General features: G+C 42.9%; 2 protein-coding genes and 1 pseudogene across 2 annotated transcripts; 2 read left to right on the top strand and 1 right to left on the bottom strand.

Annotated features, from left to right (window-relative positions):
- Nucleotides 1-17,568: 17,568 nt before the first annotated feature.
- Nucleotides 17,569-20,132, bottom strand: LOC114686420 (annotated as a pseudogene).
- A 982-nt stretch (nt 20,133-21,114) lies between these two features.
- On the top strand, nt 21,115-29,225 carry LOC114686425 (pregnancy-specific glycoprotein 22-like). Its single transcript, XM_028861103.1, has 5 exons — nt 21,115-21,187; nt 22,514-22,873; nt 25,635-25,994; nt 27,566-27,925; nt 28,945-29,225. Exons 1-5 carry the CDS (start codon nt 21,124-21,126, stop codon nt 29,223-29,225), a joined length of 1,425 nt encoding a protein of 474 aa, XP_028716936.1. The 5' UTR covers nt 21,115-21,123.
- Nucleotides 29,226-40,643: 11,418 nt separating this feature from the next.
- Nucleotides 40,644-54,561, top strand: LOC114686431 (carcinoembryonic antigen-related cell adhesion molecule 3-like). Its single transcript, XM_028861111.1, is given in 7 exon segments — nt 40,644-40,707; nt 42,014-42,370; nt 45,205-45,564; nt 48,557-48,910; nt 50,178-50,537; nt 52,909-53,250; nt 54,278-54,561. Coding segments are annotated over 7 exon segments (2,121 nt in total).
- The last annotated feature ends 17,528 nt before the right edge of the window (nt 54,562-72,089 follow it).

Here is a 72,089-nt window from a genome sequence, read left to right as displayed (position 1 = left end):
GGATTGTATAGATGTAACCAACCGTCTTATTAAATAAGAAACACAGAAGCAATGTAAAAGAGAAAGCCGAGAGGTCAGAGCTCAGAGCTAAAATCTCACCCTTCCTCCTGCTGTCCCAGCTTCGCGAAAAGAGACCTACTTCCTGTCGGTTCGTTTTTTTATAGTATGTCGTTCTGCCTTCTCATTGGTTGTAAACCCAAACACATGACTGCCTCGTCACTGTTTGAATGTACAGCCCCCTAGGTCTTAAAGGCATATGTCTCCAATGCTGACTGTATCCCTGAACACACAGAGATCTTATGGGATTAAAGGCGTGTGCCACCACCGCCACACTCTTGCTATGGCTCTAATAGCTCTGACCCTGAACACACAGATATCTATGGGATTAAAGGCGTGTGCCACCACCGCCACACTCTTGCTATGGCTCTAATAGCTCTGACCCCCAGACAACTTTATTTATTAACATACAATCAAAATAATATTTCAGTACAATTAGATTACCACCACATTTCCCCTTTTCTATTTTAATAAAAAGAAAAAAAGCAAAAGGTTATAACTAACAAAAGAAAAACTATATACAAAAGTACAATAACTATATACAATATATACAAGTAATAAATACCTAAACAGGTATTTGACAAATCAGAGAAAATAATTCCATTATCTATCCTATTTTGGTAATTCCAAGATGTATCTAATGTACTTTCTATCCTAATTAATTTTCAACTATAACTAACTAATCTTCAACCATAACTAACTAATCTTCAACTCCCTCAGAGACCCAAGAAGGGAATAATATTAGCTAACAAAAATAAAAACAGGAAGTGCATGCAAGCAACTTCCAAAAAATTTTGTGAGTTGACAGAAACAGCCAGCTGCCTGGGCAGTCACCTGAGGTTTCTCCGCAGTGTTGGGGCATCATCTTCAGCCTATAGGCTTAGTGTATCTGACAGACTCATTTGTGAAGTAGGATGTACACAAGGTCAACAGTTCAACCTCATATTGGGTGAGAGCAGTCCACGTACCAGAAACACCTGAATTCCACTAGTGTCCTGTCATGATTCAGGATTTTAAATTCTGGAAATTGTTGACAGTTTTTAAATTCAGCTGTCCATTCTTCTTAGCTGTGTATATATGGCTTCATCTCAGCATCCCCTTCTTCTCCACATCCCTCTATTAAATGCCAGTCTACTTTCGAGAGGCATGAGATTTCAGCTGCTGTTCCATTGTACAACAGAATCCATCGGCCCTCTGCCTGTTAAGCTGCTTTGAAGAAAAGGGCACCGTACCTTTTCCGGATGCGAAGGCCATTTCAGGGATGGGGCCATATTGTCCTGGCCTCAGAAGATGCCTTTTGATAAAGCCATCACCACACTTGTTTTGGCAAGAATCAGTAGTCCCTTGTTTCGTGTTCTGTCTGTCCATTTTGTCCTGTTGATTCGAGGATACTTTGTTGTCCAGTGGCTAACTTTTGCCACAAGGAAAGTTGACTCCATATGCAGTTTCTTCAATGCCCATATTTTCTCTGAAGTAGATTAGTACTGCCAGGAGCTGACATGTTTCAAAAAAGAAAAATTTTCTAAGTTATTAAAACATTTTAAATGCCATATTCTGTAGATCTCTGAAGGGTTTGAAGATGACCTGTCTAAAACATCTCTGCTCAATTTTAAAACATATCTAATATGACTACAAATTCTATGATAATGTCTAACTACTAGCTTTCATTTCTTTATATCCTAATAGTTGATAATAATAACATTCAAGGATCAGAAATTTGTATTACATTGTTAAATGGATGGAATAAATACAATTAGAAATATACATATAGCATTTTCTAACAATATCAATTTCAAATTTGTATACAATATAAAACAATCCAATCCAATGTAAAGTATTTAAAATTAGTAATTGTCTTTTTCTTTTCTTTCTTTCTTTTTTTTTTAAACAAGAACCTTAAATCTAATCTCCTTTGCTTAGCCTTTTTCCTAACCCTTGACAATAACTTGTAACCAACCCCCTAAACACTGAAAATTATCCCAGACCCAAAACCCATTAAAAAGACCAAAAAACCACCCGCCCCACACCACCTCTTTGGGAATGTGGGCGTCGTATTCTTAAAATTGCTTCCTGCTGGGTATGGGCGAAGTTTTCTTTATCCTGAAAGAAAAATTTTAGGTTAATTGTCAAATTCTAGGAGAGGTAACTATATCCTTCATTATCCAGTCTGTGTATAATGCCAAAGTTCAGGGTTTATCTCAAGTCCTTATTCAAGTAGTCTTTGAGACTGGATCATCTCAGCTAGTCATCTCAAAATTGCTCTGAGCACCTTGTAGTTCAAAGCTGATCTATGGATGATGTTTGTCAGCTTAATGATATCATTATTGTCCACGTGGAATTGTTGTTGTTGTGGGCCCCATCTTCTTTCTGGAGACTTCGGTTGATGTTAGGCCTGGCCATGATTTCCTGCAGAAAACTGATAAGAGACTCGAACACAAAAACATATATATGCAGCTAGCCTTTTTTCTAGAATTAGTTAGTACTCTATATGACCATTCATATCTTAACAAAGTTTAAAATGTATATATATATATCAATCTTGTAAATTTTGATGTAAAATTTATACTTTGAGAAAAGTTTAAGAAATCAGAATAGAATCAAAGAGTTGAGATTAGTAATAGAATAGTCCCTTAATTAATTTTGCTTTTGTCCTGTACCATAGCAGAAGATGGCTCTTATTCTGGCATGATACAGGGAGTTTGCATTTTCCTTTTAACAACATGCTTGAGTTTAAAGAAGGAGAGAGCCATTCTCCAACTCCAAAGTCAGCTTTAAATTTTAATTGAACTGGGACTATTAGAAAACCAATAGTGTTAAATCTTTAGAGAAAAGCAGAAACAAACATTTAGGAAGACATAAAAAATTTTTTAGATAATATATACCCATACACCGTTTCACTCTGTTTCTTGGGATAGATGATTTGTCACTTTTCTTCAGTTGTCTCATTTGTCCAGTGTTCTTCAGATTCCTTAACCTTCATTCTCCTAAAAGACAAAAACAAAAACCTTTCCCCAAGACTAATTTTGGGGATGTTTCCTTTGGACAAGTTATTATCTGATTAAATGAAAAGGCATGTGTTATTGATACAAGTTAGTTTAAATTGGATGTTCAAGCTGGTTGATGAACTATCACCTCTTCTAATTAAGAGGTCTCTCTTGTTCAAATCGAACCTTTATCAATTTTGATGGTACCCACAGCTTATCTTCTCCTGTAGAAACAAAAGCAAAACCTCGTCCCCAATGTAATACATACCCTGGTTTCCATTCTGAGGTCAGCACATCCTTAAAGTATATAGGCTGATTTAATTCTGTAGTTTTTTCTATTATCCAATGTCTCTCTGCAGCTGTTGTTCCTTTCTCATTGGCATTCAGAAAATTCAAAGTTAGAAGAGCATTATGCAGTCTATTTCTGGGGGTTTTGTTACCCATTTCTGTTTATTTAGCATATCCTTTAGAGTTCTGTTTGATCTTTCTATAACTGCTTGACCTGTAGGATTATGTGGTATGCCTGTAATATGCTTTATATTGTAATAAGCAAAAAACTGTTTCATTTTAACAGAGACATATGATGGAGCATTGTCAGTTTTGATTTGTGCAGGTATACCCATGATGGCCATAACTTCTAGCAAATGAGTGATTACAGAATCAGCTTTTTCAGAACTCAAAGCAGTTGCCCATTGAAATCCTGAATAAGTATCGATAGTGTGGTGTACATATTTCAATTTTCCAAATTCTGCAAAGTGAAATACGTCCATCTGCCAGATTTCATTTCTCTGAGTACCCTTTGGGTTACATCCTGCTGGTAATGGCGTTTGATTGTAGACGGAACAAGTAGGACATTTCTTTATATTTCTTTGGCTTGTTGCCAGGTTATGGAAAAATCCTTTTTTAAAACTTTACTATTGACGTGATGTTTTTTATGAAATTCTGAGGCCTCCAGCACATTTCCTATCAATAATTTATCAATCTCATCATTGCCTTGTGCTAGAGGGCCTGGCAGACCAGTATGGGATCGAATGTGAGTTATATATAAAGGATGATTCCTTTTCCTGATTGTATCTTGTAATTGAATAAATAGTGAAGTTAATTCTGAAGCATCAGGGATAAATTCTGCAGTCTCAATATGTAACACCACTCTTTCAGCATACTGAGAGTCAGTTACTATGTTGAGAGGTTCTGAAAAATCCATTAATACCAATAGAATAGCATACAATTCTGATTTTTGAACTGAATTATACGGACTTTGAACCACTTTACTTAAATTTTCTGATTTGTAACCTGCCTTTCCTTCTTTGTTGGCATCTGTATAAAATGTATGAACTCCAGATATGGGTTTTTGCTGTACAATTTGAGGCAAGATCCATTCAGCTCTCTTTATAAGATCAATTCTATTGCTTTTGGGATATTTGCTGTTAATTTCTCCCAAAAAATTACTGCAAGCTCTTTGCCAAGGTTCACTTTCTGTCCATAATTTTTCAATGTCCTCCTTAGTTAATGGTACGACAATTTCTGCTGGGTCTATGCCTGCTAATTGACGAAGTCTCAATTTTCCTTTGTAAATCAAGTCAGAGATTTTTTCCACATAAGTTTTTAATTTTTTATTTGGTTTATTTGGTAAAAATATCCATTCCAATATAATATCTTCCCTCTGCATTAATATTCCAGTAGGAGAACGCCTAGAAGGTAAGATAACCAAAATGCAATCCAGCTTTGGATTAATACGATCCACGTGTCCTTCATGCACTTTCTTTTCTACCAAGGCCAATTCTTTCTCAGCTTCAGGTGATAATTCTCTTGGACTATTTAAGTCCTTGTGACCTTCTAAGGTTCTGAACAAATTAGTCAGTTCATCATTTTTTACCCCAACATTAGTTCGTAGATGAGAAATATCTCCAAATAATCTTTGAAAGTCATTAAGAGTCTGTAGTCTATCTCTCCGAATTTGCACCTTTGGGGTCTAATTTTTTGTAGCTCTATTTTATATCCTAAATAATTAATAGAATCTCCTCTTTGTATCTTTTCAGGAGCAATTTGTAATCCCCAGCAAGGCAAAATTTTCTTTACTTCTTCAAATATTATTTCTAAAGTATCTGCATTTGAGTCAGCTAGTAAAATATCATCCATATAATGATAAATTATAGATTTAGGAAATTTTTTACGTATCACTTCCAATGGCTGTTGTACAAAATATTGGCACAGAGTTGGGCTATTCAACATTCCCTGAGGGAGGACCCTCCATTGAAATCTTTTAACCGGTTGAGAATTATTATAAGTAGGCACTGTAAAAGCAAATCTTTCTTTGTCTTTTTCTTGTAAGGGTATTGAAAAGAAACAGTCTTTTAAATCAATAACTATGAGAGGCCATCCTTTTGGTAACAGAGTAGGCAAAGGCATCCCAGATTGTAGAGAGCCCATTGGCTGAATTACTTTGTTAATTGCTCTAAGGTCTGTTACCATTCTCCATTTACCAGATTTCTTTTTAATAACAAATACAGGAGAATTCCAAGGGCTGGTTGATTCTTCAATATGCTGAGCATTTAACTGTTCTTCTACCAGCTCTTCTAAAGCCTGGAGTTTCTCTGTTGTTAAAGGCCATTGCTGGACCCATACAGGCTTGTCTGTTAACCATTTTAAAGGTAGAGCTGTTGGTGTCTTTGGAAGATCATCAGTTATTGTGCCCTGTTCTTGTATACTATGGATGGCTGGTGACCACTCATTAGAACAATATCTTCTAATATTTCTCTCAGTAACATGTGCTAGTTTATGATTTGTTTCTGAGATTGGAGGGATGTTAATCTGAGTATTCCATTGTTGCAACAAGTCTCGACCCCACAGGTTCATAGTTATGTTAGCCACATATGGTTTTAATTTTCCTCTCTGTCCTTCTGGACCTATACATTCGAGCCATCTTGCACTCTGTTTCACCTGAGATAATGTCCCAATTCCTAACAGTTGAACGTTTACCTCCTGAAGAGGCCAAGTTGGATGCCAAAATTCTGGTGCAATTATGGTAATGTCCGCACCTGTGTCTACCAGACCAGACAACAAAACACCATTTATTTTTATCGTTAATTTTGGTCTTTGTTCATTAATAGAAGTTTGCCAAAAAATTTTCTTTATGTTTTCTCCTGAATTTTCTATTCTCTCTGTTTCATCAACCTGACCAGCATGATTTATTCCAATAGGCATTTGGTTATTTAATCGCTCTCCAGAGCAGGCATTTCCTCTATGGCTGCAGGAAAGGTTTGAACTGGATTTGCACTGGGGGCCTGCGAGAGGCCCCTCTGGGAGTTTCCCGAAGACTGAGGCAAAGGATTACCCTGTCTGTCCTTTGTTGATCTACATTCGTTGGTCCAGTGTTTTCCCTTACCACACCTTCTGCATACTCCAGAAGGAAGGGGCATTCTGTTGCCATTGTTCCTTGAAGAAACATTGTTTCTGGGAATGACCTGTCTACAGTCCCTTTTCAAATGTCCTTGCTTTCCACATCCAAAACATCTAACACTCCTCAAACCTTTTGAAATTACTTCTCCTACCCATGTATCATCATGCTCATCAGCTTCAACATTAATTGTTTCTCTAATCCAATCTTCCATAGGTGCAGATCTTGCCCTTAATGGCCTGATTATTCTTTTGCATGCTGCATTCGCATTCTCAAAGGCCAAAGATTCAATTATTGCCTTACTAGCTTCTGAATCCGAGACCATTCTCTTTACTGCTGAAGCCAGTCTTTGTAAAAAATCTGTGAAAGACTCTTTTGGGCCTTGCTTCACCTTTGTAAATGACTCAGATTTTTTTCCTGGTTCCTCAACTTTGTCCCATGCATTCAAGGCTGCCGTTCGACATAAAATTAGGGTTTGGACATCATATAAACATTGTGTTTGTGCTGAAGCATATTGGCCTTCGCCCATAAGCTGATCCTGGCAAACTTGTATTCCTTTATCCCTCCATTGTTTTTCTATGTTTTTAGCCTCCTCCTTAAACCAAGTCAGAAATTGAAGTCTCTGGCTGGGTTCCAGAACACCTTGTGCAAGGTCCCGCCAGTCCTGTGGTACTATCCTATTATATGTTGACCAAGAGTTTAACATTTGCTTTACATATGGGGAATGCATGCCATAAGATACTATTGCCTCCTTAAACCTTTTTAAATCCAACATTTCAATTGGAGCCCAAGTATTTTGTGTAGCCATTTGATCAGGCATCTGCTGTACGGTTACAGGATAAATTAAGGGTGACTGTGTGAAAACAGGCTTTCTTTCTGCAACCTTATGATCCCGACTTGAAACAACTTCACTGTTAATTTCTTCTGTCTGAATTTTTACAGGTTTAACAAGTTCTTCTAAAGCTGTTATCCTGGCACTTAAATTGACTATCTTTTTAAATATTAAAATGTGGATTATTATAGTGATAAGGTGCATAATTCCACCAATACTAATATTATATAGTTGTTCCATTGCCAGACTGCCTAAAATTTCGAACAAAAACCAATTGTCTTCCAATGTACACATAAAACCCATTTGTTTTTTAATGTGGAAAAAAATTCTCTTTTAGATAGTTTCCTTTAAAATATCTGATATATTATGACTTACCAAATCTGCGTAGAACAGTAGAAATCCGAGGGGATTTTCAAAGCAGCCACCTAGTGTCCCAGGTGTAAATCCAAAGAGAAAGAGAGAGAGAGAGAGAGAGAGAGAGAGAGAGAGAGAGAGAGCAAGAAAGCGTAGCTGGCTAAAGTTTAAATGCAGCCACGTGTTCCCTCTTGTGCCGAGTCAAGGCTTGGGTCTGGCTTCCTTAAGCTCCGACCACGTGCGTTGGCTTTACAGGCAGGGCCCTGTTCGGCAGGACAGGTCTGAGTTGTTTGTAGCACCGGCTTTAAGCAAGCAGGATTTAAGCAAGCAGCTCACCGATAGTCCAGCCTGCTAAGAAGCCGATCGCCGCCGGCCGCCGCGGGCCGCCGCCGCCGCCGCGGGCCGCCTGCCGCCCTTGCGGGAAAGCGGACCTGCCGCCAAGCCAAGCAGTTTTTAATGGATTCTTGTCACGTTGGGCGCCAGATATAGATGTAACCAACCGTCTTATTAAATAAGAAACACAGAAACAATGTAAAAGAGAAAGCCGAGAGGTCAGAGCTCAGAGCTAAAATCTCACCCTTCCTCCTGCTGTCCCAGCTTCGCGAAAAGAGACCTACTTCCTGTCGGTTCGTTTTTTTATAGTATGTCGTTCTGCCTTCTCATTGGTTGTAAACCCAAACACATGACTGCCTCGTCACTGTTTGAATGTACAGCCCCCTAGGTCTTAAAGGCATATGTCTCCAATGCTGACTGTATCCCTGAACACACAGAGATCTTATGGGATTAAAGGCGTGTGCCACCACTGCCACACTCTTGCTATGGCTCTAATAGCTCTGACCCTGAACACACAGAGATCTTATGGGATTAAAGGCGTGTGCCACCACCGCCACACTCTTGCTATGGCTCTAATAGCTCTGACCCTGAACACACAGATATCTATGGGATTAAAGGCGTGTGCCACCACCGCCACACTCTTGCTATGACTCTAATAGCTCTGACCCCCAGACAACTTTATTTATTAACATATAATCAAAATAATATTTCAGTACAATTAGATTACCACCACAGAATTGTTTTTGCTACCTGGATTTTTTTCTTTCATATGAAGTTGAATATTGTTTTTCTTAGGTCTTTGAAAAATTGCATTGCGATTTTGATGGGGATTGCACTGAATCTGTAGATTGCCATTTTTACTATGTTGATAATCCTATCCAAGAACATGTGGGATCTTTCCATTTTCAGATATCTTCTTCAATTTCTTTCTTCAAAGATTTAATGTTTTTGTCATATAAGTTTTTCACTTGTTTGGTTAGAGTTATCCCAAGTTATTTTATGTTATTTGTGGCTATTGTAAAGGGTCATGTTTCTCTAATTTCTTTTTTACCCCATTTATCATTTGTATATAGGAAGGCTCCTGATTTTCTTTTTGAGTTAATCTTGTATCTTGACACATTAATGAATGTGTTTATCAGCCATAGGAGTTCCTTGGTAGAATTTTTGGGGTCATATATTTATATACTGTCATATCACCTGTAAATGGTGAAAGTTTGACTTCTTTCTTCACAATTTGTATCCCCTTGATCTCCTTTTGTTGTCTTATTGTTTTAGCTAGAACTTTGAGTACTATATTGAATAGATATGGAGAGAATGGACAGCCTTGTCTTGTTCCTCATTTTAGTGGAATTGCTTTGAATTTCGGTCCATTCAGTTTGATGTTGACTCCTGGCTTGCTGTATATTGCCTTTATTATGTTCTTTGTATCTCCAATCTCTCCAAGACCTTTATCATGAAGAAGTGTTAGATTTTATTAAAGGCTTTTTCAGCATCTAATGCGATGATCATTTGTTTTTTCTTTCAGTTTTTTTTTATATGTTGTATTACATTGACAGATTTTCATATGTTTTCCCATCCTGTGTATCTGGGATGAAGCCTACTTCTTGGTGGAGGACTTCTCTCCAGGTTCCACCAAGCCCTGCAGTCCCATAATTTATGTATAAAATAATCACTCAGATGCTTATATTATTTATAAACTGTATGGCTGTGGCAAGCTTCTTGCTAACTGTTCTTATATCTTAAATTAACCCATTTTTAAAAATCTATACCTTGCCACGTGGCTGGTGGCTTACAGGCATCTTTACATGCTGCTTGTCCTGGCGGTGGCTGCAGTGTCTCTCCCCTTCTTCCTGTTTCCCAAATTTTCCTCTCTCCTTGTCCCACCTATACTTCCTGTCTGGTCACTGGCCATTAGTGTTTTATTTATATAGATTGATATCCACAGCACCTACTTGATCATGGTGGATAATTTTTTGATGTGTTCTTGGATTTGATTTGCTAGCATTTTATTGAGAAATTCTCCATCAATGTTCATATTGGAGATTGGTATGTAAGTCTCTTTCCCAGTTGTGCCTTTCTGTGGTTTGGGTATCAGGGTAACTGCAGCCTTGTAAAATAGTTTTGCAATATTCCTTCTGTTTCTATTGTTCAGAACAATTTCAGGAGTGTTAATATTAGCTCTTCTTTGAAATTCTGGTGGAATCCTGCACTGAAGGTATCTGGCCCTGGGCTTTCTTTTGGTTGGGAGACTTTTTATGACTGTTTCTATTTCTTTAGGGGTTCTAGGCCTATTTAAATTGTTTATCCAATCTTGATTCAATTTTGGTATGTTGTACCTATCCAAAAAATTGTCCATTTCTTTTTCATTTTCCAATTTTGTGGTACAGGTTTTCAAAGTATGATCTAATGATTCTCTGGATTTCTTCAGTGTCTGTTATTATATCCCCCTTTTAATTTCTGAATTTGTTAATTTGGATATTCTCTCTGCTTTTTGGTTAATTTCGATAAGCATTTGTCTACCTTGTTGATTTTCTCAAAGAACCAACTCTGTTTCACTGATTCTTTACATTGTTCTCTTTGTTTCTATTTTATTGATTTCAGCCCCCAATTTGATTATTTTTTGTCATGTACTCCTCCTGGATGAATTTGTTACTTTTTGTTCTAGAGCTTTCAGGTGTGCTGTTAAGTGGCTAGTATGAGATTTCTCCAACTTCTTTATGTGTGCTTTTAGAGCTATGAACTTTTCTCTTAGCAATGCTTTCATAGTGTCCCATAAGTTTGAGTATCTTGTGTCTTCTTTTTCATTGAATTCTAGGAAGTCTTTAATTTCTTTCTTTATTTCTTCCTTGACTGAGTGGTGATTCAGTTGAGCATTGTTCAGTTTCCATGAGATTGTAGGCTTTCTGCATTTTGTGTTGTTTTGAATTCTAGCTTTAAGCCATGGTGGTCTGATAAGATATAGGCGGTTATTCCATTTTTTCTATCTGTTGGGATTTGTTTTGTTAACAACTATGGGGTCAATTTTGAAGAAGGTTCTATAGGGGAGTGAAAAGAATATTGTGATGGTATTGTGTTCCCCAAAACATTGTGTACCCTAATAAACTTATCTTGGGTCATAGACAGAACAGCCACTAGATAGAAAGGCTACAAAATGGTAGCACTCACACCTTTAATCCTAGCATTCCAGAGGTAGAAATCTCTCTGGATCTCTGTGAGTTCAAGGCCATATTGGAAATAGCCAGTCATGGTGACACATGCCTTTAGTCTCAAGAAGTAAGCTTTTAATCCTAGGGAGTGATGGGATTAAACAGAAAGATATATAAGGCATGAAGACCAGAATCTAGAAACTTTTAGATGGTTAAGGTTTCAGGCTTTGGAGCCGCAGTTCAGCTGAGATTTATTCTGGATGAGGACTCAGAGGCATCCAGTCTGAGGAAACAGGATCAGTTAAGGATCTGGCAAGGTGAGGTAACTGTGGCTTCTTCTGCTTCTGTGATCTTCCAGTATTCACCCCAATACCTGGCCTCAGGTTTGATTTTATTAATAAAAACTTTTATGATTCCTGCTACAGAATATAGATATTTTGTGTTTGGGTGAAGTGTTTTATAGATGTCTGTTAGGTCCATTTGACTCATAACATCTGTTAGTCCCCTTATTTCTTTGTTAAGTTTCTGGCTGGCTGACCTGTCCAGTGGTCAGAGAGGAGTGTTGAAGTTTCCTACTATTAGTGTGTGGGGTTTGGTGTGTCGTTTGAGCTTTAGTAATGTTTCTTTTACAAATGCACGTGCCCTTGTATTTGGAGCATATGTTAAGAATTGAGACTTCATCTTGATGAAAATTTCCTGTGATGATATAAAACGCCCTTCTTCATCTCTTTTGATTGATTTTAGTTTGAACTCTATTTTGTTAGGTATTAGGATAGCTACACTTGCTTGTCTGAAGTTACAACTGACATTCCAAGACAAGAAACTTGAGAAGCATCAGCTCCCAAGGAATTTTAGGAGAAGATATTCAATAAAAAGATGGTGTTTCCATGAATGGTCATATCAGTCCTATGCATGACAAAATGACATGAAAACTGTCAAGAGAATCATTGAAGAAAGCATGCAGACTGCTGTCCCAGCAGCATTCTGGGCTGTCCCCAAAGTCCACTGGTCCTTGCTGGGTCAGACTGTGTCCCCATGGGCTTTTGCGTCATCTGGAGATCCATTGGACAAGCACTCATGTACTGACCTGAAACTAGTCCACATGGCTCCCAATAGCTGGCCACCTAGGTTGGTGTCTGAGGACTGTATTATGCCTGTGGCCATTCTGATCTGGGTGGCCAGTGCTGCCACCTGGAAACATGGAGACATCTGGGCATGGCCCACTGCCTAGAGCCATATCTGGATCCATGACCCTGTGGAGGCCAGGGTCTAGGCTGGTGTCTGACTCTAGTGGCCTCCAAGGGCTCTGTGCATTGCCAGGGTCTGGTCAGCCACCCAGGACCATGTTGATACCTGGAGGCTATATTGCCAATGGGACTGTGCTGATCTGATTGGCATGGGCTGCCACTGGGGCTGTGCTGGCACCAGGCCCAAGCTGCTACTGAGAGCAATGTCTGGGTCTGTGGTCCTGCTATAGTTGGCATCTGAGGTCATGCCCATGGCCCATGTTTGCACAGGCATCATTGGAACCTTGCTGTACTGTGCCAGCCCTGTCCTTCACTGGCCCTGGGATGGTAAGCCCTATCTGTTTCTGGACACTGCAGCAGGAGAGCTGGCTGTACCCCTCAGGGGAGAGCTTGCCCCACACTCAGAAAAGATGGCCCCACCCCTCCCCATAGACATGCAACACTTCTGGAAAGCAAAGGAAAGCTGACCCTGTGGTCAGAGACACAGGTGAACTGACCCTGAAGGCATGAGAGCAGAGGAACTGACCCCTCCTCATCTGTCATGTGCTGGTAAGGGCAGGGGAAAGATGCCCTCCCTCCTCTGCCCCTTTCTACCTGTGGCAGGCAAGAAAGCTGGCTTCAGGGTCATGAGAGTGAGAGACCTTGCCTTGCCCCACACCAGTTGCAGCACACAGTTGAGCAGACCCTGCACCACACCTGGGCAGCACATCAGAGCTGACCTTGTTGTTGGGGGCACAGGAAAGCCAGTCCCAAGTGCATGAGAACATGGGAGCTGTCCCTGCCACTTCCTCATGTTCCCCCTACAGCAATCAAGAGAGAGGGGCCTGTACCTTGCCTGGGCAAAACAATAGATTTGGCCCTGGTGATGTGAGTGAGGGGGGCCAGTATTTGTGGGCCTGAGTGCAAGAGAACAGGCCCCACTCCTTGCTTGTAGCCTGCATTGGATGGGCTGTTTGAAGCAGTGCTGGAATTCTCACCTGCATAAGGGAAAGCTAGTGAGCTCATCAACCCAGCTACCACCCAGGCCCAGAACCAGGGTTATAAAAGCTGTCCCCTTGCCATATCCCACTGTGCCCTGCCCTCCACCCTCCAGCTCACACTCTAGGGGCTGCCACTGCACTCTTTCAGCTGTCTCCCAGCACAGATTTCTCCAAGCTGCCTGCATGTGTCACAGCGCCAGGACAACAAATGAAACAGTCTAGTCTTCCCGGGCTTACACTGCATTCCATGTTATAAGCCCAACATGCTTTGCTTCCATGTCAGCAGGGAGCAACCATGAGTGATTTCTACACCTCTTGTCACTCACACTTTTTTTTTTTAATACTGAACTCTCCAGCTCATGGGCTGGATTGCCCTTAAAAATGTTTTATTACTAATTGTATAAATTCTGCCCATGATCCTGATATGTATATTTTAACAATTTCCATGTGTACTTCTGACAATTGTTCTCATATGTAAATCTTGCTATGTGTGTATTGAGACAAATTGGTACTGCCCTCTCATAGCTAAATGGTTTATTAATTGCTTTGATTGCAAGTTTACAGATATAGGTCAACTTCAGCCACAGCCTTGGTTCAACAGATGCACCCCACTAATTCAGGTAAACTCTATGTCTAAAAATATTTCATTGCCATCATTTATTCAAAAATATATTGATTAAAGATTAATACATAAAATTAATGTTCTAGAGAAGGCTATACTTTTATGATACTTAGATTCATAATATTTAGACACACCTAATCATATCATATCATGCTATTATAAATTTTTATATTACTCCTCTGCCTTTTTTTTGTTTTTCGAGACAGGGTTTCTCTGTGTAGCTTTGCGCCTTTCCTGGAACTCGCTTTGTAGACCAGGCTGGCCTCGAACTCACAGAGATCTGCCTGCCTCTACCTCCTGAGTGCTGGGATTAAAGGCATGTGCCACCACTGCCCAGCCTCCTCTGCCCTTTTGCGAATCAGAGATGTTCTGGGATCATACACAACTACACCTACAAAGGTGTTTAAACTAGTTCTCAGCTTATCGTCAATATAGATTATTGATTTATAATTAATTGTAAATATAGATTATTGATTATTAATGATAAATATAGATTATTGATATAAACATTGATTAAATATCAATGCAGACTATTGATTCTTATTAATTTCAGAATCATTACAATATTACTTATCATTCTTCTAGTCATCTTCAGACTTTTAATTATTCACCTTATTTACTGCCCCAAGAGAGATTTATATGCTTCTTTTATTTAAATGAAAAAGGAGGAGTTGTCAGAGGCCATAGAATATACAGCAGTTGACAACTAATATTCAACTGGTTGCCCCACCAGATGAATAACTCTCTGATGGGGAGCCTCACTAGGCAAAGACTGTGGGGCTACTATCTGTGGATACCATTTGTTTCTGTCTGTATTTTCTCATGTTCTGCCACAATTCCTCCCTAAAAAGAACAGCTGTGGGATTCTTTCTACAGCCCATTGGTAGTGTGTTTTATACTTTTTGGGCAAATTTATCTGTGTATGGTCAGGAAGATGATTTCTTCCTAAGTTGTACAATTTTGATGAATAGAAATAATACTAGGATATTTTTCATAGCTCAGGCTGACATAGGAAAGTAACAGTATTCTCAGCTACAAAGACAACTTTTTATAGATAGTAGATAATTTATAACCTCAAAACAAATTCAAAACAGACTGGTTGCCCCTGCAAATATATTGCACAAGGACAGATTCCTCATGTCTGGTTATTGAACCAAGGTCAGGCATGAAGCAACTTTAGTGCCAGCTCTTCACTTGCAAAATCAAGCTAATAACATTTAGCATACAACTCCCTGCTGCAATTGACTTGCTGTACAAAGTAACCTTAGTTTTATGATACAAGACTCGAGGTTCAGTCAACTAACTGTTTATTGTTTAGGTCCTGAATTTCATTGTCACTCTCTGTCAAGAAATGCTGAGCACCATGCTCCCACCTTTACAGCCTGCACACTAGGGAACCTGGCTGACAGCCAAGAGTTGCCATGGTTACTCACTCACTGGCCAGTCAGCATGACATTCCAAGCCCAAGAGATACTGTGTGATTTCTCGTGTGTTATCAGAATGTTTCTGACCCTCAAAATGTAACTCATATATTGTCCAGAGGTTTTCTGTTGTGATAAATGTATAGAGAAATATGTAGCTGTGTGGAAAAATATGTAGTTGTGTGGTGACAGAGATATTTTTAGAAAGAGATTTTTCAAGATGAAGCAAAAGAGAAAGTTATCATTAGAAAGTATGTGTTTCTTTTCTAATTCCCATCAGATAGAAAAGTTTAGCCCTTGCCACATTCTTGGAATTTTTTGCAAACCCTGAGGGTTGTCTTGGAGCAGGATCTCCTAAAGACTACAATAGGGTATGTGTTTATGTGTTGTGCTGGTGATGAATCAGGGGCTTGTGCATGCTGCATGAGTATTCTTCTACTAATCTGCACCACAGCTCTGGTTGGCACCTCTTTAACTAAGGTTATAGGACAGCTCAGAGAGATACTATGGCCTTCTACAGACAATGATTTCACCTTTCCTCTGCTGATGTCACATGTGGCTTTATACTGTTTGCTCCACATCTTCCTGATGTCCCAATCATATCTCCCTCTGCTATTAATTTCCATCTAGGGTCAACCTTCAACATCTCCTTCCATGCAACTTCTTTCCCCCCTGCACAGTACTCGTGGCTCACCAATTGGAAGCCACAGTCATCCTATCACAAGTGCTTTATCTCCAACTCACTACTAATAATAGTGGACCCTATATCTCCCATGTCCAGAACTCTGTCATTGGCCTCAATTGTAGCACAGTGAAGAAAAATACAGGTCTTGGTAAATGGATCCCTGAAATGTCAGCACTGAGTCTTGGAGTGAAACCTTGTTTTTATGAATAGACACAGAATTTAATTTCTGGCCTGTGACCATTCCAATTTTCTCACAAAATTCTAGCTTTATGTCTTCTTCCTCATCTTGCATCTCTGATTTCTTCTGAGTGACCCTGGATTGGTTTTAGAATATGAAAAGGGATTTCTCCTTGAATGTAGGAACTTCCCAGGGAAAGGGACTGTACTGAGGGTCAAGTAGATTTTTTTCTGTCATTAACTCATGCCTTTCTTTCCCCTCCATTTGCTTTCATGATACCTATGACCCAGAAAGGGCATCCACTTCTTTGAGCCATGTTCATGTTCCTTTATCCCAAATGCTCCCAGCTCCTGTCTTGTCTAAGCTGCTGATTGGCTTCTGCTGTGATTCTAATGGAGCCAGAAGAGGCTGGTGATGGACATGCTTGGGAGGCCTGTTCTGAGTCATAATGAAACTGATGTGCATTTATTTATTTATTTATTTATTTATTTATTTATTTATTTATTTATTCATTCATTCATTCATTCATTCATCCAGCCAGCCATCTATCCATCCATCTATCTATCTATCTATCTATCTATCTATCTATCTACCCATTTATCCATTTATTTACCTATCTATCTATCATCTATCTATCTATCTATCTATCTATCTATCTATCTATCTATCTACTGTCCTGGCTGTTGTTTCTCCTCCCTCCTCTCCTCAGAGTCCCCTCCTTCATCCCCACTCTCAAATCTCTCCTCCTCCATTTTTGTTCAGGAAAGGACAGGCCTCCCATGGATATAAACAAAACATGGCAGATCAAGTTGCAGTTAGACTAAGTACCTCCTTATATATTAAGGTTGGGCAAGGCTACCCAGTGTGAGGAATAGGGTCCCAAAAGCCAGCAAAAGAGTCAGAGACAGCCCTTGTTTCCACTGTTAGGAGTCCAACAAGAAGACTGAGTTCAACAATTATAACATATATGTAGAGTTCCTCAGTCAGTCCCATTCAGGCTCGCTGGTTGTTGATTCAATCTCCATGAGCCCCTGTGAGCCCAGGTTAGTTGATTCTGTGGCTTTTCTTGTGGTGTCTCTGAACTCCCTGGCTCCTACAATCCTTTCTCCCCCTCTTCTGCAAGATTCCGCAGGCTCCGCCTAATGTCTGACCGTGGGTCCGCATCTGTTTCCATAAGTTGCTGGATGAAGTCTTTCTGATGACAGTTGGACTAGCAACCAATCTATGAGAATAGCAGGATATCGCTAAGCATCAGTACATTGAACTATTTTTTCTTTTTCTTTTTCTTTTTTTTTATTCAGAGTGATTTTATTGCTGTGTACACAAGAGAACTTATGCCACTAGAGGAGAGGCTATAGATGACTCATATTTCCAATTGGGAGGGAGGACCCAATTAGTCTTATGGTAATGAGCCAGCTGGTGAATTCTGCTCTCTATCAGAATCAGGCAGAATTTAGCATCCCTATCCTTTCTGTTCCTCTCAAGATGCTTTTGGACAGCCACCACTTTCTTAATCAAATGGTACAGATCCTCAGGGAGGTCAGGGGAAGGCCTTTTGACTTAGGGATTTTCAGGATTTTATTACCAGTCACAAAACGGACCTGTGCCACACCATGCAAGTCCCTCAGGATCACACCTATCTGGGAGGGAGTCAGACCTTTCTTGGCCAGTTTGTAAACTTGTTCCTTCAAGTTGTCAGGTGTCAGCTTCAACCACGTGGGGACACTATGGCGGTAGGGCAGTGCCAACTGGGACAGGCCCTTCCCTCTACTTGAAGTCTTGCCTGGTCACAGGGGATGACAAGTTCAGGCTACATATGCACTATTGTTGAGAGTCTTAGCTGGGGCCTTGTAGATTCTTGGGATATTCCCATGTGCTTTTTCCTGACTTGGAATGCCCTCCCCCTGTCCAGTAACCTCTTTCAGTACTCTTTCCCTTCATCCTTCACCAACCTGATCACTCACGTTCCCATCCCTACTTGACCACAGTCCAGAAACCAATTTTTTGATGATGCTGTTTCACTAAGTCTTCACCATGTCAGTGGTACATATCCGAGGTTCCCTGGACTCAGGTCCTGGGTTGTGTAAAAAGTGAAATCAGGGCAGATACCCCAGAGCTGTGCTCAGGTTCTCAAGGTCCAGCTTTGAGGGGCTATAGACACCAGCACATGTGGTAACCACAGAAAACAGAAACCGACTCTCACTTGGAGAAGGAGTAACTTCTTGTGGAGTCTCCCCGTGGAGAAAGAAGACTTAACAGTCTGAAATAGTGTCCTAGTTAGACCCAGCGCAAAGTCACTTGGGGGAAAAGAATTTTAACTGCATAACTGTCTTTATCAAGTCTGCCTGTGGACATATCTGTGAGGGATTGCTTTAATTGATGCAGGAGGGCCCAGGCTGCTATGGGCAGCACCATCTCTAGGCAGATGGTCCTTGACTGATTAAGAAAGCCAGCTAAGTGTAAGACAGAGAGTGATTTTGCTGCCTTGACTTCCTTCAGTGCTACCCAAACCTGGAAGAGAAGTGGATCCTTTGTTTTCTGTGGTGGCTATTCTTGGTTGTCAAACTTGACTACGTCTGGAATGAACTACAATCTAGAAATGGAGGGTACACTTGCAATCTGGACGTCGAAGCAGGAAGACAATGTGCCTTTGATCTGAATCTTGAGGCAGGGCGACACGCCCTAAATCCAGATCTTGAAGTGGGAAGGCACACATTTAATCTTGGCCACATCTTCCCTGGAAGCCTATCTAAAGACAATTGAAGAAGGGTTCATTTGTTCTTTGCCTGCTTGCTCTCATCTTGTTAGCACATGCATTCCTTCACTGGCACTGGAGCCAATTTCTTTGGATTCCAGCACATACAGAAGCCTAGTTGAGATACCCAGCCTCATGGGACTGAGAAACTACTAGATTCTTGGACTTTCCATTCACAGCCAGCCATTGTTGGACTGCAGTCTGTAAGTCCAAATATTCCCATATAGAAACAGACATAAGTATGTATTTATGTATGTGTGTGTGTGTGTTAGGATTTCATTGCTGTGAAGAGACACCATGACTATGGCAATTCTTATAAAGAAAATATTTAATTGGGGTGTCCTGCTTATAGTTTCAGAGGTTTAGGCTATTATCATATTGATGGGGAGCATGATGGTATGCAAGCCGAGATGCTGCTGGAGCTGAGAGGGTTACATCTTGTAGGCAACAAGAAGTCAGTTGACTCAATGGGAAGCATCCTTAGCATAGGAAACCTCAAATCCTACCCAGACAGTGACATACTTTTTTCTACAAGGCCATACTCTCTCTAAGAAAAGAATAATTCTTAGTAGTGCCACTCGCTATGACATTATTTGGGGTGAATTACATTCAAACTATATATATATATATTCTCTAAGTTCTGTGACTCTAGAGAACCCTGACTAATACACTTTCCTAAACTGTTTTTTCTCAAGGTGTTTTTTTTTTTTATCACAGTGGGAGAAACAGCGTATAGAGAACAACAGCTATCACATCCTTTTGAATCAATTTTCTATGTACATAAGAACCAAACCCCTTACTTCCCTGTGGCCAAAACAAAGGAAAGATTTAGATGCCAGAGACTTCGCAGTGAGTGCAGGTGCAGCCCTACATTGGTGTCCTCTCCTTTGAGTCTCAAGATAAGTATCCCAGGACTTTATTTTGAAAATTTGGAGGTACAAGGCTCCTACCAAGCATCTCCATCCTCTGGATGTACACTATTTTTAAATGCAGTCCAGGTCTTCCCAGGAAAAATCTGGAACCCTGCCTGGACCCACCCTATACTAGATGGAATTAGGAGTTCTGGAGAGTACAGTGAACAGGATGATAGGCCCTCTATCCCACCTGTGCTCAGGGTGTCAGAGCAGGTCACAGTTGACATGTTAACCCTCCCTCCTGTAGTCCTAGATATGAGACTTCATTTTTCCAAGTGATCACCAGGACACATACTCAACAATTAGAAAATTCTTTCCCTGAGCCATGACCTTAACTAGGAGACTCATTTCCATGACTGTTCCTCAGCCCTGCTCTGACCTACTGGCTGCTTCATGTGTCTGAGAATATCTTTATGCATGGGGAATGTGAAAGTCCCCTCACTCCAGGCATCCTTCATAGACAGGATTTCTACCAGGGAATCACCTAGGTAAAGGACAAAGATGACCCACGAAGATAGGGAGGACTTGGGCTCACCCAACACACAGATCATCCAACACAGGATTCCAGAATGTTGTCTTGAATTCCTCCATAGGAAGAGGGAGCTTTTCCAGGACACAGAGGTCACGCCTTTCCCAATACTGAGGACATGAAACTCCTCACACAATGGCTCTTGGGCCTCTCTCCTGGATCATAACTTTGACTGGTGACACTAGTGAAAAAGAATTGATCTCCATCCCTATTGATCACTCAGCTGGCCCCTTTCTAGCTTTCACTGGCATCTGTCACCTTCTGCTTGGTGTAAATCCCACCTCCCCAGAGCATTGAGAACACAGGGCAGACCAGATGCTCAGCTGGGTCTCTGTGTCATAAGGACACATAAGCAGGATGAGACTCCCTCTGGTGCTGACAGACCCAAGGCCAGGACACAGCAGATGTCAGCCCTGGGATGATCCATTGTTCTCTGAGGGCATGGGGATGCTTATCAGCCTTGTTGTTCAATGTGTTGCTTGGAGGAGAAATGTAAAGGGAAGTAGATATGGATGCCGGAAGCACTGGGAGTGGAGGGGACAAAATACCACCACTCAGAGCCCACTGGATTCTGGGAAGTGCTCCTGCCTGGGAGGACACTCATCTCAGAGGGAGGAAGGACAGCAGAGACTGAGCGCCTTGCTGGAGCTGAAGCTTTTCTCCTCAGAGGGCAGACAGTGAGAAGAGAGATGGAGGTGTCCTTTATGATTCCTTGCAAGGGATGCACCCCCTGGCAGGGGCTCTTACTCACAGGTAAGTGTACCCACTCTCTAAACATGTGGGGGAGGGGAACTCAGAAACAAGCTGGAGTTTCCTAAAGAGAACAAGATCTTGAGAGAAGACTTGAGGTTTTTTTCTGTAGTCACAGGGCAGAAGGTAGAGTGAGGGACAGAGGCTCAGCAATCTGAAGATCTCAGTGGACAGGAGGTGATGAGGGGAAGTGAAAAGCCCCCAAAACTTCCTATTCATAGTCAATTACACTGGCTCAAATGTTCTGAAGTCTGATGGCAGCAATGACAGTGTGACTCTCAATGGAACTGAAACGGGGTAGGGCAGAGAGATGGCTCAGTGTGTGGAGACATGACAACCTGCATTCAGTCCTCAGCTCTCACAGGGTAGATGGAGAGAACAGACTCCCACAGGCCCTTCTCTGCCCTCAAAACAGCTGCTGTTGCACGGACCTGCTCATATGTACAGTGAGACATGTGCCTTTAGAAATATATACTTAGAGTATATAAGTGAATGTAAAAAAGTTTAAATCACTCTTGAGTATAATTATTGCCCTTAGCTACAAATGGGAATTATGTAGATAAATCCATGGACACTCTTTCCTAACTTCCTTCCTTGCTTCCTTCCATCCATCCTTCCTTCCTTTCTTCATTTCTTCCTTCCTTCCTCCCTCCCTCCCTCCCTCTTTTGCTCCCTTCACTACTTCCTTCCTTCTACTTTTCCTTCCTTCCTTTTTTTATTTTTTCACCCACCCCAACACAGTGTTTCTCTGTATATTCCTAACTATCCTAGAACTCATTGTGTAGACCAGGTTGGCCTCATACTCAGAGAACTACCTGCTTTGACCTCTGGATTGCTGTGATTTAGGATGTGCATCACCACCTCCCAGCTTCTTTCAATTTTTCATTCTTCATTGATGTTTGAGACTATTTTAGGAACTGAACCTTCCTAAAAGGTCACAACAATCCCTGTCCTTACACAGCCCTGGATCTATCAGATTCAAAGTCAGTGTATCCAGAGGTGGATACCAGGAGATGACTGATAACACAAAGAGAACAGAGGAAAAAACATCAGAACATAAGGACCCCCTAGAGGAGGAGGTCAGAGTGGCTTCCTCACAAGAAATACTCTTTATGTGAGGAGGGTATGGGGACACTGAGGGGGAGAGCCAGGCAGACAAGTGAGACGGTTTTTCCCTATAGAGGAAAAGACACAGTCAGAGGCTCTGAGGAAATGGAGGTTATGTCGCTCTCTTCCATCAAGCACGGTTAGCACACTGCTAGTCAAACACCTAAGCTGAGTCATGATCACATCTGTTCAATATTGATGCTTTCCCCTTTCTCCTTGTAGCCTCCCTTTTAAGCTGCTGGTATCCACCCACCACTGCCCAAGTCAACATTGAACTCCTGCCGCCCAATGTGTTCGAAGGAGACAATGTCCTTCTACAGGTCCACAATCTGCCAGAGAATCTGCTAGCCTTTGCTTGGTACAAAGGCGTGACAAATTTGAAACGTGGAATTGCCATCTATTCACTGAAATACAATTTAAGTGTCACAGGGCCTGTACACAGTGGAAGAGAGACAGTGTACAGCAATGGATCCCTGCTGCTCCAGAGTGTCACCCACAAGGACACAGGATTCTACACCCTACGAACCATAAGTAGACAAGCAGAAATTGTATCAGTGACATCCATGTACGTCCACGTGCACAGTAAGTGATTCTTCTTGAACTCTGGGAGCTGGGTGGGGTTCTTTCCACTGGACACACACAGAAATGCCAAATCCAGCCTGTGCCTACTTCCCCTCTGCATGTGTCTGCATGTTGGGGTTTGAGCATGTGGTGTGGGACACACATGGTAGAGAATAACTGCAGTAGATCAGAATCCTTCATTTGACCTCACTTTGCACACAGGTGGATGCATGGCAGGTAACTCAGCCTAGGATATCAGCCTCTGTCTAGACTGTTGGGGTTCTCCCCAGGATGTGTCCTTGAGAAAGGCCATGAATGATGAATGTTGTGAGTGGTTGAGGAAAAATGGGATTCACAAAGGGAAGTGAGGGACATCTAGAGCCCTGGATCCAGACCTCTGTCCCAGACTCAACCTCTGATGGTCCTGAGTAGCATTTGCAAAGGTTGGATTTTTACTTCCCTATGGTTGGGAACAGGGAGAACATAGCTAGGCAGATATCCAGGCCCTTAACTAACTGTCCTGATGGGCTTATGAAGCTTCACAGGAAGGCCAGGGTCTCTGAAAAGAGGGACTGAGGGCACAGGTCCTCCTGACAGGTTCTTGTCCCCTGTGGTACAACTCATGGAATTCTTCCCTTCAGGGAAATGGCTGCAGGCTCTGCTAATCTGGATAGCTCCTAAAGAGTGAACTGCAGTTCCGCCAGTGATCACCAGGGGGAGGGTTACACATAGTCAACACTCAAGACTATTTGCCTGAGCCAGGAACTTACCTTGTATCCTGCCTCCCACTCTTATCCCTACAGACCTGGAGATCACTGACACAGCCTTCTCCAAACTACTGGCTGCTTCCTGAATCTGTTACACTGCCAGGGGTTCATGCTTACTTCCCCTTTATGTATTTCCTTTGGAAAGATAACAGTAGCCAGGGGAATTAGCTAGACAGAGGTCCAAGGCGTCTATAAATGCCAGAGAGCACAGAGGTAGACCATTAACAGTTCAGCATACGGGAAGTGTAAGCATTGTCTTAAAATCATTCATGAGGTGGTGGAGCCCTGAGTCCTCTTTATAGGACTTAGGCCACCTCCCCCCACACACTCAGAATGGAAAACTCCTGACAAACTGTATCTGGGTCTTTGTCCAGGGCCAGATCCATCACTGGTGACTGGATGAGATGCAGTGAGAATGGATGTCCCCTGCCTGCACATCACTCAGCTTGTGCTTTTGGAGTCCCCACAGATCCTTTTGACACTTCGCTGAGAGCAACTTCTGTTTCTAGAGTATTGAGAACACAGAACAATCTCTGCACCCAGCAGGTTTCTGTGTCTCAGGAAAGTGCAGAGGCTCTCTCTTTGGTGCTCACAGACCAAGGCCAGGACACAGCAGAGGGCAGCTCCAGGGTGAACTATGTTTTCTCAGGGCACAGGATGCTCAGTTTGTTGTTCACTGTGTGGTCTGGAGGACTAAGACATAAAGAGAGAAGGGGAGAGGGACATGGGAAAGCACTGAGAGTGAGGGGCCAGAGCAGGGTTTGGAAGACAGAACCATCCCCTGCCCGTGGAAGTCTGGGAGATGTTCCTGCCTAGGAGGAGGCTCAGCTCAGATGGGAGAATGAGAGTAGAGGCTGGGAGCAGATGTGCCACAGGGGAAGGACAGATCAAGTCACAGAGACCAGAAAGACACTCGTTTTCCCCTATGTAAAGGATGTATTACCCGTCCAGGGCTCCTGTTCACAGGTGAGGAGACCACATTTGGACAGCATGTGAGAGTACAGGACTGATCTACTGTCTAAAGTCTCCTAAGGGGGACAAGGACCTGAGAGGAGTCTTGGGGTTTGTAGGGAGAAGACAAAGGGAAGCAACAGGAAATGTATGGCTAATAAGAAAAAGTAAGGGGAAGGGAAGGCGAGACTGTTTTTACCCAAATTTCATCACTGTGGCCAAAACCATCTAAAGACTGATGTTGGGAGCTATGACTTCATAAATAGAAAAACAAGCTATTGTTGCTCAATGACATGGCTCAGGGGATATAGCATTTGACCCATTGTCTGACTACCTGAGAACCAAGGATCACAAGTTGTAACCTGACCTCCACCTAGGTAGTGTGTCCTGCATCCACCCATACACCCTGAGACATGGTCCTGCACACAAACTCACACACAGATATAATAAGTAAAAGTGTAAAAAAATCAAGCAAATGGAGGCATTCATTACTGTATTCCCGAACCTATGAATTTTTGAAATTAAATCCATGGACATACAGGGTCTTGGGACATCATCCATTCTTTCATTCTCCACAGGTAAGTAGTTTTTTTCTAGGCAGACGTTAAAGAAGGGAAGACCAATCCTGTTTCTCACATTCCTCAGTCCTACTTGACTGGAAGACAGAGCAGGAAAAAAAAGCTAGAAGGTGAAGTCAGGTGTTGATTGGAACCACAAGAGGTGGAGGACAACAACAAAGAGAGTCAGAGAGTGAAGACAAGATGTGTAGAGGAAGAGGTCAGAGAGGCATTTCCTCAGTATCTACACTGGATGTGAGCAGGGGTCTCAGGGTAGTGAGCTGGGGCCATGTTGACAATTGAGGAGGGAGCCCCATACAGAAGAAATGACATACACAGGGACTCAGAGTGAACAGAGGTCACGGGCTAACCTCCACCAAGTAGGACAGGGAGACACTCACCCATACCCCTAGGCTGAGCAATGGACACATCCACGTAGGACACGGCCCCATTTTAGCCAAAAACACAGGTCCCTAAAGTGATGGTTATCTCTCTCTTCCCTTCTAGCCTCCATTTTAACCTGTGCACACCCTCCCACCTCTGTTCAGCCCACTATTGAATCAGTGCCACCCAGAGTTGCAGAAGGAGCAAGCGTTCTTCTACTTGTTCACAATCTCCAGGAGAATCTTCTAGGCCTTTTCTGGTACAAAGGTGTGATTGTGTTCAAGAACCATGAAGTTGCCCGACACATGGTAGGCAAGAATTCAAGTGTGCCGGGCCCTGCACACAGTGGCAGAGAGACCATGTACAGCAATGGATCCCTACTGCTCCACAACGTCACCCTGAATGATATCGGATTCTACACCCTACGAACTCTGAGTAGAGACCTGAAAATGGAATTAACACATGTGCAACTCCAGGTGGACAGTAAGTGATTCTCTGTGATCACTCTGTGCCGGGTGGGATTAAGACACACAGGACTGTCATGCCTAGCCAGTGCCTACCTCCCCTCTCCATTTCATCCCCATATTGGAGTTTGAGCATTTAGTACAGGACACACATGGTGGAGACAAATGGCCGTAGATCAGACCCCATCTCATGATTCTCCTTGTATCAAGGGAGAACTTGATGGAAAGTAACTCAGTTTAAGATGTCTGAGTTGACCCAGTCTCCAGAGGCTCTAGCTATGCATGTGAAGAACCCATGACAACCTCACAGACTGGTGATCACTAGGAAGCCCTGGTCCTAGTCATTTGCTACTCAACTACACATGACCCTGGGGAGTATTTTGCCCAGACTGGTATCTTATTTCCTCTGAGATGACAGGGAAAAATGTTTTGGCCATCCATGTCAAACTGTGGCATTTCGTAGCTCTAAACATGAGAGTTTCATATATAAAAGTCCAGGATTGATGCAGAGAGAATGGAGGAGTGATGCTTACTGGCTTGCTCCTCACAGCTTGCTCAGCCTGCTTCTTCTTTTCTTGTTTTTTCTGAGACAGGGTTTCTCTGTGTAGCTTTGCTCCTTTCCTGGAACTCACTTGGTAGCCCAGACTGGCCTCGAACTCAAAGAGATCTGCCTGGCTCTGCCTCCCAAGTGCTGGGATTAAAGGCATGCGCCACACTGCCCGGCCTCTTTTTTTCTTTTTTGGTTTTTCGAGACAGGGTTTCTCTGTGTAGCTTTGAGCCTTTCCTGGAACTCACTTGGTAGCCCAGGCTGGCCTTGAACTCACAGAAATCCGCCTGGCTCTGCTTCCCGAGTGCTGGGATTAAAGGCGTGCACCACCACCCTCCGGCTCAGCCTGCTTCTTATAGCAGATAGGACCACTAGCCCAGACCTGGATGTTTTCTCATTGGGTTTCACCTTTCTATATCAATCACCAATTTAAAAAAATGTCCTACAGGTTTCCCAACACTTCACTCTGTTGATGGCATTTTCATTTGATGCTTCCTCCGTCAAATTGATTCTAGCTTGTGTCAAGTTGACAAAAGTTATTCTGCCTAGTTCCCGAGCGTTTTCTGATACCTAAGTCTGCCGAGAAGACCATAGTGCTCCCGCCTTCATCCAGCACTAGCCCCAGGGGCTACAGTGCAGAGCATCAAGGACATCTAGAAGGTGAAGTCAGAGGTTGACTGAAGCCGCAAAGAAAAACTGAGAAAAAGTCAGAAAGTGAGGATCCAGGGTATATAGAGAAAAAGGTCAGAGGAGACATCATCACAAACCTCAGTGTGTGTGAGTGTGAGCAGTGTCTGACTGAGGGCAGTGAGGGTCAGCTATGTAGACATCCTGGGAGAGAGTTCCATGGAGAGAAATGACACATTCAGTGGACTGAGGGAATGGAGGACATCACGTTTCTGAACTCTCCCCGGGCGGGATATGCATACCCACACCTACATCTCTAGGTTCAACCATGAATCCATCTGCTCAGGACAGAGGTCATCATCTATCCACCAAGCACAATGACCCCATGAAATGACTATTTCTCTTCTTATTTCCAGCCTCCCTTTCTGCTTGCTGCAACCCTCTCACTTCTGCTCCACTCACCATAGAACCAGTGCCACGGAGTGCTGCTGAAGGGGAAAGCGTTCTTCTCCAAGTCCATAATCTGCCAGAAGATCTGCGAACCTTTTCCTGGTACAAAGGGGTGCATAGCATGCAGAACCTTAAAATTGCAGACTATAGCAGAGCCATAAATTACATCACCAGGGGACCTGCCTACAGAGGAAGAGAGATGGTGTACACCAATGGTTCTCTGCTGCTCCAGGGCATCACTGAGAAAGATGCAGGATTCTACACACTTCGAACTTCAAACAGAGATTTCATAACTGAAAAAGCATATGTGCAACTCCATGTGAAGAGTAAGTGACTCTCTATGGCCTCAGGCTGATGACTGTGGATTATCCTACTTCATACACTGAACTGTCAGGACTGGGCTGTGCCTTCTCTCTCTCCCACTCACTGTGCCCCCACACTGGGGTTTGGACTCTTACTGCAGGATACACATAGTGTAGACAAACTGCAATAGGTCAGAACTACTCACCTGTCTTCACCTGCAGAGAAGAGGACCTGCTCTGGGAAAACTAAACCCCAGGATGTCAGCTTCATCCCAAACACTTGGGGCTTTCACCATGCACATGATCACAGAAAGACTCTGTGGGAGTCAGGCAGGCCCTGGCTGATGAAGCCATGGGGTTCTCACAGAGAATACCAGGAAACCCTGGCTCCAAATCTCTGTTCCTGACTAGACTCCAGATGACACTAGGGAGCTTTTTGTCACTGTTTGCTTTTGACTTCCTGTTAGAGCTGACAGGGAACAAGGCTTTATGGACTGTCCAAGACCCATAGAGTATGGAGTTAGCTGCCATGACAGCTGCAGTTCATAGGTCACCGGGCATCTCCTTCTCCTGAGTCTCAGTGGACAGGTGCCAGGATGTAAGCCAACTCTTCTGATGGGCTTAGGAGATTTCACAGGATAGTCAGGATCCCTGAAGGGAGTGACAGTTCTCCAGGAAGCTACTTGTCCTCAAGGGCCCAGTCGAAGGAATTCTTTTCTGCAGGAAAAGAGTAACAGATGCCGCTGAGATGAGCAGCTTACCCAGATCCCAAGGTCAGGCCTTTACTTATACCTTAATCTTAACTCATAGACATGGCAATGATCATGCACTGTGTGTCCTATTATAGGAAAACAGAGGCACAGGTAACAGTGCCTGAATCAGGATCACATAGGCCATGGGTAGCAGATCCAAAGTACAAGATATTATCTTCACAGTTCTAACTTATCTACCCTGGAGGTTTGATTAAGTGTGAACTATAGGGGGGCTGGTTGCGATCTCTGAAGGACTAGTGTTATTTGTTCTCCTCCTCTGTTTCTTTGCAGAGCCTGTGTCAGAGCCCTTTTTGCGAGTCACTGACACCACAGTCCCAGTACAGGGCTCTGTGGTTTTCACTTGCCTCTCAGCCGACACTGGAATCTCCATCCGCTGGGTCTTCAATAATCAGAGCCTGCAGCTCACAGAGAGGATGACCCTGTCCCCAACAAAGTGTGGACTCAGCATAGATCCTGTCAGGAGGGAGGATGCTGGACAGTATAAGTGTGAGGTCTCCAACCCAGTCAGTTCAAAGACCAGTCTCCCAGTCAGGCTGGCTGTGGTAAATTAGTGACCTGTCTTCTCATCTTACAGAAAGGTGAGGGCATTTCTTTATCAATGAGGTACAAAAAGGAGTAAAGTCAAATGGTAAAATTATCAGTTACCACTCGGGTAGAGCCAGCATGGTAACTCATGCCTGTAATCCTGGGATAAATGTGTGCACAAGGAAAGGACAGGATTCAAAGTGAGATTTGATCTTCAAAAGAAAATGAAGACATCAACATGGTAATCAATACCGCAAAGGGGTTAAGACTTAGGTTGCAGATCAAATCCATAGCCAACACTCAGAATCAATGGGAATTAACTTCAGGAACCCCCCAAAATGTCATATTCTCTGAGTCCCTTGTTAAATGGTACAGTGTTTGCATGGAGATTACCATCCTCTCATATGCTCCAATAGTTTTGCTTAACATCAATGCTCTCTAGACAACAGTCATCCATGTGTAGCGAGGAAGAGTGACAGGAAAAGGTATTGTCCCTGTTTCACTGTGGACATAACTGGTTCCTGAATAGTATTGATGTACAGTTTGATATATAGGTGGAAATCCTTCACTTAAGGTCACACTGTACTGTTTCATCCTGAGAGTTGCATTAACATTGTGATGACCGTGTACATGGTTCTTTTTCCTGGATATATATATATACACATGCATATATATTATACATAATATATGGAAGATATAATATATCGAATATACATTGTATATATACACGTGTGTGTGTGTGTGTGTGTGTGTGTGTGTGTGTGTGTGTGTGTGATTTCCTTTAGCAATTTTGAAGCATACATCATAGTGGCATGAAGCACATTCATATTGTCATGTGATCATCACCATTGTCCATTTCCAAATCTCATCATGCTAACTCAAGCTCTGTATAACTCCATCTACTGCTATCTTTGTGCATGTGACAAAAGAAGACATTAAATTTTTGTGGTCAATATTAATTCACCAAAGTACAGTTCAGGTGGGTGTGTTTGCTCACCAATTTCAGAAATTTCTGTAGACGTTTTAGGATTTTCTACAGATAAGTTCATGCCATCTTCAGACATATTTTACAGCTGAATAACTGGCCACTTTTCATTTCTTTGTGTTGCCTAATTGTTCTGTCTAGGACTCCTAAGGGAATACTGAACAGAAGTGGCCACAGCAGCATCCTGTTGTTGATCCTGGTCTTAGAGGAAAAGCTGTCAGTGTCTCCACTGAATGCTGAGGTGGCTGTGATTATTTTCATGTGTGCCCCTGCTACACTGGCCTATCCTCTACCTAGTTTGTCTGTTTTCATCATTAAAAACTGTTCACTTTTGTCAAGTGTCTTTATTGATTCAGGTATGTGTTATTCATGAAGTCAGTTTTGTGTCTCTTCAGGCTTCTATCTCAGTAGGTTCCGGGCTTCTAGGAATTTGTCTGCTTCATCTAGCCCACCCAATGGTTAGCACACAACTATAGAGTACTCATGGAATTCTTAGTGTTCTAAGAATGGACAGTAAGGCCTCATATTTTACTTCTGGTATTAGTAGCATTAATCTTTTTTTTTTTGAAACCAGGTTTTTCTTTGTAGCTCTGGCTATCCTTCAATTAGCTCTGTAGATGGACTGACCCGGAACTCAGAAATCTGCCTCTCTTTGCCTCCCAAGGACAGGGAATAACAACATATGTGACCATCACACAGCCAATAATGTTAAGCTTTAAAAAACAAAATTAATAAATTAAAATTTGTCAATACTATTAATAACTGTGAATCATAATATTTTGATTCATTGAGTTTCTCTACTCTTATTATTTATTTGTATCATATTCTAATTCATGGGAACAGAGGCAGAGACAATGGAGGAACAGTGCTTCCTGGCTTGCTGTCCATCATTTGCTCAGTTAACTTGTTTTTGTAAAGTCCAGGATGACCTGCCTAGGGATGGCACCATCCTCAGTGGGCTGTGCCCTCACAAATCAAGCAATAATTGTGTTAATGCTGTATAGATGTACCTACAAAGCAAGATGATGTAGGAAATTCCTTGAAGTTCCCCAGGTGTCTCTAGTTTGTGTCAGGTAACACAAACTAACCAGCACACCCCTTGCAAAATGTGGACCATCAGGTCATTTTTCAACAAGTTATTGCTTCTAGTTTCTATAGGTCAGATAATCAGTATCTACCTAAACCTTAAGACAGCTGTCCACATGGTCCATGTGTATGAGCAGAGGAATGTTAACACCCAAGGTCAAAGGTTGCAAATCCTGCCCTGCCCATTCACATTCCTAAATCATTCCTAGATTTATGCTTTATCCTTATAAGCCAATGACTCATGTCAGTCATCATAAAATATCTGTGCAACATGGGTAAGGTTGTGTTCCAGCTGGACCACTGACCTGAAAGCCAGGCCTGCTTCTAGTTTCCTGGGTGAGGCTTCTGTTCACATGTCAAGTCCTTAGGACATGCTCTGAGGAAGCTCAATAGAACTCTCATCATTAACTTTTAATAGTATTGCCTTAGACAGCAAAGCCTTAGAAGGTTTTAGCCCATGTTGAGCAGAAGAGTTCAGTGCATCTGGAGGAACACAGAACTTCATCTTACAAGGCAGCCTTTCATCTGTCTATCATCAAGCTCTGTAACTCAGCTCACACATGAAAAATTCTGTTTGTCCCACACTGCAAGGAGTCCCCACTATCTCTGACCTCTCAGGTCTTCTTGCATCTGACTGTGATTCATTTTCTCATTCATTTTCTTCTGATTCTGGTTATCAGGGAGGTTAGTGACAAACACTCCTGGAAACAGGCAAGGGTCAGAGGTCCCACACAGGGCAATTTCCTCTCTGTTGTCTGCACAGTACTGATACATAGAACCACAAGCATCAACTCCACCAGCCCAGTGGAGGGCTAGAACATGGTAGCATTAACATCTGGACCTGAGACTCATGATATAACCCATCCTGTGGTGGATAAACCCACAGACAATTGTTTCTTTCAGCATCCTCCAAGAAGCTTCTTTTTGCACTGATGGAGGCTGCCACTTAAACTCAAAACTTGTCCACATGCAATGAACAATGAAACACAACAGGGTGCCTAGCTTGAATTATTTTATGTATAACACAATCCCTTTTTTTGAGGTGCAGGGCATATCTCAGAAGAGGAGGTAGAAAGACTGCAAGAGCCAAAGAACCATGCCATCTCATGTGAGAGCGTGTCTACTAAATATGACTGGGAAGTTGCATTCAAGAAATGTCAACCATATGGCCACCTAAACAGAACTGAAATTGACATGGCAGCATGGATGGGGAAGTCTCATGGGGCTCCATCCACAAATGAAGAACTACAGGCAATTAATGAGTGCTGAGAAAGAGAAAAAGAATCACTATTCTCTAGGGATGAGCCCCCAGTAGGTCATCTAATCCCAAATGGTCAGACATAAACAGATATACAGATGAGCTACAGTAAATGGGCCCAGCAGATGGTATTTACATGTTTATCAACTTATGTATAAACATAAGTTTATATATATATATATATATATATATATATATATATATATATATATATATAATAGTAATAAAGAAGTTATGAAGTTGAGAGGGAATAGAAGGAAAAGAAGGCATGGGAAGAGATATTGGGGGTTGATATAAATAAAATAAGCATGTAGAAAATTCTTAAAAAATTATTTCAATAGAGCTGATCCTGTAGACAGGGTTGCAGGAGAGCTGACCTTTAGGGCATGAGACTAGGGTAGCTGGTTCTGCACCCCTAGTCTGTAGTGTGGTGGTTATGGTAAAGGAAAGATGCCTTCCTCTTCAACCCTGCTACCTGTGGTGGGTTAGAGAACTGAATATCCCCTTTATCAGCTGCAGCACTTGGGAAATTGGGCCCTGCACCTCATCTGGGCATCACAGTAGAGCTGACCTTGTTGATGGGGGTGTGGGTGAGCTGACTCCGAGGACACAAGATTGGGAGATTTTGTCTCTCCCTTCCTCTGTCACAGTGGCAAGTTCTAGGGGGAGTTGCACCACCTTGGTGCCTGTGGTGGCTGAAAGAGCTGGGCCTGAGGTCATAAGAGCAGGAGAGGTGTCTAGCACCCCAGCAGCTGCAGCACCTGGGAGATTGTCACCTGCACGTCCCCAGGGCAATATCATAGAACTGGCCCTCATGGTATAGGTATGGGTGAGCCCACCCTGAAGTCATGAAAGCAGGAGAACTGTCCCCACCCCATGCTCATTGCTGGATACGGTCAACTAGACAGGGCAATGCCAGATAGCTCACCCTGGTGGTGAGGACAGGGGTGAGCTGGTTGGCTAACCAATACTACTAACCAACTACCCAGGCCCAGAACCAGGGTTATGAGTTGGCCCACACCAACATTCACACCATCTGCGATCTGCTGGAGCATGTGAGGGGTCCATCATGCAGCTCCAAAGCTACAGGATCTCCTTGACACAGGTCACCAACCAGATAACCAAGAGGAACTCCAATGAGTTCCCAGTATCAGTGGTGTAGCAGAAACCAGAGGCCTTGAACCAGACCAATGACTCTTTGCAAGGAACACTTGTAAGTAAAGATATATATATATATACAAAAGGATATACTGTGTGACTCACTATTATACTACAGCTTGCATGATGAAATATTTATGTCTTTTCTTTTTGTTTTATCTCTTTTTTATTTTCTCTTAAATTTTATTTTATTTAATATTAGGAGGGAGATTGCAAGGGTAGAGGACAGATTAGAAGGTACAAGGAGGTAACTGAGATCAAGATGCCTTATGTGAAAGACACATAGAACAAAAAATAAATAAAATGAAAAAAAAACTTTTTAAAAGCATTTGAAAAAGAGTAGAAATAAGACTGAGCTAGGGAGAGTAAGATAATGAAAAATAGCTGCCATGAGAGTGATCATGAATGGAGGCCAGGAAGCCTCTTCTGAGAACAGTCTCCAGTTCTAGACAATATCATTGAGCAGTCTTCTCCAGATTCCTGCCAAAAAAGAAGTGGCCTGGTCTTCTATAACCTTATAGGGGCACAGGGAAGTTTCACACCATGTGTTAAGTTCATTGTAATGGAAGTTACAAGGAACATGGAGGAGCCGGGTGCTATAAACTGAAAATACTTGAGCCACAGCACAGACAGCTCCTATACTCTCTGTCCTAGAATGAGCTGCAGGAGATGTGGCCTGACTAAAGCTGTGGGAATCTGCCCTAAAGGTTTAGATCTGTGTCCCAACAAAGGTGCATGGCCATGACTTGACAGTGGAGGAGAACTCAGAGAATGGCTGGCATCTGCTAAGGTAAGAGCTTGAGAGGGGACTCAGGGTTTGTGCTTGTATTGGTGCTTGTGTGGGGCAGATGGGGACAGAGGCTCACCAGCAGAAAGTTCTCAGTGAATAGGACACAGGAAGGGGAGGGGAGAAGCCTACCCTGAGTTATCACCATTGGCCATTATATCCTGAACACTGATGTTCCCAACTGTGACAGAGTGACTGTCCAATTGAAAATCAGACCAGGGTGGGGAACTGGATGGCTCAGTGAGTAAAGGTACTTGCGCCAAGGTAGTGTTGCTGAGTCATCCCTAGGTCCCACATGGTGGAGGGAGAGAGCCAACTCCCTCATCTTCTTTGACCTCCATGTATGTGCAGTATCATCTTCCCACCCACTGATGAATGTGTGTGTAAGCTCACACAGATGTTTGTTCTCTCCCTCACATACATAAAAAGTCTGTGGTATTAGCCCATTTCTCTACCAACAAGAGACTCCCTCAAAAAGGCCATGCCCTGGTATGCTCATTCATTCATTCATTCATGCATTAATTCATTGTTTATCCCCAGGTGTCTGAGGCTTTCTAATAACTTGACTTTCCCACAAAAGAAGGTAACTTTTGTCTCTTCAAAGCTCTAGTTACCTTTTAGTTACTGGAAGGCAGACCAGCATCTAGAATGTGAAGTCTGGGGTAGACTAGAACCTAGTCAAACACATATGGAGAATGGAGGATGGACATAACTGCTTAGGACACAGGGTCCAAGATTCTGCCATATGAAAAGGGTCCAAGATTCCCCTTTGTTCCCTTCCAGCCTTATTTTAATTAATTTTTCAAAAGATTGTTTAGAGATTTATTTTCTCAAGGGTGTTTTATCTGCATGTGTGTTCTCCATCAGATAATTGCTCATCTGGTGGGTTGACATCCAAATTATCAGTTGTCCTCTGTTGTATTATGCCATGGACTGTGGCAGTAGTGGGTTCTCTCCTGCAGGCAATAGTAACAGAAGCTGCTGATCTGGACAGCTGTCCTGTCCCAGTGTCAGGGCCTTGTTCATATTGAAGGCTACATTATAGATACAGCAACATTCATTTTTGATATGTGGTATCACTGAGAAAATGAGGCACAGGGAACCCAGTGGCCATGTGAGGCTTACAGTGTCCATGCTTATCAGACATGAAGTACAAGCTGTCTGCCTGCATCCAGGTGTCCTCCATCCTGGAGGCTTTCTCAGGTGTCTGTGGATTGGGGAGGAGCTGTTTTTCAGAGATGTTAATCTTAGTCATCAGCAGCTTGAGGGAACAGATTGTCCAGGATGTGAAAACCAATGGACAGTCTAGAACAAAGCCACCTGCATCTAGAGAATTTCTGTAGAATTCCAGGACTTCACAGCCCACGTTCTAGACAGGAAATCACCTGTTTGATGGTATGCTGCTATCACTACTCCAGAAAGGCAAAAGTATAGGGCTTTGCTTTGTACCTTGCAAAAGATCCTGCATCTAACTCAGTGCTCTTTCTGCTCAGGGAGTCACTGAATTCAAACAACTCTAGCATCTGTCATCTTACCTCTTTTGTGCTCATTGTGCTCTTTAGATCCTGAGTATTGGTAACATTTGTCTCATATGGAGACAGATATCATCCCAATCCCAAACCCAGATCTGCCAAACACACTTGTCCCCTCCAGCCAGGGTTCCAGCAAGTTCTTGCTCTCTACCTTCTACCAGTCAGATATGCCTCTAAAAACATCCACCTGAGATGGCTCAGTGGTTTAAAGCATTGGATGCACTTGTAGAAGACCCAATTACTCTTGTAGAGTTACCAACACACATACAGTAATTCATAACCATCTGTAATTCCAGTTCCATGATGATCCAATGCCCTGTTCTTGCTTATGTGGGCCCCAGGCATACTCATGGTGCACAGCTATACACAAAACCAAAATAACATACACATAAAAAATTTAAAGAAAAAAAACAGCCACTTTTGTATAAGGAAATATATCTACATGGTACTCTCCTGTGGGAGCCAGGGCATTATAGGCCAAGACAAATGGTTTTGTTTGAAGCTCCCCTGACTCCATACTCATCACACTTTTAGATCATTCTGAGACTCATCCTTTGCCTTTGGGGGCCCTGTACCTCATGTCAGTAACTATCAAACATGTTACGGTCCAGGATATGTAGTTAGCTGAATATCAGGCTTGCTCCTGTTCTCATGTGTGAGGTTTCTGTACACACATCTAGTCCCAAGGACAGGCTGTGGGTGCTTCTCATGGAAGCTCAATGGGAAATGTTATTCTGTCCCATCTTTAGGACAGCCTTGAACAGCAAAGCTTGGAGGGCACTGGCCCAGGCTGAGCAGCAGAGGTCAGTGCAAAGGAGGGACAAAGCACTCTGTGGTTCTTGAAGGCAATGGGTAAGTGAAGACCAGGAGAAAAATTGGGTGTCTGATTCCAGATCCTAGGTTTGTACCATCAAGATCTGCAGCTCAGCTTACACATGGCAGACTGTTGTTCCCCCAAGCACAGGAGGCCCACCATCTCTGAGCACTCAGGTCCTCCTGCTCTGCCTGGGAGTCATCGTCTGGATGGGAATGGATTTGGGGTGGGGTTTAGAGAGACCAACAGTTTGAAGGGGCCTTTGCAAGGATCAGAGGTTCCACAGGGAGCATCGTCTCCCTGTTGTCTGTACAGCACTGCTACCAAAGGCTAACACCACAAAAAACAATTCTAACCCCTTGGAGGGTGAGAATGGTGGCCTTAAAGCATGAACCTGAGAGTCAGAATACAACCTACCTGTGGAGCACAAATGATCAAAGCCTCTCGGAAGGTGACAGGCTGAATCTCTGAAGGGGCAAAAGGATTCTCACTCAATGTTACAACTAACACAGGAACCACTGAGTGTGAAACTTGGGAACCACTGAGTATCATGTGAAGTGACCAAATCACTCTGAAAAGTACCTATGAGCAATTTCTGTTTCATCATGACTATTACTAAATATAGAACCAGGATACTTGGTCCCTCTTGGGTTAGTGACACAGATCCACCACACATATATCTAGGTTGGTCAGGGAATCCTGGCCAAGTCCAAGAACATGAAGCCAGACCCAGCATTGAGCTAGAATGGTCTGGAGGAACTTCTCCTTCCTAGAGAGGCTCAGGGTGATGGAGACAGGGGACATGTCAGACTCAGACTCAGTGCACATGAGTGTACAGTGGGGTTGTTTCTGTTTTGTGCTAGAGATGGATCAGGACTTGCACATTCTACATGAGTACTCTTCTACTAATATGCACCCCAGGTCTGGGTGGGACCTCCACAACTAAGGTTATATCACAGCTCAAAGAGATACTATGGCTTTCTACAGATCAGGATTGCCCTTCTTTTTTTCTGACATCACCCGTGGTTTTATAATATTGCTCTGGCTGATCTGGGTGTTCCAATCACATTCCTCTCAGGTATTAATTTCTATCCAGGGCCAAACCTCAGTGTCTCCTGCCATGCATTCTCTCATCCACCTGAGCAGTACTGTTGGCCCATCATTGGGAAGCCATAGTCATCATCTCTAGAGCTTTTTATCTCCAACATCACTACTAATACATATTCTATATCTTTCATGTCCAGATCTCTGCCATTGGCCTTGATAGGTCCACAGTGAAGAAAAGTACAGGTTTTGGTCAATGGATCCCTGAAATGTCATCACAGAGCTGTTGGGTGAAGTCTTAATTTTATGGATAGATACAGAGCTCAATTCCAAGCCTGTGTCTACAAGTACAAACAAATCACAATTCTCTAATGATATTCTAGCTCCATCTCTTCCTTCTCTCCTTACATCTCTGATTTTTCCCAAAGGATTGGTCAGGGATTTGAGGGGGCCTTTATCCTATGGAGAGGAACTGTACTTTAGGTCAAGTATATTTAGATCACTAATTCATACCTATCTGTCCACACCATTTGTTTTCATGATCTCCATGGCCCAGAAGGAACACCCAGAGCTTAGAAACATGCTCATGTTTCTTTATGTTATATGCTCCTAGATCTTGTCTGTTCTTAGCTGGTGAGATGCTTCTACTCTTATTCCAATGGATCTAGAAGAAACAGGTGATCGATGTGCCTGGGAGGCCTGTGCTAAGTCAGGATGAAACTTATGTTTTGATAATGCTGATTCATTAATTCTTCACAATGACTGTGATGGACATAATAGCATCCCTGGGCTCAGGATCTGAGAAGTAGCAAAAGTGAAATTCAGTTCATATGTTCTTGAGCTGTGTCCTGGCTCTGTGGGTACAAATGTGAAGGACAGTGAACACCAGCACATGTGATTGGCCCAGCAAACAGAGAGACACTCCCTTGGAGAATGGAAAACTTCCTATGGAATATCCATGTGGAAGAGGAAGACTTGGAAGTTTAAAACATTTTCCTAGTCAGCATTAACTGTCACCTTGACACAGGCCAAAGTCACTTGGGGGAAAAAGATGCAACAGAGTAACTGTCTTTATCAGGTTGGGCTGTGGACACATCTGTGAAGGATTGTCCTAATTGATTCCGGAGGTCCCAGGCCACTGTGGGCAGCCTCATCCCTAGGCACATGGTCTTTTAGTTTTATAAGAAAGCTAATTAAGCATGAATCAGAGAGTGAGCATCAAACAGCATGTTCTCTGGCTTGACTTCCTTCAGTGCTACACTCTGTCCCAAACCAGAAAGAAAATGGACTGTTTACTCTCTCTTTAACTGTTGTTGTTTTATTCCAGCAAGAGAAAGAAATAGAAGAGGGTATAGGGAAGAGCAGAAGACACATCCGTGTGAATCAATGTTCTTTGTACTAAAGAGCAGATCCTTCAGCACCTTGTGGGCAAAGAGAAGGAAAGATTTAGACACCCGTGATGGGCCAGAAAGTGCATGTGCAACCCTACATTGGTGTCCTGTCCTTTGAGAGAAATTTCCAAGGACTTTCCTCTGAATTTTTCTGATAAGGACACCTAACCTCTGGACGCACATTATTTCAACTTTTGTCATGGATTTCCCAGGAAAAACCTGAAACCTTGCTTAGACCCACCCTATACTAGATGGGATAAGGAGTTCTGGCAAGCACAGTGAACAGGATGACAGGCCACACATCCCACCTGTGCCCAGGGTGGCAGGGCAGTTCACAGTTGACTTGTTGACCCTGCCTGTTGTAGACCTAGATGTGAGATTGCAGTTTTTCCAGTGATTGCCAGGAGGCGATATCAGGATACACATTCAACAATCAAAATTGTTTCCCTGAGCCATGATCTTGCCTAGAAAGGTCATTCTCATGCCTGTTCCTAGATCTTGCTCTGACCTACTGGCTGCTATGTGTGTCTGAGAACATCTTTATTCATGGTGAACTTGAAAGTCCCCTCACTCATGTCAGGTCTCATAGGAGAAAACTGGATCTCTACCAGGGATTCAGCTAAGGTGAGATCCAATGTGACCCAGGAAGATCAGGTAGGACATGGGCTTACCTAACACAGGGCTCATCCAACACATAATGCTAAAGGTTACATTGAAGCCCTCCATAAAAAGAGTGAACGCACAGTCTTTTCAAGAATACACAGGACACCTCCACCTCAACACTAAGGACATGAAACTCCTAACACAATGGCTCTTGGGCCACTCTTCTGGGTCAGGAAATTAACTGGTGACATTAGTGATACAGGATTGATCTTCATCCCTAGTCATCACTCAGCTGGTCCCTTTGCAGCCCTCAGAGAATGTTCCCTTCCTTCAGGGAGTAAATCTCACCTTCCCAGAGCACTGAGGACACAGGGCAGACCAGATGCTCAGCTGAGTCTCTGTTACAAGGACACATAGGCAGGGTGGAGGCTCCTTCTTGCGTGCTGACAGACCCAAGGCCAGAACAGAGCAGCAGATGTCAGGCCTGAGATGAGTGATTGTTCTCTGAGGGCATGGGGATGTTTATTAGCCTTGTTGCTCAATGTGATGCTTGGAGGTGAAACATAAAGAGAACAGTTGAGAGGGATGTGGGACAGCACTGGGAGTGGAAGGGACAGAGCAGTGTCTTGGACACAGACCCAACAACCCACAGCCCATTGGATTCTGGGAAGTGCTTCTACCTGGGATAGTGCTCCTCTCAGGAGGAGTAAGAACAGAAGAGCCTGGGGCTCATGTAGTAGCTGAAGCTCTTCTCCTCAGAGGGAGGACAACACAGTGAGAAGAGAGATGGAGGTGTCCTCTATGATTCCTGGCAGGGGCTGCGCCTCCTGGCAGGGCCTACTGTTCACAGGTATGGGTACTCTCTCTCTCTGACTGTGGGCTTGGTGGGGAATTCAGAGAAAGGCTGGAGTCTCCTAAAGGGACAGGTTCCTGAGGAAAGACTCGAGATTTCTGTTTGCAGTCATGGGCCAGAAGGTAGAGTGAGGGACAGAGGCTCAGCATCCTGAAGCTCTCAGTGGACAGGAGGTGATTAGGGCAAGAGAAAAGCCCCAAACCTTCCCCATTCAAAGAGAGTCCCATTGGCTGCCTTGTTCTGAAGCCTGATGTCCACAGTCATGGCAGGGTGACTCCAAATATAAATCAACAAGGGTGGGCCAGGGGGATGGCTCAATGTGTGGAGACTTGACTGCATTCAGTCCTCAGCTTTCACAGGGTAGATGGAGAGAACAGGCTCCTGCAGGTTCTTCTCTGCCCTCCACACAGCTGCTGTGGCACGGACCTGTTCATATGCACACCGAGCCATGTGTCAATGGGAAAAAAATTAAATCATTCTTTAGTATAATTATTGTGCTTAGCTATAAATGGGAACTATGTAGACAAACCCATGGACACACCTTTCCTAAAATCCTTCCTTCCTTCCTTCCTTCCTTCCTTCCTTCCTTCCTTCCTTCCTTCCTTCCCTCCCTCCTTCCCTCCTTCCTCCTTTCTTCCTTCTCTTTCTCCTTCCTTCCTTCTTCCATCCTTCTGCTTTTCCTTCCTTCCTTTTTTTCTTTTCTCACCCACCCCAACACAGTGTTTCTCTGTATATTCCTGACTGTCCTAGAACTCACTGTGTAGACCAGGCTGACCTCATACTCAGATAACTGCCTGCCTTGGTCTCTGGATTGCTGTGATTCAGGATGTGATCACCACCTTCCAGCTTATTTCATTTTTTTTCTTTCTTCATTGATGTTTGAGACTATTTTAGGGACTGAATCTTCCTAAAAGGTCACACCAATCCCTGTCCTTACGCAGCCCTGAATCTACCAGATTCGAAGTCAGTGTATCCAGAGGTGGATACCAGGAATTGACTGATAACACAAAGAGAATAGAGGAAAAAATGTCAGAACATGAGGACCCCCTAGAGGAGGAGGTCAGAGTGGCTTCCTCACAAGAAATACTCTTTATGTGAGGAGAGATAGGTTGATACCGAGGCAGGGAGCCAGGCAAATAAGTGAGAAGGTTATTCCTCAAAGAAGAAAGGACACAGTTAGAAGCTCTGAGGAAATGGAGGTCATGTAGCTCATCTCCAGCAAGGAGGGTGGGCACACAGCCAGCCAGACGCCTAAGCTGAGTGATGATCACACCTGCTCAATGCTTTTTCTCTTTCTTTCTAGCCTCCTTTTTAACCTCTTGGCACCTGACCACCACTGCCCAAGTCACCATTGAATTAGTGCCACCCCAAGTGGTTGAAGGAGAAAATGTCATTTTCCTTGTCCGTAATCTTCCAGAGAAGCTTGTGGGCTTATCCTGGTTTAAAGAGGAGACAAATATGAAGTCTAAAATTGCAAGCTATGAAATGGCCTACAGTCGGGATTTTCTGGGGGCAGCACATACTGGTAGAGAGACAGTATACCCTAATGGATCCCTGTGGATTCAAAATGTTACCCAGAGTGACTCAGGAGTCTATATCCTACGAAGCGGTAATAGAGTAAGAATTACATCATCAACATACATATACCTTCACGTGTACAGTAAGTAGTTCTTTGTGAATTCTCCATACTGTGTGGGGTTCATACCACTGGACACACACAGAAGTGTCAGGCCTGGCATGTGTGTACCTCCTCTCTGCACTGTGTCTGCATGTTGGGGTTTGAGCATTTAGTGCAAGACACACTTGGTGTAGAATAACTGTAGTAGATCAGAATCCTTGCACATAAGTGGATGCATGGTGAGTAACTCTGCCTATAATATCATCCTCTATCCAGACTCTTGGTGTTCTCACCAGGAATGTGTCCTTGAGAAAGACCATGAGGGAATCAACATTGGGCCTGATTTAGAAAAACATTGGATCATGGGGAGAGGTGAGAACCAAGATGCCCTGGCTCCAGACCTCTGTTCCATACTCAGCTCCAGGTGTCCATGAGAAGCATTTTTCAAAGTTTGGATTTTGACTTCCTATAATCAGGAACAGTGCTTTCTTTTAACTAAAGTCTTGTGCCATGTGAAACTAGCCAGTGCACTGTCATGAGATCCATGGTTAGGCTAGATCACGTGGACAACTCCAAAGACTCAAAAGAAGAGCATAGCTGGACAGGTGTCAGGCCGTTAGCTGTCCTGATAGGTTTATGAGACTTCACAGGAAGGTCAAGGTCATGAAGGAGTGGGACAGAGGACAAATGTCAACCTGACAAGTGCTTGTCCTCTGTGGTTCAGCTCAGGGAATTCTTTCAGGAAATTCTTTCCTTTAGGCAAATGTCTTCAGGCTCTTCTGATCTGGACAGCTCCCTAGATATGAGCTGAAGATTACCAGGGGGAGAATCAGGACACACAATCAACGCTCTAAAAGGTATTTCCCTAAAATGGAACTTACCTTGTATCCTTGCTCCCACCCCTCTCCCTACAAATTGGAAGTCAGTGACACAGACTTGGCAGATATACTCATTGCTTTCTGTATCCTTTATAGTGCCAAAGGATTGTGTTGAGGTATAGAGCTTATGTATTTCCTTCAAGAAAGATAGGGAAGCAAGGAGTAATAACCTAGACAAAGGTCTAAGACATCTTAGACGTCAGGGAGCACATGGGCTCAAAACATAGTTCAGGAAACAGAAGAAATGGGAGCATCATCATGAAACCCTGCATGGGATGATGGAGCCCAGAGCCTTCTTTATAGGACCCAGGTCACCTCCTCCTATACACATAGGATATGAGGCTCCTGACACATCTTCTCTTGGTCTTTTGTCCTGGGTCAGAACCCTGAATGATAACAGCAGTGAGAATGTCTCTGTCCCCTTCTTCCTGCCTCACTCAGCTTGTCCCTTGTGGCCTAGCAGACACCTCTGTCACCTTCCTGCTAAGAGGATATTCCTTCGTTTCAGATAACCGAGCACACAGGGCAGACTGGGTGCCCAGCTGGGATTATCTGTTGTACATGGAGTACAGAGGCTCCCTCTTTGGTGCTGACAGTTCAAGGCCAGGACACAGCACAGGGCAGCCCCAGGGTGAGCTGCTGTTCTCTAAGGGCACAGGGATGCTCATCTGCCCTTCTGATCACTGTGTGTTCTGGAGGACTGAGACATAAAGAGAGAAGTAGAGAGGGATATGGGGCAGCACTGAGAGTAAGGGGACAGAGTAGGGTTTTGAATAGTGAACCCTACAGCCCATGGAACTCTGGAAGATGCTCCATGCAGGGAGAGGGCTCAGTTCACATGAGAGAAATGTAGCAGAGCTTGGGAGGAGATGTGCCACAGAGCAAGGATCTATCAGGCCATAGAGATTAGGGATGCACCTGTTTCCCTCTGCAAAGAGTCATGGACTCTTAGGGGCTCCTAATCACAGGCAAGGAGACCATGAGTTGACGCATGTGAGAAAAGAGGTCTTACCTAATCTCTGGAGTCTCCTAAGGGGACAAGGACCTGAGAGGAGTCTCAGTGTTTTAAGGGAGAAGACACAGGGTAGGTGGAGGCTCAGCAGCAGGAAACTTATTCTTATTTTTGGTGAATCTGAAAAAGTAAGGAAGTGGGGAATTGTTCTTAACAAAACTTAGCATGACCACAGTGTTGTGAAGACTGATGTCCTCACCTTTGCATCCTAAATAAAGTAACCAAGCTTGTACTTATCAGTGACATGGCTCACTAGATACAAGCACTTGTTTCAATGTCTGACATGCTGAGACTAATGAATACAAGTCCTCTGACCTTCACATAGGTACTGAATCCTGCACTCACTCCCACATCCTGAGTCAAGACCTTGAACACAAACTCACAGACAAATACAAATGAGTGTAAAAAATCAAAGCAAATGGAAATATTCAACTCTGTATTCCCAAATCTATGAATTTCTTAAATATCCATGGGCATACAGGGTACTGGGATACCATTCATTCATTTGTTCTCCACAAGTACCTGAGTTTTACTAGACATCATTTCTTTAAAAAACATAAGATGAATCCAGGTTCTCACTATTCCCTAGTCCTAGTGGACTGGAAGTAAAGAAAGCTAGAAGGTGAAGTCAGGTGTTGCTGACTGGAAACACCAGAGGAAAGAACATAAACAACAGAAAGTCAGAGAGTCAGGTATCAAGGTCTGTAGAGAAGAAGTCAGGGAGACATGTTTCCAGCACCAATCTACACTGATGTGAGCAGTGGTTTGAGGTGTTAAGCTGGCACCATGTTGACACCTGAGCAGAGAGCACCATACAGAGAAAATGACATGTGCAGGGACACTAAAGACATGGAAGTCAGTAAATGACAGGAAGTCACCCACCCACACACCTTAGCTAAACTATGGACACACCTGCTCAGGACACAGGGCCTCATCTTAGCCAAATACAAAGGTCCAACTATTGATCAATCTTTCTTTACTTCCAGCCTCTCTTTTGAACTGTGGGCATCCTCTCACCTCTGCCCAGCCCACTATTGAATCAGTGCCACCCAGAGTCACAAAAGGGTCAAGTGTTCTTCTAGTGGTTCACAATCTCCCGGAGAATCTTCAAACCCTTTTCTGGTATAAAGGAATTATTGTGTTCAAGAACCATGAGGTTGGCCGACACATAATAGCCAAGAATTCAAGTGTGCCAGGTCCTGCACACAGTGGTCGAGAGACAGTGTACAGCAATGGATCCTTGGCTCTCCACAATGTCACCTGGAAGGATGCTGGATTATACACCCTATTAACACTGACCACAGATCTGGCAACTGAAGTAGCTCATGTGCAGCTCCAACTGGACAGTAAGTGATTCTCAAGATCATTCAGTACTGGTGTGTGTGTGTGGAAACACAGGACTCTCTTGCTTGGCCTGTGCATACCTCCACTCTGAACTGCATCCCCACTTTAGTGTTTTATTACTTAGTGCAGGACACATATACCAGAGACAAATGGCCATAGATCAGACTCTTGCCCTGACTCCTTCATGAGTAAGGTGTGTGTGTGTGTGTGTGTGTGTGTGTGTGTGATGGGAAATGGTAAGTCTGTACGAGAAACATTAGACACAGTCTTGTCTTTTGGGGTTCTCATCAAGAACATAATTCAGAACGAGACCATGTTAGCATCAAGCAGATCTTGCCATTCCCAAAGAGAGGTGAGCACCAGAAAGCCCTTGTTCCAGACTTCTGCCTGAAAATTGATTACAAGTGATCCTGGGGACACTTACTTCCTTATGTACCAGGTTTGGACTTTTACTTTCTTATGGAGCTGACAGGAAATAATGGTTTTTGGATACCCATTTCTCATAGCATTTGAAACTAATCAGTGCAAGGTCATGAGAGTCACATTCAAGGTGTGTCACCTGGTTACCTTCTGAGATTCAGCATGGAGAGCAGAGCTGGACATATGCCCAGGCCAGCAGTCAACTGTCCTTATGGTCTTATGGGACTTTACAGGAAGGTCAGGGTCCCCAAGGTGAAGAAGAGAGGACACAGATCCACCTGGCAAGTGCTTGTCCTCTGGGGTCCAATCCAGGGAATTCCTTCAGGCAGCCAAATAGTAACAGGCATTGCTGGTCTTGACAGCTCCCAGACATGAGCTCCAGTCATCCTATCAATCTCCAGGGAGTGATATTAGCTCACAGTCAAACTCTAAGATGCTGCTTTCCTGGAGAAGATGAAAGAAATTTGTGTGCTTTCCATTTCTGTCACTACAGACCTAAGGTCCCTCCTACAAGTCCATTAGGACCTATGGTGCTTTATCTGTCTGAGAACGGTACTACGGTAGGGATTATAATTAGCCTCATTCCTTCTAGCATCTTCCATAGGGAAACAGAGGCTAACCACAGGGGAATTATCAAGCAAAGGATAGAGACATCCCTAAATTTTCTGAGTGGATTTTGGCAGGCCTGAGCTACACCTCAGCCAACAGAAGAGGCTGGAATTCATGTTTCCCTTTGAAACCCTCCATAGCAGGGCCAGTCCACACCTCTTTAAGACATAGGTGACCTTCTCCACACACAGGGCATGGATTTCCTGTATAATACTTCCTGGATATCTGTTCTGGATAAGACCACAAAGGAAGGCATTAGTGAAAAGTGATGAGTGTCCTTCCCCTGGCTCACTCAGGTGGTCCCTTTCCAGCCCTCACAGACATCCATCACTTTCTGGCTAAGAGCTAATCCCACCTTCCAAGGGCATTGAGGACATGAGGACAACTGGGTTGACACAGGAGTTTCTGTGTCACAAATAATGCATAGGAAGGACAGAGTTCCCCTCTTTGGTACTACAGAGTCAAGGCCAGGACACAGCAGAGGTCAGCCCTGGGGTGAGCTATAAGATTTTGGGGCACAGGGATGATTATTGGCCTGTTGCTCACTGTGTGATCTGAGGACTGAAACATAAAGAGATTGGGGAAGAGAATCACAATCAATGTCAAGGGAGTGAAGAGACAGCAGTACCTTGTACAGAGACCCACCTACAGCCCAGGTTACTCTGGGAGGGGATTCTGACTCGTGGTAGGCTGAGCTCAGGGTGAGGCAGGACAGTGGTGCTGTCTCCAGGACAGCAGATCTGACTCCAGGACAGTAGAGTTGATTCAGGGAAGGAGCCATGATCCTAGGAGAGTGGAGTGTAGTAGTAGTACTGGATCCCTTGGAGACACCCCTGTTCCAAGGGATCAAGATCCCTACCTTGTTCAAGGGGCAGTATGGACAAGGGCTCATCTCATAAGTGAAGAGAGAATTCTCTGACAGTTTGTGGGAGTGGGTAGCTCAGGTACTGGCTGGAGTACGCAAGGAGGACAAGAGTCTGAAGGAGAATCAAGGTGTCGTCTTTCCTCCTTAGTGGAGATGACACAGAGATGCACAGAGGTTCAGCAGCAGGAAGTTCTCAGTGAACAGGAAATGGTAAGGGGTAGGGATGAAAGCCAGATTGTTCTCTCTTCATTGTTAATCACATTGGCTATTATATTTTTGAAGACTGATGTTCTCAACTATAACAGGGTGACACAGAGAAGAATCTGATCTGGGTGGGTCAGTGAGGTGTTTAGGTGAGTGAAGCCAAACTACCAGGCCCAATGACCTGCATTTAATCCTCAGTTTCCATGTGGTGGAAGGAGAGTTCACTCTTACTCCTCAAACCTGTTCTCTGCCCCACATATAATTACTGTGGCATGCACCCAGCCATATAGGTATCTATGTAGGAATGCACATGTACTCACACTGATATGCAATCACACACACAGGCAGGGCATCACACACGCACACATGAAATGGAAATAGATGCAAAAATTAAATCAAACTGGGATATCATTTGTCCACAAATCTGAGAGTTTCATAAATAAAACCCAGTACATACTGGACCATGGAATATTGGTTGTTCATTCTCATGTTCATTCATTCATTCATTCATTCATTTATTCATCCATTCATTCTCCACAGGTGTCACATAAGAGAAAAGTACATAAACAACAGAAAGCCAGAGGCTCTGTTGTCAAGGTATATAGAGAAGCAAGCCAGGATGTCATCCACCAAACAGCAATCTACAATAAATGTCAGCAGGGGTCTGAGGGCAGAGATTCAAAACACTGTTGACAACAGAGCTGATAGGGCCATACAGAGAAAATGACATGTGCAGGGAAACTGAATGTATAGGTCATGTGCTGACCTTTGCCCAGTAGGAGAGGAAAAGGCTCACACACCTAGGCTGAGTAATGGACACATCTTCTCAGGACACAGGGCCACAACTTAGGCAAATACAAAAGTTCTACTACTAATGGATCTTTCTTCTCTTCTAGCCTTGCATTGTGTATACCATCCCACCTCTGCCCGGCTCACTATTGAATCAGTTCCCCCTAGAATTGCTGAAGGTGGAAGTGTTCTTCTAGTGGCTCATAATCTCCCAGAGAATCATCAATCCTTTTACTGGTTCAAAGGAATTATTGTGTCCAAGAAATATGAGATTGCCAAACATATAATAGCCATAAATGCAAGTGTGCTGGGTCCTGCACACAGTGGCAGAGAGACACTGTACAGCAATGGATCCCTGCTGCTCCATAGTGCCACCTGGGAAGATGCTGGATGGTACACTCTACAGATTCTGACCACAGATATGAAATCTGAAAGAGCACATGTTCAACTCCACTTGGACAGTAAGTGATTCTTGGTGATTTATTCACTGTCCTGTGAGGTTTAGACACATAGCACAGTCTTTTCTGGCCTATACATAGTGTCTCCATGTTGGTGTTTAAACACTTAGTTGAAGGCACACCTGATGGAGACAAATGTTGATAGATCACACTCCATCATCTGACTCACCCCTGTATCAAGAAAGTCCTTGGCACAAAAGTAACTCAGCAGAAGATATCAGAATATGTTCAGTCTCATGGGGTTCTCAATGCAAATTTCAGTTAGAAAGCCCCTGTAGCCATCAGTGAGGAGATCATTGAGGAAACCATGATATCTTAACAGAGAAGTGGGCACCAGGAGGCCTGGCCACACTCCTCTGTGCTAGGCTCAACTACTACTGATCTTAGAGCTCTTTTTGCCAGGGCTAGACTATTAATGCCTTTGAGAGCTAAATGGGAACATTGCTTCTTGGCTGTACGTGTCAAAATGGGGTATTCATTTTCTCCAAACATGAATTTCATAAATAAAATCTATGACCAGTTGCAGAGACCATGGAAGAGCAATGCCTATTAGATTTTTCTTGATTGTTTGCTCAGCCATGTCTCTTATAGCATCCTGGAACCCTTAGTGTAGGAGTAGAACTGCTTTCCATGGGCTGGATTTTCCCACATCAACCATGCATACAAACGTTGTACTCTAGGCTTGCCCACAGACTGATATGGTGGTGGCATTTTCAGTTGAGCCCGCCTCATTCAAATCAACTGTAGCTCGTGTGAAGTTGACATAAATCCAGCCATCCTAGTCTCTAAGTCTTTCCTAATACCTGAGCCAGCAAAGATATCAGACTTCTCCTGGACCCCACCCAGTTCTAGACTTATGGGCTTCAGGGCAGAGCAGCAAGGACATCTAGAAAGTAAAGTCAGGGGTTGACTGGAGCCACAAAGGAAACTGAGAAAAAAAACAAGAATGAAGATGTGGGGTGTGTGGAGAAAAAGTTCAGAGGAGGCATAATCTCAACCTCAGTGTGCCACATGTGCACAGTGCTTGACTGAGGGCAGTGAGGGGCAGCCATGGAGAAACCCCAGGAGGGAGTTCCTTGTAGAGGAGATGACACATCCCGGGGCACTGAGGGATTAGTGGTCATGTTGTTGCCACCCACCAGGTGGGTTAGAAGCACCCACACCTGCATCTTCAGGGTGAGTGATGAACCGACCTGCCTAGGATGAAAGTTGCCATCTTTCCACAAAACACAATGATCTTTGTGATAACTGTTTTTCTTCTGTGTTTCAGCCTCCCTTTCTGCTTGCTGCAAGGATGTCACTTCTGCCCAACTCACCATAGAACAGGTGCCACCAGATGCTGCTAAAGGGGAAAGCGTTCTCCTCCTTGTTCATAATCTGCCAGAAGATCTGGAAACGTTTACCTAGTACAAATCAAAGTATAGAATCCAGAAATTTAAAATCGCAGTATACAGCCGAGCAATGAATTATGTCACCCAGGGTCCTGCCTACAGTAGAGGAACAATGGTGTACACCAATGGATCCCTGTTCCTCCAGCATGTCACAGAGAAAGATGCAGGAATCTACACACTACAGATTTTAAAAAGAGATTTCAAAACTGAAAAAATACATGTGGAGCTCCATGTAAACCGTAAGTGATTCTCTATGGCCTCCAGGTGTGGTTTATCCTACTTCATACACTGGACTGTCAGGAATGAGCTGTGCCTGCTCTCTCTTTACTGCACTGTGTCCTCCTGCTGGGGTTTGAATCCTTACTGCAGGACACACAGAGGTTATAAAAGCTGTAATGTATCAGAACCTCTCACCTGTCTTTACCTGCAGAGTGGAATACCTGTGCTGGGTAAACTCAGCCCCAGGTTGTCACCTTCAGTGCAGACCCTTGGAGCTCACACCATGCACATGATTCCTGAATGATTCTGTGAGGGTCAGGCAGGCCCTTGTTGATGAAGTCATGGGATCCTCACACAGAGCACTGGGAAGCACTGGCTGCAAATCTCTGTCCCTAGATAGACTCCAGATGACATTTGGGAGCATTCTGTCACTTCTTGGTCTTAACTTCCTGTTAGAGGCAATAGGGAACAGGGCTTTATTGGTATGTGGAACCAGCTAGTGCACTGTCATGAGAGGTATGGTTAGGCTAGGTCCCCTGGATTATCTTCACCAGAGACCACATGTGGAGATTATAGCTGTTCAGGTGGCCAGACCATTAATTAACTGTCCTGATGAAATCATGAAACTTCACAGGAAAGCCAAGGTCCCCAAAGGAAGGAAAATAAGACACAATCCTCCTTGCAAATGGTTGTCCACTGGGATCCAACTCTGGAATTTTCTCCTGCGGGCAAATAGTAAAAGAGATGCTGATCTGGACATCTGTGGAGTTTCTCTAGTTATCATTAGGTGGCTAGAGAAGGACAGAATCTACATGTAGAAAAGTATATTCTGGAAACATGAGCTTAATTATAGTCTAGCTTCCATCTACGTCCCTTACAGACCTGGAGATTAGTGCCAGTTTCTTAGACCTACTGGTTCCTTCAGGTGTTTCTAAGTATAATTCCCCCAGGAGAGGGTCCTGTGTTACCGCTCCTCACCACCTCCTGGCATATCCTTGAGGACTTCATATAGTCAATGGTCAGCAGCATCCCAGGAAGGACAAAGAGAGACCCAGGGAATGGCTCAGCCATCACAGAAAGATGGAGGTCCCTATAAACTCTGCCTAGGATGATGGAGCCACTGCCCTCACTGCAGAATTCACATCATCTCCTGCTCCACATCTTCATGAGTCTCCTACCAGACTTCAAGACAATGTGCCCTGATTTGAGGCTCCATTGAGAATGAATCTGTACCCTTTCCCAGGCATCACTCAGATGGTTTCTTTCCAGTACTCACGTACATCTCAGTCACTTTCCTGCAGGGAGTAAATCCTACCTTCTCAGAGCAGTGAGAACACAGGGCAGACTGGGCACTCAACTAGGATTCTGTGTCATAAAGGACAGGTTGGTAGAACACAGCAGAGGAGAGCCCTGGTGTGAATTGTTGCCCTAGGGCACAGAGATGATTATCAACCTTGTTGCTCACTGCATGGTCTGGAGGACTGAAAAAAATATATAGAGAAGTTAAGTGGGATACCAGGCAGGACTAAGAGTTGAAGGGACAGAGAATGGCACTGGATGTTGTCCAAGGCTGAGCTCAGAGTAAGGAAGGCTGTAGGTATTGGGGTAAGTGCTGGACCAAAAGCTGTTCATCACAGAGGGAGGGCAGAGCAGTCTGTAGCCACCATGGAGGTTCACTGTGTGCTTCTCTGCAAAGGTTGCAGCCCTGGTATTGGCTTCTGCTCATAGGAGAAGAGAACATTTCCTGATGTAGTCAGGGAGTTCACAGACTAGCTAGAATTTTTTAAAGTTGGGAAATCCTCCCTCAAGTTGTTCTCTAACTTTCATCTAGGTGCTGTGACCTGCATTCACCCATACACACAGGATGTCATCCACCTGCTCCTGCACAAACACTCACACTCACACTCACACCCACCCTAGACACACAAACTGACTCACCACACATGCATAAGTCAATGTAAGTTGGAGTTGTAACTGGTGTCAGTAGCTCCACACATGAGAATTTCATAAACACCTGAACTTGCAAATCCATGGACATTCAATCTTCCACCCACCCACATTTTCCTTAGCCTTTCAGGTCTTGGGTCTTCCAGAAATATCAAACTAATTTTTCCAAGCATGGCTCCATCTCTAGTGAACTGGAAGATGGACCAGGAAGCCCATCTGAAAGTGAAGTCAAGGGTTGATGTCATCCAGAGAGGGAAGCGATCAAAGACTTCAGAATGAGAAGACTGTGTCTGTAGAGGATTAAGTAAGGAAAGGCACCTCTGAGGTTGTCAGACACTTCCAGCCACCTCAGCTGAGTGATGGACCTAAGCTACTCAGTACACCAAAGACCAAGTTCTCAGTATTGATGAATTGGTCTCTGTTCTCTTCTCTCCTCCCTTGTAGCCTGCAGGGACCCTCCCGTCCAGCTCATTATTGAGTCAATGCCACATAATGTTGTTGAAGGGGGAAATGCTCTCCTACTTGTTCATAATATCCCAGAGGACCTTCAATCTTTTGTCTGGTACAAAGGGATACCAATTGACAACGAACACAAAATTGCCCAGAATGTAATAAGCAGTAATAAAAGTATGCTGGGGCCTGCACACAGTGGTAGAGGGACTGTGTACCCCAATGGATCCTTGCTGCTCCACAATGTTGCCAAGGAGGACACTGGATTCTACGCCCTACGAACCTTAAATGCACAGTTTGAAACTCAAGAAGCACATGCGTACCTCCACGTATACAGTAAGTCATTCTTGTGGGCCTATGGGTTCCTGTGGAGTTAATTTCTCTTTACACACACAATACTGTCCATTGTGGACTGAAGGCCTCCTCTCTACATTGTGTCTCCACATTGGGGTTTGAGTACTTAATACAGGACACACATCAGGTAGACATAGTAAAGTAGACCAAATCCCTCACCTGACTACAGCTACAGAGGAGGAAAAGTGCTGGGTAACTAACCCCAAGGATGTCAGTCAGCCTCTGAATATTGAGGCTCTCACCAGGGTCAGGCCTTGAGCAAGACCCCTTCGGAATCTGGTGTGGCCTGTCTTGGAGCTCTGTGGTATCATCATAGTGAGGTGAGCAATAGAAAGTCCTGGTCCCAGACCTCTGTTTCAGACTCAACCCCAGGTGACCAAGGAGAGCTTTTCTCCAGAGACAGAGTTTGATTTCCTGTTACAGATGACAGGTAATAAGACTTTACTCACTCTCCAAGACCCATAGTGTTGGCACCAGCTGTTCAGTGACATTAAGCTACAGTTAGGTGAGTCACTTCAGCATCTCCTAGTCAGTGGACAGGTGCCTGGACATGTTAACTCTTCTGACAATGGGCTTAAAATACTTCACAAGAATATTAAGGTTTCCAAGGGGAGGGACAGAAGACAGTTCTCTAAGCAGCTCTTTTTCCTCAGGGGTCCAGCCTAGGAATTCCCTGCTGCAGACAATAGTAACAGATGCTGCTGACTAGAGCAGCTCCCCCATCCAAATATCGTGCCATTGCTCATATCTAGGTTTAACCCAGACACAAGACAATGACCATAAACTGTGTGCACTAGTGAAGGGAAACAGAGACCCAGGAAACCCAGAGGCTGAATCAGGGTCACACGGGCCATGGGTGGCAGGTCCAAACTACAAGAAAACTCTCTAATGTCATAGCCTCAATGTCTCCACCCTAGAGGCTTTATTAAATATCTGTTGCCTACAGAGGAGATTGTTGAGATCTCTGAAGGGCTATTGTCATTTCCCCCTCCTTTTTTTTGCTTCACAGGGCCTGTGTCAGTGCCATTTATCCGAGTCACCAGCACCAAAGTTACTGTGCGGAGCTCTGTTGTGTTCACCTGCCTCTCAGCTGACACTGGAATCTCCACCCACTGGTTCTTCAATAACCAGAGTCTGCAGCTCACTGACAGGATGACCCAGTCCCCGAAAAAGTGCCGACTCAGCATAGATCCTGTCAGGATGGAGGACACTGGAGAGTATAAATGTGAGGTCTCCAACCAAGCCAGTTCAAAGACCAGCCCTCCAGTCTATCTGGATGTGATGAATGAGTGACCTCTCTCCTCTCACACTATAGCAGAGTAGTGGCATTTCTTTATCAACAGGGTACAACAAGGAGAAAAAATTTTGGTAGAAATGGTCAATTCTTACTCAGGTACAGCTTGCTTGGTGGCTCATGACAGTAATCCTGGCATAAACATGTGTCTAAGGACAGGCCAGGATATAAATAGACTTGGTTTGCAAAAGGGAAAAGAAGACATCAATATAGTAAACAGAATTGCAAAGGAGTTAAGAGCTTGGGTTAAATATATAGACAACTCTCAGAGTCCATGGAAATTGATTTCATGAGCTCCTAAACTTCTGGATGTTCTGAGTCCCATGTTAACATGCTGTAGTGTTTGCATGAAGATAAATGCATCCTCTCCTGTATCCAAATACATTCCATGTAGAACTCACTCACATTATGCTACATAGACAACAGTCATTTATGTGAATTGAGGAAGAGTGACAGGAGAAGGGTCTGTCCTTTTCCCCCAAGGACATACATTGTTACTAAACAGTTTTGATCCACAGTTTATTTTAGGTACACATGTGAAAAAAAACATGATATGTCAAAAGGCTGACCTGGACTGCTTCTAACTTGAGAGTGGCATTGACAGGGTGATATTACACAAGGTTCCTTTTCCTCTCAACATTTTTGAGACATATGTGGGATTTTCCATTTGGCCATTTTGAAGTGGGCAACTAAGTGGCATGAACATTTCCATAGTTTCATGTGACCATCACCATTGTCCATTTCCAAAGCCTTGTTAATCCAGTCCCATTCCCTCCAGCCCTGTGTAACCACATCTATTTCTTTCTCTATGCCTGTGACAAAACAGTATATCAAATTATTTGTGGTCAATATTAATTTACGGAGGTATGGCTAGGATAGGTGTGTATGCTCACCCATTTCATAAATTTCTGTAGAATCTTAAGGATTTTCTACAGATAACTTCAAGTCATCTACAGGCATATATTACAGCTGATTGATTGACTACATTCACTTCTTTGTCTTGTCTAATTGTTCTGTCTAGGACTCCTACGGGAATACTGAACATATGTGGCCACAGCAGCATCCAGGTGTTGATCCAGGTCTTAGAAGGAAAGCTCAGTATCCTCCCCAATACAGAATTGGCTGTGTATTTTCATGTGTTGCCCTACTGCACTAGAAATTTTTCTATTCCTAGGTTGTCTGTTTACATTCTTAACAACTGCTCACTTTACCTGGGTGGTGGTAGCACTCACCTTTAATCCCAGCACTTGGGAGGCAGAATTAGGCAGATCATCTTTGTGAGTTTGAGGTCAACTTGGTCTACAAAGGGAGTTCCAGGACAGCCAGGGTTATAAAGAGAAATTCTGTTTTGAAAAACCAAACCAAACAAAAAGACTGTTCATTTTTGTGAAACGACATCAGTTTTGTGTTTCTTCATGCTTCTATCTCTGTTTCTGGGCTTTTTGGAATGTGTGTGTTTCATCTATGTCAGTCAACAATTAGCAAGTAACTATTGAGTACTCATGGAATTCTTAGAGTTCTGAAAATGGAATATAAGGTGTCACTTTTCACTTCTAATATTAATAATGTTAATATTTTTAAAATAAAGCAAATCAGATTAAAGTTGTCAAAAGTGTTAATCACTTCAAAGAACCAACTTTTGATCCATTAATTTTGTAAAAGATTACTATTTATTTGTATTATAGTTCATACCAACAGGAAGTCTAGTAGAGACTATGGAGGAATGATGATTCCTGGCAAATGCTCCATGATTTTCTTTGTTACCTTCTCCTTGTATAGCCTAGAACAACCTATCTGGGATGGCAATATTCAAGGTGTATTGATGTGTTGTCTCACACATCAATCTATAACAAGTAAATAGTCCCCATACATAGCCACAGGCCAAGCTGAAGGAGGCAATTACTTGAGATTCCTCAGGTATCTAGATTTTATGTTATGAGCTACAACAAAACAAGCACACATGCTGAACATTCCAGGTCCATCATTCCAGTTTCAGCAAGTTATTGCTTTTATGTTCTATATGTCATATAGTCACTGTCCATTTAAAAAGCTCAATACATGGTCCATACATACTAGAGAAGAGACATTAAAGCCCATGGAAAAAGGTGGTTCTGTTAAAAGTTTGTTCTAATCTTCACATTCTTAGATGATTCCTAGATTCATGCTTTATCCTTAAATAACCAGTGGCTTATGTCAGTCATCATCAACCACCTGAGCAGAATCATTCAAGTTGTGGTCCACCTGGACCACTGATCTCAAAGCAGGCCTGCTGCTGGTCTCCTGGTTGAGATTTCTGTTCACATATCATGTCCTGAGGATACCCAGTGAAGCCACATGGGAACTTTAATCATCACTTATATTTAGTACAGTCTTAGACAGCAAAGGTTTGGAGGGTACTGGATCATAGTGCAGTGCTGTTCAGTGCATTTTGAGAGACACAGGACTTTGGGCTACATGACCCCCTAGGGTTGTCTATTACCAACCTCTCTAGCTTCTATCCCATGCAACAAGTCTGTTTTTCTCTCATGAAAAGGAGGGCCCAACATCTTGGAGCATTCAGATTTCCTTGCATCTCCTGTGATTTACCTTCTCACTTACTTCATACTCTGGTTGGCAGGGATAGGCCAACACTCATTGAATGAGACCCTTGCAAGTGTCAGATGTCCCATACTGGGCAATCTCCTCTCTGTTGTCTAACTGCACTGTTACATACAACCACAAGAACAACTCCCACTCAGTGGAGGGTGAGGACTTGGTAGCATAAATATGTGAACCTGAGTCTGAGGATATAAACTACCCTATGGTGAATAAGCTTTCAGGACCTTTAAAGAGTGTTAGGTTGAGGCTGTCTGAGATCAACAGGGCTTTCAATTTTTCTAGTGTCTTTAGGACTGAGTCAGAATGCTATGAGTGTATAACCTGGCACACATCAAAATGTGACTCAGTCAACATAAATGTTACCTGTGAGTAAATTTTCTTTTTTATAATTATTAAGAGGTTTTCCATTCATTGTACATACCAACCCCAGATACCCCTGTCCTCCCTCCTCCTATCTCCCAGCCTTCCCCACCTGACCCACCCCCTATCCCCACCTCCTCCAAGGCAAGGTCTTCCATGGGGAGTCAGCAGAACCTGTTATATTCAGTTTAGGCAGTTACAAACTTCTCCTCCCTGCACCAAGTCTGTGCAAAGTGCCCCACCATAGGCACTATGCTCCTCAATGCTGGATCATTAATCAGGGATGTGTCTAGGTCCAGTTGCCTGGAGGTCACCTTAATAGTTCAAGCCAAACAACTGTCTTGCCTATCCAGAGGGCCTAGTCCAGTATGATGGGGGATCCTCAGCTATTGGTCCACTAGTTTGACTGTCTGTCTCTGTACATTTTCACTTCATGATCTCAATATCCCTTGCCCATAGAATCCCTCCTCTCTCTCATTGATGTACTCCTGGTGTCCGACTGTGGATCTCAGCATCCACTTCCATCAGTCACTAGATAAAGGCTCTATGATGACGGTTAGGGCATTTATCCATCTGATTACCAGAATACTCCTGTTCAGTCACTCTCTCATCTATTGCTAGTAGTCTAAGGAGGGTTCATCCTTGTGGATTCCTAAAAACTTCCCTAGCACTCTGTTTCTCCCAATTCCCATGATGTTTTCATCTACATCATTGTATCTCTTTCCTTGCTCTCCCACTCTATCCCTGTTCTATCTCAAACCTCACATTCCCCTATGTTCTCATGCCCCATCCCTTACCCAACATTACCTGCCTTTACCCCTGTTTGCTCATGTAGATCTCATCTATTTCTTTTCATTGGGTGATCCATGTGTACTACTTACAGTTCTCCCTGGTAGCTAGCCTCTCTGAAGCTGTGGGTTGCCCTCTGCTTATCCATTGCTTTACATCTAGTATCCACTTATGAGTGAGTACATACCATGTTTGTCGTTCTGAGTCTGGGTTACCTTACTCAGGACAATATTTTGTAATTCCATCCATTTGCTTGCAAATTTCATGATGTCATTGTTTTTCTCTGTTCAATAGTTCTCCATTGTGTATATATACCACTTTTTAAAATAACCCATTCTTCAGTTGAAGGGCATCTAGTTCTTGTTTCCAGGTTCTGGCTATTATGAATATTTCTGCTATGAACATAGTTGAGCATGTGTCCTCTTGGTATGCTCAAGCATTCCTTGGGTGTATGTCCAAGAGTGGTATAGCTGGGTCGTCAGGAAGATTGATTCCCAATTTTCTGAGAAACCGCCATACTGATTTCCAAAATGGCTGTACAAGTTTTCACTCCCACCAACAGTGCAGGAGTGCTCCCCTTGCTCCAAGGCCTCTCCAACATAAGCTATCTTCAGGGATTTTGATATTAGCCATTTTAAGACGTGTGAGATGGTATATCAGATTCCTTTTGCCTTGTATTTCCATGATGACTAAAGATGTTGAGCACTTCCTTAAATGTCTTTCAACCATTTGAGATTCTTCTATTGAGAACTTTTTGTTTAGCTCTGTAGCCCATTTTTAAAATTAAATTGTTAGGTATTTTGATGTCTAGTTTCTTGAGTTTTTTATATATTTTGGAGATCAGCCTCTGTCAGATATGGGGTTGGTGAAGATCTTTTCCCATTCTGTCGGGTGTTGTTTTGTCTTATTGACCATGTCCTTTGCCATACCATAGCTTCTCAGTTTTAAGAGGTCCCATTTATTAATTGTTTCCTCAGTGTTTGTGCTACTGGTGTTATATTTAGGAAGTGGTCTCCTGTGCCAATACATTCAGGACTACTTCCTACATTCTCTTCTATCAAATACAGTGTAACTAGATTTATGTTGAGGTCTTTGATCCACTTGAACCTTAGTTTTGTGCATGGCAACAGATATAAATCTATTTGCAATCTTGTACATGGTTACATCTAGTTAAGACAGCACCATTTATTGAAGATGCTTTCTTTTTTCCATTGTATAGTTCTTGCTTTTTTGTCAAAAATCAGGTCTTCATATGATCTGTGAGCAATTTTTATTCTTACGTGGCTACAACTGTGTAATAACACAGGGACAGAAACAGACTCCTCAGTTAATTTTGGTATCTTGAGATGAAACCACCTCTACCAACACCTAGGTTGGCCATGTCATCTTGTGCTTGCTCATGCACATCAATCCAGGTGCATGCAGGAGCCAAGTATGACATAGGGGGACTTCTCCTTACTGACAAATCTTAGTGTTACCACCTGTGATGGAGAAATGTGACATCTCAGTCACAGGTTCACTTAACACATGTGATTGAAGTTGGATATATTCTGTATGTATGATGCACTGGTGTTGGAATCCAGGCTGTTGTGGTTGGCATAAAAGCACTTGACTACTTCAGTACACTCCTAGTCTCAACTCAGTGATAATTTTGGAGGTGGTCATGGCTTTCAGAGCTGCTGTGGCCTTCTAAAGGCAATAAATCCGTTTTCTCTCTGGTGACTCCACATTTAGATTTAATCTGTTTACTCCATAAATGTTCCCACATCCTAAAATATTTATTCAGTCATGTGTTAGTTTTATTTCTGTTCCTTGGCCATAAAACACCAGTATGTGAAGAAAATAATTATTAGGGTTTATGGTCCATCATGTCAGGGATGCACATTAGCAAGCTGAAGGCATTGTGGTTGGAGCAAGAAGCTGAGGGCTCACCTCTTGAACTGTTTGCACAAATCAGAGAGATTAAATATTGCAGACAGTGAGAGACTGCTCCCATGATCAGTTCAGGGTAATAAAAGGAATGCCTCAGAGTAGCAAAGAATAGGAAACCTTTTATCTGGGGGTATTTAAGAATAAGTTTTAATCTGTCTATGACTGGTGTAATAAGGAAACACACATGATTTCTGATGTTAACTTTGTCTTTTACTTCATCTTAAAAATGGTCTCTGACTCTTTGTGTCTCTACATAGCTACATGTCTCCACATTGCTGCACACAGCTACATATCTCTGCATACATACATCTTTTTACATGGCTGCACATCTTTCTTTTATATACATTTCTCTTCTACATTTATTTTCTAAATTTTCATCTCTCCATAGCTCTCTCACCATACAGAACTTTACACAGTTCTTAGGCATAGCTTCTTTGTGTAGCAGCAGCTCTTTCATACAGTTCTCTCTCATGCTCACTCCCACATCTTTCTTTTACAATATTCACCCACTCTTTACTCAATCACTCACTCTTTCACCATCTCATGCCCTCACACTTCTCTCATGCTTCTTCATCTCTTACTCAGATCGCGGGAGCACACGAGTGCGCGCGCGCACACACACACACACACACACACACACACACACACACACACACACACACACTTCACTCACATTCTGCAGCAGGTCTCATGTAGCTCTACATAGCTCTCTCTCTCCACACCACTGCACCTGCTCTCTCACAGCCAAAACTCTGGATAGTTATAATTTTCATTTGCGGAGCCCTACCCATTCTCATAGCACAAGGTAAGTCATGTAGTTTCTCTTAGGCTAGTAATGTCATGTTGATCCATGCACATTGCTCTGAGTTGGTGAGCAATCCTAGACAGTAAACAATTGACTAAACCTTGAGCAGTCAGGATACGTGCAGAAAAAGAGCTTCTACAAGGAGCTCTATCAAAGTAAACAGTCTGGCCTTGATTCAGCAATAAACAACACCTGGGAATTAGACTTTGTGTATTTTCTGCAGGGGCAGTCTAGTCTGTATTGAATTTGTTCTAAGGTCTTTGGAAAATGTGTAAAAGGCTGTCTTTGAGACTGAGAATACTGTTACTTTTATATGTCAGTAAAGAAGAATATTCTGATATTATTTCTATACATCAGAATTATACAGCTTAAACTGAAGTCATATTCTGACCATCCACAACTATAAGTATGCCCAAAGATATAAAACACACTACCAAAGGGCTGTGGAAAGCACCTCACAGATATTCTTTTGCAGGGTATAATAGTGGCACATGAGAACATTACAAACAGAAAACAACCAGTTTCCACACCTTGTGACCTCCTGGCTTTGCCAGGTGGGCTCCCCATCAGGGAGTTATATGTCTGGCATGTCAACTTGTGAAAGTCTAGTTGTCACCTGCTGTATACTCCAGTGACCATTGGCAATTATCCCTTTTTCATTTTGAAAAATTTAAAAATTTGTCATGACTTTTTAGTGTCAATGTTTGAAAAGGAATGATCTTCTGGCAGGGGTCATGGCTCTTAAACTTCTCCAAACAGTGCCACCAACCAAGAGCCAAGAGTTTATGTGCCTGAGATGATGGTGGATATCTGTCCCCACTACAAGTGACAAACATCAGCCATTTTCTGTGCAGTATCTCTTTGATCTGCCCCAAATCTTGCCTTATTAATGGAGAATCTCAGACAGTATCCCCAAAAGTCCTTATCCCCAATATCATTTCTAGTAATCAGACCCAATATCTTTGCCACTGATCTCAGTGAGACAATAGCCATGAAAATCACAGTCCTGTCTAATTGGAGTCCTGAACTGTCAACAGCAAAGCTTTGATGTGAAATGTTTTGGTTTTCAAAAAAATATAGAAGTCATTTCCTAGCCTGTGTTCCTGGGTACCAGCACATCCTAATCTTCCCAACAGAATTGGTTGGATATGTTGCTCACCCTTAATGCAGTGGGGAGGGTCTTGGTCCTGCCTCAACTGAATGTATCAGGCTTTGCTGACTCCCCATGGGAGGCTTTACTCTTTTAGAGGAGAGAAATGGTATGGTTTGGGGGTAGGCTGTAGGAAGTGGTAGGAGGGATGAGAGGGGGATCTTTGGTTGGGATGTAAAAAGAATAAAAAAGAAAAGAAAAGAAAATCACAGTCCTTTTTATTGGAACCTTGAACTGTCAGCACCAAGCTTTGATGTGAACTTGTTTTGTTTTTCAAAGATACAGAAGTTTGTTCCTAGCCTGTGTTCCTGGGTACCAGCAAATCTTAATCTTCCTGACTTGAATTTTTATACTGTCATTACCCTTGTTGCTTTCCTGTTTGCTTCTGTCAAAATATGGATCGATTCTGGAGCTTGAGTCCACTATTTCCTAGCCCTGGCAGTCTCACATAGTGGGAAGAACTTTCTAGGGGGTGAAATGTCTTTAAGGGCAAGTTGATTTCTTTTCATCACAAACTCATGACTTCCTGTCCCCTTCATTAAGTTCTACAACAGCCCCTATAAAGAGGGGACACTGGGATTTGAAAAACGTTCACACTCTTCTTTTCCCACAAGAAAGAAACAACTCCTCACACAAGGTGACCAGCAGCTCAGAGTTTTGCTCCCAGCTCTGTTCCTGTACTTCACAGCACTTGAGCCTAGTGGCTGTCATTCTTGTAGCCACAGACACAAGCTGTTGGTCTCCTAGTGTTCTCTAGAGAGTGACATAATGACACAGAATCAACACAGAAAATCTTTCCATTGTGTGTATGTATCACATTTTTGTTATCCATTCATCAATTGAAGACTGGACTCCTGGAGCTCTGCCTGGTGCTTGCCTGTGGATCTCTGCATCAGCTTCCATCAGTTACTGGATTAAGGCTCTATGGTGACAGTTAGGGTGTTCATCAATCTAATTACTGGGGTAGGCTAAGTCAGACACCCTCTCTTCTATTGCTAGTAGTGTAAACTGGGGTCACCCTTGTGGATTTTTGCGATCTTCCCTAGCATCAGGTTTCTCCCTTACCCCATGATGTCTCCCTCTCTCAAGATGTCTCTTTCATTTCCATCCCACTCTGTCTCTGGTCCAGCTCTACCTTCCTGTTCCCTTGTGTTCTGATTCCCTATCCCCTACATGCTATTCCCCTCCCTTGTCCCCAGTTTACTCAAGAGATCTCATCTATTTCCCCTTCCCAAAGTGATCCATCCATGTGACCCTCTTGGCTCCTCTTTGTTACCTAGCTCTCTGGAGCTGTGGCTCATAGTCTGATTATCCTTTGCTTTACATCTACTATCCACTTATGAGTGAGTACATACCATATATGTCTTTCTGAGTCTGGATTACCTCACTCAGAATGATTTTTTTTAGTTCCATCCATTTGCCTGCAAATTAATGATGTAATTGTTTTTCACTGCCGAGTAGTACTTCATTGTGTATATGTACCACATTTTCTTTTTCCACACTTTGTTTGAGAGACATCTAGGAAAACACTCATTTTTCTCAGGTTGTTTTGTATCCTGATATGTTGGTGAAATTGTTGATTGCTTAGAGAAGTTTTCAAGTGCAATTTTGTGGTCTATTCTGTGTAATATAATATCATCTGCAAATAGAGTAACTTCTTTTTCCTATTTATACACCTTTAATTTCTGGCTCTTGTCTTATTTTTCCAGCCAGTGCTCCTAGACCAATACTTAAAAGGAGTGGAGACAGTAGAAACCTCTGTCCTGTTCCTAGATTTGAAGGGATTATGCCCTGTGTTTCTTTCTTTTGGAGTGATATTGAGTGTGGCTTTGTCTTATGTAAACCTAGTTATACTGATGTATGCTCCATCAATCATGATTACTGTAGCCATGACTTTTACCATGAAGCCATGTTAGATTTTGTCAAGGTCTTTCTCTACATCTATTGGGATGATTATGTGGTTTACATTTAAATGTGGTCCATATACCCAGTGAAAGCATTCTGCTGTAAAAACATGAAAGAATAAATTTTCAGGTAAATGAGTGAAACTATAAAAATATGACTTAGGCAACAGAGACCAAGAAATACACCCATATGTATTTTCACATTTGTAGTTCCCAGCTCTGAATATTCAAATGGGGGGACATAACAGGATAGCCAGTGAACTAGGAAAGCTAAAAGATATCATGGGGCTAGGGGGAGAAGGGTACTGATGCTATGAAGATGAAGCAGACAATGGTGCAGTCTTGACTGGGGAAGGAGAATAAGAACAATGTAGAGGGAGAAAGATATGAGATAAATAACATAAGGATGTTTGAAATTCATAGGGACTCTTATCATTTCATGTTCACCTAAAATTTCCTCATATAGACATATATAAATATAATATATATTTAAATAAAGTTGTACTACTTGGGTAGAGAATGCTCCCAACCAAGAACCATAGAGTTACAGAAACCCAGTACAAGGGGTGAGAAACTACCCTACAAATTGTTTGTAGAACAATAGATTCCCCAAACAATATAGGCTATTGCTATTGCCCTTAGTTATTTCCTAGAATTTAAATATAGGCCCTATTGTAGAAGATACCCTGAACTTACAGAACAAAAGTCTTTGAGGAGTGTAGTTGGATCTGACACCAGAAGCTCCTCGCTGTGAACTAGACCTGTAGCACTTGATGTTTATGCAAGCTAACAACCAACTGAGGAAAAAAATCAGTAGTCCTACTCAGTTGCGATATCTAAACCCCACAGAAATGACCATCATTTGAGCTGATGGAACTTCTCAGCAGAGGAGGGGGAAGGATTGTAAGAATCAGATGATTTGGATGTTTTCTGTGAGACTGTGTGTGTTCTATATATGACAGGGAAGCTGCGCCCAAGAATTCTCAATACATGGCTGCCTGCATAAGACCTAAACAATGACAGCACCATCATACAGGCCAGCATGGATGAGCTCCCCCTGGAATTAAAAAGCTATATACAGACACTGTGTGCAACAATTAATAAATGGGACCTCCTGAAACCAAGAAGCTTTTGTAGGGCAAAGGACATGGTCAATAAGACAAAACAACAGTCTACAGAATGGCAAAAGATCTTCTCCAACCCCACATCACACATAGGACTGATCTCCAAAATATACAAATAATTCAAAAACTAGACATCAAAATACTGAACAATCCAATTAAAAAATGGGCTACAGAGCTAAACAGAGAATTCATAAGAATCTCAAATTGCTGAAAGACATTTAAGGAATTGCTCAACATCATTAGTCATCAGGGAAATGCAAATCAAAATGACTCTGACATACTACCTTACACCTGTCAGAATGGCTAAGATAAAAAACACTGAAGACAGCTTATTTTGGAGAGGATGTGGGAAAAGGGGAATACTCCTCCACTGTTGGTGGCAGTGCAAACTTGTACAACCATTTTGGAAATCAGTATGATGGTTTCTCAGAAAATTGGGAATCAATCTACCTCAAGACCTAGCTATACCACTCTTGGGCATATACCCAAGGAATGTACAATCTTACCACAAGGACACAGGCTTCATTATGTTCACAGGCAGAAACTAGAAACAACCTAGATGCCCCTCAACTGAAGAATGGATAACGAAAATGTGGCACATATACACAATGGAGTAATATGCAGCATTAAAAAACAATGATATCATGAAATTTGCAGGCAAATGGATGGAACTAGAAAATATTCTGAGTAAGGTAACCAAGACTCAGAAGGAAAAACATGATATGTACTAAATCATAAGTAGATAAAATATGTAAAGCAAAGGATAACCAGACTACAACCTACAGCTCCAGAGATGCTACCTAACAAGGAGGACCCTAAGAGGGACACAAAGATTGCCCAAAGAAGGAAAACTAGATGAGATCTACATGAGCACATTGGGAGGGAGGCAATGGAGGGCAAAGAATGAGGGATGATAACTCAAGGAAATAAGAAGTTTGAGCTAGAACAGGGACAGAGTGGGAGAGCAAGGAAAGAGATATCATGATAAATGAAGACATCATGGAAATAGGAAGACACAGGGTGCTAGGGAATTTCCCAGGAATCCACAAGATGACCCCACCTTAGACTATTAGCAATAGTCAAGAGGGTCCCTGAATTGGTCTACTCTGGTAACCAGATTAGTGAATACCCTAACTGTCATCATAGAGCCTTCATCCAGTTACTGATGGAAACAGATTCATAGTTCTATGGCCAGGTACCAGGCTGAGCTCCAGGAGACCATTAGATGAGAGAGAGCAGGGATTCTGTAAGCAAGAGACATCAGATCATGATGGGAAATTGTACAGAGACGACCAGCCACACTAGTGGAAACCAATCAAATGTAAATCAATAGCTGTGGAGCCCCCATGGGAATGGACTAGGCCCTTTGGATATGCAAGACAAATGTTGAGATTGAGCTGTTTTGGGGGTTCCAAGGCAGGGGATTCGGATCTGTTCCTGGGGCATGAGTGGGCTTTTTGGAGCCCAGTGCCTAAATTGTGACACCTTGCTTAGCCTTGGTGCAGGAGGGAGGGACCTGGACCTGCCTCAACTGAATGTACCAGGATCTACTGAATTCCCATGGGAGACCTTGACTTGGAGGACATGGGGGAGGGGGTCAGGGGGAATGCTAGGGGATGGGAAGAGGGAGGACAGAGTATCTGTGGTTGGTATGTAAAATTAATAGAAAACTTCTTAATAATAAAAAAGAAAAAAGCTATAGTAATTAATGGGTGCTGAGGGAAAATCAGTATTCTTAATGAATGAGCATTTGATAAATTATCCAAATAGTCAGTCATAGACATAAACATATGAGCAATACTAAATGGGCCAAGCATATTGTATTTATACAGCTATTAATTTTACAAAAAAGTAATAATAATAATAATAATTGCAGAAGAGACCTGGATTTGAGAGAAAGTGGAAGGCATAAGAGGTGGTAGAGGGTGAAACTGAGGAATGCAAATGGTGTAAATTCCATGAGATGTAGAAAATTCTAAAAAAAAAAACACATTTAAAAGCTTTAGAAATGGGTTAAAAGAATAGAGAGTCAGGGAGAGTGAGAGAACATGAAATAGCTGCCATGGGAGTGATCATGAATGAAGGCCTAGGAACCTATTCTGAAAGCAGTCTCCTTTTCTGGGCAGTATTATTGAGCAGTCTTCTTCCAACCCCGAGCACAAAGGAAAGGTCTCATCTTCTATAATCTTATAGAGGCCGATAGAAGTGTCACACTATGTATTTAGTTCAGTGTAGTGTAAGGGACAAGGAACATGCAGGAGCTAGTTATGGCAAACTGAGTGTAGTCAGGTCAGAGCACAGAGAACCCCTACACTCTGTCCTAGAGTGAGCTGCAGGAGATATGGCCTGATTGAGGCTATGGGAATCTCACCTAAAACCTCAGACCTGTGTCCTACCAAAGTTGCTGAGACCATGTCTTCACAGTAGATATTAGGAGGGAAATTCAGAATACCGCTGAAGTCTTCTAAGATGGGAACTTGAAACAGGACTAGGGAGTTGTTCTCAGAGCTCCAAAGGAGAGAACAGATGTGGGGCAGAGGTTTAGCAGCAGGAAGACCTTGGTGAACTGGAAACAGTCAGGGGAGGGGGAGCAACAATGTTTTCTACTCAAAGTTTATGCCTATTGGCCATTATTTACTGAAAGACAATGTTTCCAACTATGACAGTGTGCCCCTCTAAATGAAAATCAGAGCAGGGTGGGCCACTGGGTAAAGGCACTTGCTGCCAAGGTTGACATGCTGACCTCAATTCCCAGATTCAACATCATGGAATGAGAGAAAGAATTCCCTCACTTCTTCTAACCTTCATACATATACAGTAGCATTTCCTTACTCATGCACTGATGTATACATGAGTAAACACACACATATTCTCTCTCTCTGTCTCTCTCTCTACACACACACACACACACACACACACACACACACACACACACACACACACTTTGTGATTTCCAACTAGGGCTGGCATCTGCTTAATGTTAATGTATCTCATATTCATTACATGAATGTCTCGCTCTTCTTCATTGTAAGGATATAAGGAAGTTTTAGATTCACTCTCTCCCTCTCTCTCTCACTCACTTTTTCTGCCTCTTTCCACAGATATAAAATGCATAACTAAATGTAAATTAAAAGTCAAACTGATGCATTAGCCTATTTTGTTATCTCCCAACATGAGATTCCTTCAGATCAGTGCCCTTGTATTAACATTCATTCATTCATTCATTCATTCATTCATTCATTCATTCATTCATCCACAGGTATTTGAGCCTTTTCCAGGCCCTGGAACATTCAAAAATAGCTGGGGTATTCTGTCTGTCCTCCCAAAGCCCTGGTTGCAATGGACCAGAAGACAGACCGGAATCTACAAGGTGAATTCAGCTGTTGACTAGAACCACAAAAGAAACAAGGAAGAAAGTGAGAAAGGAAGTCTGGGGAGATGTTCCAAATTTAATAGCACATGCTGATCTTCCAGAGGAACTGAATACAATTTCCAGCACTTATGTGAAGAGGCTTCAGAACGTCACCTAACTCCTGCTCCAGGTGATTCCCAACACCCTAGGCATCTACTAATCACCTGGGCATTTCCTTCTGAGACAGCATGGAGAACCCAGCTTCACAAGTTCACAGTAGGTAACTAACTGATCTCATGGTCTTATGATGTGTCATAGTACAATCTGGATCCCCATGGGAGGGAAAAGAGGCCATAGGTCCTACTGATGACTCCATAACCTCAGGGATTAAGACTAGAAAATTCTCTCCTGTAGGCAAATAGTAACAGATGATGCTCTGGACAGCTGTCTCGTCCCAGTATCAAGACATTGTTCATATTTGAGGTTACCTTATTACCATAGAAACATTCATTAGCAATGTGTGCTATCACTGGAAAAAAGACACAGAAAAAATGTGTACATCTGTCTCATGCATCATGGGTGATAGACAAGCTGTCTGTGTACGAACACGTATTCAGTGTCTTCACCCTGGAGGCCTTCTCAGGCATATGTGAAGCAGGAACAGCTGTTTTTTACAGAAGTCAATCTTGGCCATTGGCAGCTTGAGGAGATGTCTGTTCTATGGAGTGAAAATAAATGAACAGTTAGATTTGACTCTAGAACTGAACTACCCAACTCTGGAGAATTTCTCCTAAATTGCAAGACTCCACAGGCCACATATTGGACAAGAAATCATGTGTTTTATGTCATGCTGCTATCCCTACTCCAGAAAGGCAAAGGAAAGGGCTTTGCTTTGCACCTTTCAAAAGATCCTGCATCTTACACAGGGTTCTCTCTGCTCAGGGATTCACTGATTTCAAACAACTCCAGTATGTTTCTCTCCTCATACCTCATTTTGCTCTTTAGAGAAGCAATCATTTTGGGAATTGGCCTTAGATCCTGGGTATTAGTAAAAATTGTCTCATATGGAGACACTTAGCATCCCATATCCCTAACCCAGATCTGACAAATACACTTGTCCCTTCTGACCAGAGTTTCAGCAAGTTATTGCTCACTATGTTCTACCCATCAGATCTGCAACTGAAAATATCCACCTGGGAGTGTTGAAAATATGGCTAGGTGGTTAAGAGGACTGCTTGCTCTTGTAGAATACACATGTTCTGTTTCCAGCATAAGCATGTCAGCTCATAACCAGTCTGTAATTCCATTTCTAGGGGATCCAGTACCACCTTTCGACTTATGTGATTACTAGGCATACTTGTGTTGCATAGATATTCATGCAGTAAAATAACCATACACATGCCGAGAGAGAGAGAGAGAGAGAGAGAGAGAGAGAGAGAGAGAGAGAGAGAGAGAGAGAAAGAGAGAAAGAGAGAGAAAGAAGGAAAGAAAGAAAAAGAAGGAAGGAAAGAAAAAAGAAAACAGCCACATTAATTTTTTATTTTATTTTTTTTTTTCATTTTACATACCAACTACAGTTCCTCTGTCTCCTCTCCTCCTACTCCCCCCATCTCCCCACAACTCAACACGAGCAATCCTCAGTAATTTTAAAGCCTCCCGTGGGGAACTGACAAAGTCTGGTACATCAAGTTAAGGCAGGGCAAAGAAAATTTCGCCTGCAGCAAGGCTGACCAAGGTATCCTTCCATAGGGAATGGGCTCCAAAAAGCCAGAACATGAACTAGGGATAAATCCTGCTCCCTGTGCCAGGGGCCCCACAAACTGATCATGCCACACATACATTCAGAGGGTTTACTTCGGTTCCATGTAGATTCCTAGCTGTCAGTCCAGAGTCAGTGAGCTCCCACTAGCTCAGGTCAGCTGTCTCTGTGGGGTTCATTATCCATGATATTGACCATCATCCTTGCTCATATAATCTCTCTTCCCTCCCTTCAACTGGACTCCAGGTGCTCAACCCAGTGCTTAGCTGTGGATCTCTGCATCTGCTTCCATCAGTTACTGGGTGAAGATTCTATGATAACAATTAGTTTAGTTATCAGTTGGTTACAGGTTAGGCCTGTTCTAGCACCCTCTCCATTATTGCTAGGAGACTGAGCTTGCAGATTCCTGGGGATTTCCCTAGCACCAGGTTTCTCCCCATCCCCATAATGGCTCCCTCTATCAAGATAGCTCTTTCCTTGCTCTCCATCTCTGTCCCTCCCACAACTGGACCATCCTGTTCCCTCATGTACACATCCCTCATTCCCTATACCCTCATCCCTGAACTCCTAGTTTACTCAGAAGATCTTTTTTTTTTTTATCTATTTTCCCTTCCTAGGGCAATCTAGGCACATCCCTCTTAGGGTCCTCCTTGTTACCTAGCTTCCTAATGTTGTGGATTGTAGCCTAATTATCCTTTGCTTTACATCTAAAATCCAGTTATGCGTGAGTACATACCATGTTTGTCTTTCTGAGTCTTGGTTACCTCACTTAGAATGATTTTTTTCAAGTTCCATCCATTTGCCTGCAAATTTCATGATGTATTGTTTTGTACTTTTGAGTGATATTCCATTCAGTAAATGTGCCACACTTTCTTTATCAATTCTACAGTTGAGGAGCATTTAACTTGTTTCCAGGTTCTGGTTATTATGGATGCTGCTGCTATGAACATAGTTTAGCAAGGATCTTTGTGGTGTGACTGAGTATCATTTAGGTATATGCCCAAGAGTGATGTTGCTGGGTCTTGAGGTAGATTGATTCCAAATTTTCTGAAAAACTACCATACTCATTTTCAAAGTGACTGTACAAGTCTGCACTCCCAACAACAGTGGAGGAGTGTTCCCTTCACTCCCCATCCTCTCTAACATAAGCTGTCTTCAGTGTTTTTGACCACACACATTCTGACAGGTGTAAGATGGTATCTCAGAGTTGTTTTGATTTGTATTTCCCTGATGGCTAAGGATGTTGAGAAATCCCTTAAATGTTTTTCAACGATTTGAGATTCTTCTGCTGAGAATTCTCTGTGTTAGATCTGGACCCATTTTTATTGGATTATCTGGAATTTTGATATCTAGTTTCATGAGCTCTTTCTATATTTTGGAGATCAGCCCTGTGTCAGATGTGGGGTTGGTGAAGATATTTTCCCATTCTATTGGCTGCCATTTTGTCTTATTTTCAGTTTCATGGGGTCCCACTTATTAATTGTTGCTCTCTTGTCTGTGTTACTAGTGTTGCATTTAGAAAGCAGTCTCCTCTATGCCAATGTGATCTAGGCTACTGCCCAATTCCTTTTCTGTCAGGTTCAGTTTTTTGATCCATTTGGACTTAACTTTTGTGCATGGTGATAGATATGGAACTATTTGAGTTCTTCTGCATGTCGACATCAAGTTATACAAGCATCATTTGTTTAAGATGCTTTCTTTTTTCTATTGTAGAGTTTTGGCTACTCTGTCAAAAATTAGGTGTTCATAGGTGT

The sequence above is a fragment of the Peromyscus leucopus genome, chromosome 1, assembly GCF_004664715.2.
Source record: "Peromyscus leucopus breed LL Stock chromosome 1, UCI_PerLeu_2.1, whole genome shotgun sequence".
Taxonomy (NCBI): Eukaryota; Metazoa; Chordata; class Mammalia; order Rodentia; family Cricetidae; genus Peromyscus; species Peromyscus leucopus.
The sequence above is the reverse complement of the archived record's forward strand: the minus strand, read 5'-3'. Positions and strand labels throughout refer to the sequence as shown.

Excerpts from the sequence above, each read along its gene's own strand:
- LOC114686425 (XM_028861103.1), top strand. The coding sequence starts at position 21,124 with ATGGAGGTGTCCTTTATGATTCCTTGCAAGGGATGCACCCCCTGGCAG. Across the intron at positions 21,188-22,513 it reads GCAGGGGCTCTTACTCACAG|CCTCCCTTTTAAGCTGCTGG; the intron begins GTAAGTGTACCC and ends TTCTCCTTGTAG. Across the intron at positions 22,874-25,634 it reads CATGTACGTCCACGTGCACA|CCTCCATTTTAACCTGTGCA; the intron begins GTAAGTGATTCT and ends CTTCCCTTCTAG.